The 63,986-nt window shown below is 41.8% G+C and overlaps 2 protein-coding genes and 1 pseudogene across 2 annotated transcripts; all 3 read left to right on the top strand.

Annotated features, from left to right (window-relative positions):
* The first annotated feature begins 25,816 nt into the window (after positions 1-25,816).
* On the top strand, positions 25,817-27,037 carry LOC127186425 (tripartite motif-containing protein 60-like). The gene has a single exon (XM_051142802.1). It carries the CDS (start codon positions 25,817-25,819, stop codon positions 27,035-27,037), a length of 1,221 nt encoding a protein of 406 aa, XP_050998759.1.
* A 15,838-nt stretch (positions 27,038-42,875) lies between these two features.
* Positions 42,876-43,832, top strand: LOC127186424 (leucine-rich repeat-containing protein 59-like; annotated as a pseudogene).
* Positions 43,833-53,090: 9,258 nt separating this feature from the next.
* Positions 53,091-56,686, top strand: LOC127186423 (ankyrin repeat domain-containing protein 7-like; the record flags this gene model as incomplete). The annotated part of the gene is made up of 4 exons (XM_051142801.1): positions 53,091-53,436; positions 54,685-54,799; positions 55,545-55,718; positions 56,580-56,686. Coding segments are annotated over exons 1-4 (650 nt in total), but the record flags the coding sequence as incomplete, so codon positions are not given.
* Between the last annotated feature and the right edge of the window lie 7,300 nt (positions 56,687-63,986).

Raw genomic sequence — 63,986 nt, 5'->3', positions numbered from 1 at the left:
AAACATTTCAATATTAGGATTTTCTTCTTCTTCTCTTCTTCTTCTTCTTCTCTCTTTCTTCTTTTTCTCTCTCCTCCTTCTTCTTTCTTCTTCTTCTTCTTCTTTTCTTCTTCTTCTTTCCTTCTTCTTCCTCTTCTTCTTCTTCCCTTCTTCCCCTTCTTCCTCTTCTTCTTCTTTCTCTTCCTCTTCCTCTTCTTCTGCTCCTGCTTGTCCTCCTGCTCATTCTCCTCCTGCTCCTCCTCTTTCTCCTGCTACTCTCTCTTCTTTTACTTCTTCTCTCTTGGTTTTATCTATCTCCTATCTATGTATCTATGTATCTATGTATGTATCTATCTATGTATCTATCTATCTATCTATCTATCTATCTATCTATCTATCTATCCATCTATCTATCTATCTTGGTTTTCCTTTTATAATAACTTCACAGACTGACATCAAGCCCCTCATTCCACTCCTCCCAGTTCTGCCCTCATACTCCTGTCCCATCTCTTTCTCCCTCTCATAGAAGGGGAGGCCTCAAAGGGGTAACAAACCACACTGCACCTCATTTCTCAGCAGGACTAAATGTATCCTCCCCTGCTGAGGACAGACAAGGCAGACCGGCTAGGGGAAAGTGATCCAAAAGCAGGCAACAGTCAGAGACAGACCCTACTTGTATTGTTATGAGGTCCACATGTTGACAAAGCTGCACATCTGCTACATATGTGTAAGGGGTCTAGGTCCAGGATTTGCATCCTCTTTGTTTGATGGTTCAATCTCTCTGATATCCCATGCCACAGGTTAATTTAGTCTATAGGTGTTCTTGTGGTGTCTCTGAACCATCAGGCTCCCTCTCTCCTTCCTCCTGCTCTTCCACAAAGCTCTCCAATTTAGCCTATTGGCTGAGGATCTCTGTATCTGTTTCCATAAGCTGCTGGATGGAGCCTCTTAGAAGGCAGTTATGCTAGGCTCCTGTCTGCTAACATAGCTGAGTATCATTGACTATCAATACTAGTGTGATGGGTTGGCTCTCTCCCATGGGGTGGGTCTTAAATTGGGCTGGTCATTGGTTTGCCATTTTCTCCATCTCTGCTCCATCTTTATCCCTATACTTCTTGAAGATAAGACAAATTTTGGGTCAAAAGATTTTATGGGTGTATCTGTGTTTCCCTCCCTCCACTGGAAGTCTCACTTGGCTATAGGAGATGATGATTTCAGACTCCTTAAACTCAGCCAGTCTTAGGTAAGGCCACCCAATAGACTCCAAGAATTCTCCTCTGGCCCAGATATGTGCCCCCCAATGACTTCCATTCTCTCTCCCCTTCTGCTCCCCCACACTCCCTGCTTCCACTTTTTCTGCACCATACCCCATCCCCATTACCCTCAGTAACCAGTTCTCTTTTTCCATCTACTTCAAATATCTATTTCATTTCCTTTTCTAAGTGAGATCCAAGCATCCTTCTTTGGGTCCTCTTTGACATCTTTGGATGGAAGCATAGTCATCCTGTACTTTATTGCTAACATCTGCTTATTAGTTTTTTTTGTTTGTTAGTTTGGTTGTTTGGTTGATTAATTGGTTAATTTTTGGTTTTTGGAGATGGGGTTTCTTTGTGGAGCTTTGGATGTCCTGGACTCACTTTATAGAACAGGCTGTCCTCCAACTCACAGAGATCTGCCTCCCTCCAATTTCCCCTTGTGCTGGGATTACAAGCATGTACTATTTTGCCTGGCTAATACCCACCTCTAAGTTAGTATATGCCATGTGTGTCTTTCTGGGTCTGTGGTACCTCACTCCATATGATTCTTTCTAGTTGCATCTATTTACTTGCAAATGAAGTGATGTCCTTTTTTTATAGCTGAGCAGTATTCCATTGTGTAATTATACCACAATTTCTTTACCCATTCTTCAGTTGACAGACATCTAGGTTGCTTCTGTTTCAGGCTATTACAAAGGCTGCTATGAACATAGTTGAGCAAATGGCCTTGTTGTATTATAGAACATCTTTTGGTTATATGGCCAGGAATGGCATAGCTGGGTCCTGAAGTAGATCTATTCCCAATTTTCTTAGAAACCTCCAGACTGATTTTCACAGTGGTTTTTGATGTTTGCATTCTCACCAGCAAAGTAGGCGTGTTCCTCTTTCTCCACAGCCTCACCGGCAGGTGCTGTCACTTGAGTTTTTTATCTTAGACATTCTGCATGTATAATATTGAATATCAGAGTCAATTTAACTTGCATTTCCAGCATGACTAAGCACGTTGGACATTTCTCTAAGTACTTCTCAGCTGTTAGAGTCTCCTCTGTTGAGTATTCTCTGTTTAACCCGGCACCCGATTTTATTTTGGGTTATTTGGTTTGTTGGCATTATATGGAAGTGGGATTTGTCCCTTCATTGATCTCCAGGTTTGATAAGGCTGATCTGGCTGGCTAGGCAGGTGTCCCCATTTTTCTAATCACTTGATGTGAGTCCCCTCTGAAGCTGTATGTTTGGCCTCAAAGGATAACCCTCCCTGAATAAAGGGGGACTGGTCTTTAGTCTAGGGTATATGAGTATTTTCACTCCCCTGCTAGAACCTCCAAAATAGCTTTTTCAATTTTTCAAGACAGGGATACTCTAGGAAGCATCTATGATTGTCCTGGAATTTGTTCTGTAGACCAGGCTGGCCTTGAACTCACAGGCATCAGCCTGCCTCTGCCTCCCAAGTACTGGGCTTAAAGGCACCTCCACCACTACTGCTACCATGGCCACAGCTGCCACTACCACAACCTGTCTCAGTATTAGTTTTGCAGGTTGTACAGTAATGTGAGTACACAAAAGAGTAATGAGCCAAGTATATCAGTATTATCAATGCCAGCTAATATTTTTCTCTATCTATCTATCTATCTATCTATCTATCTATCTATCTATCTATCTATCATCTATCTGTGTGTCCATCTATGTACCCATTTTAAAGAAGGTGTCATATACATCAAACTGGCTTCAAATTCCCTATGTAGTATAGAATGACCATAAAATTTATAGTGTTGTTGACTGCTTGGAGTTTTCTTTGCTTCGAGACAGGTGCACAGTTTATCCCAGGCTTACTACTACCTGGCCAGACCCTTGTCTCGGCCTCCTTAGTGCTGGGATTACAGGTGTTTAACTCCGTGCAGGCTACACTGGGGACCAAATCCAGAGCTTGGTGCATGCTAATAAAGCACTAACTAACTGAGTTTCAATCCCAGCTTTGAATCTAAATTTTTTGTATTATTATTCTAATTTATTCACATTACATCCTGATGGTAATCCCCTCCTTCTTGTCTTCCTGTTCCCACCCTCCCTCCCTTTTCCATTCTCTTCCACTCCTGTAGACCTCTGAGAGAAGGGGCTCCTCCTCCCTCTACCATCTGATTGCAGCCTATCAGGTCTCCTCTGAATAGCCTGCATCCCCTTCCTCTGTGCTCCCACAGGACCTCTCCCCTCAAGGGCAGTGTTTAAATGAAGGGCACCGGAGTTCTTGTGAAAGGCAATTCCCCTGTGGAGAGTGAGCTGTCCATTGGCTACATCTGAATAGGGGGTCTAGATCTTCTGTTTCCAACGTCCTTGGTTGGTGCATCAGTTTATACAGGTCTCTCTGTGGGTCAGATCTGTCAGCCTTGTCGCCTTGATTTTTTTTTTAAATTTAGATATTATTTTTCTATGTGAAGAAAAGATGTGTTGAAGAAGAAAGTAATGTCACCAAGAACATGAATGTAGTTTTCTTTAAGATAGTCCCTTAGTTTTCTTTATGCCCTTCATTTTTATTTATTTTTATTTTTAAAATTTTTTTATTAATTTATTCTTGTTATATCTCAATGGTTATCCCATCCCTTGTATCCTCCCATTCTTCCCTCCCTCCCATTTTCCCATTATTCCCCTCACCTATGACTGTTCCTGAGGGGGATTACGTCCCCCTGTATATTCTCATAGGGTATCAAGTCTCTTCTTGGCTACTTGCTGTCCTTCCTCTGAGTGCCACCAGGTCTCCCCCTCCAGGGGACATGGTCAAATGTGAGGCACCAGAGTATGTGAGAAAGTCATATCCCACTCTCCACTCAACTGTGGAGAATGTTCTGACCATTGGCTAGATCTGGGTAGGGGTTTGAAGTTTACCACCTGTTTTGTCCTTGGCTGGTGCCGTAGTTTGAGTGGGACCCCTGTGCCCAAATCTGCCTATCATAATGTTCTACTTGTAGGTTTCTAGGACTCTCTGGATCCTTCTAATTTGCTATTCTCCCATGCTTTTTTTTTTAATCTAGAGTCCCAATAGTATGTTTTCCCCTCTGTCCCAGTTTCCTGGTAAGTGAAGGCTTTCGTGGGACATGCCCCTTGGGCTAGTATGCAGATATAAGTGAGTATATACCATTTGAGTTTTTCTGCTTCTGGGTTAACTCACTCATTATGATCATTTCTACCTCACTCCATTCATACACAAATTTCGGGAATTCCTTGTTTTTAATAGCTCAGTAGTAGTTCATAGTGTATATGTACCACAGTTTCTTTATCCATTCTTCTACTGATGGACACTTAGGCTGTTTCCATATTCTGGCTATTATGAATAAGGCTGCTATGAACATGGTTGAACAAATTTTCTTGTTGTGTGCTGGAGCATCTTCTGGGTATATTCCGAGGAGTAGAATAGCTGGGTCTTGAGAAAGCCCTATTCCCATTTTACTGAGATAGCACCAGATAGATTTCCAAAGTCGCTGTACTAGTTGGCATTCCCACCAACAATGAAGGAGTGTTCCTCTCTCCCCACATCCTTGCCAGCATGTGGTGTTGCTTGAATTTTTGATCTTAGCCATTCTGATGGGTATAAGATGGAATCCCAGAGTTGTTTTGATTTGCATTTCCCTGATGACTAAGGAGGTTGAGCATTTCTTTAAGTGTTTCTCAGCCATTTGATATTCCTCTGTTGAGAATTCTCTGTTTAGTTCCAAGCCCCATTTCTCAATTGGGTTGTTTGGTTTGGTGGTGTTTAATTTCTTGAGTTCTTTATATATTTTGGATATTAGACCTTTGTGAGATGTAGTGTTGGTGAAGATCTTTTCCCAGTCTGTAGGCTGTTGCTTTGTTCTCTTGACAGTGTCTCCTGCCTTACAGAAGCTTCTCAGCCTCATGAGGTCCGATTTATTAATGGTTGACATTAAGGCCTGGGCTGTTGGTGTTCTGTTCAGGAAGTTGTCTCCTGTGCCAATATGTTCCAACCTGTTCCCCACTTTTTCTTCTAAGTGACTTAGTGTCTTTGGTTTTATGTTGAGGTCTTTAATCCACTTGGATTTGAGTTTTGTGCAAGGTGACAAATATGGGTCCAGTTGCATTTTTTTTACACATAGACCTCCAGTTAGACCAGCACCATTTGTTGAAGATGCTATCCTCTTTCCATTGAATGGATTTGGCTTCTTTGTCAAAAATCAAGTGACCATATGTGTGTGGATTCATATCTGGGTCTTTGATTTGATTCCATTTATCAACCAGCCTGTTGCTGTGCCAGTACCATGCTGTTTTAATTACTATTGCTTTATAGTACAGTTTGAGATCAGATATTGAGATTTCTCTGGAGCACCTTTTATTGTGCAAGATTGTTTTAGCTATTCTGGGTTTTTTGTTTTTCCATATGAAGTTCAGAATTGAACTTTCAATGTCTTTAAAAAATTGTGTAGGTATTTTGATAGGGATTGCATTGAATCTGTAGATTGCTTTTGGCAGGATGGCCATTTTTACTATGTTAATTCTCCTGATCCATGAGCAAGGAAGATCATGCCATCTTCTCAGGTCATCTTCAATCTCTTTCTTCAGAGTTTTGAAATTTTTTTCAAACAAGTCCTTCACTTGCTTTGTTAGAGTAACTCCTAGATATTTTATATTGCTTGTGGCTAATGTGAAGGGTGTGGTTTTCCTAATTTCTTCCTCTGCAAGCTTGTCATTTGTGTATAGGAAGGCTACAGACTTTTTTGAGTTAATTTTGTATCCAGCTAATTTGCTGAAGGTATTTATCAGCTTTAGGAGTTCTCTGGTGGAATTTTGAGGGTCACTTATGTACACTATCATATCATCTGCAAATAGGGATAATTTTACTTGCTCCTTTCCCATTTGGATACACTTGATCTCCTTTTGTTGTCTTATTGCTCTGGCTAGAACTTCGAGTACTATATTGAAGAGATATGGTGAGAGTGGGCAGCCTTGCCTTGTTCCCGATTTGAGAGGAATTTCCTTGAGTATCTCACCATTTACTTTGATTTTGGCTATTGGCTTGCTATATATAGCCTTTTTTATGTTGAGGAAAGTGCCTTGTATCCCCGATCTCTCTAAAACTTTAAACATGAATGGGTGTTGGATTTTATCAAATGCTTTCTCTGCATCTAAAGAGATGATCATGCGGTTTTTTATTTTCAGTTTGTTTATATGGTGGATTACATTGATGGATTTCCGTATATTAAACCATCCTGCATGCCTAGAATGAAGCCTACTTGGTCATCATGAATGATATCTTTGATGTGTTCTCGTATCCGTTTTGCAAGTATTTTATTTAGTATTTTTTCATCGATGTTCATAAGAGAAATTGGTCTGAAATTCTCTTTCTTTGTTGAGTCTTTGTGAGGTTTAGGTATCAATGAGACTATGGCCCCATAGAATGAATTTGGTAATTTTCCATCCATTTTTATCTTTTGGAGTAGAAGATAGCCCCTGTCTCCCTCCCTCCCTCTCTCTCTCTGCTCCCATTTCCAGGGCTTGGGGATTGGGTTCCAGGAGCTAACATCATCAGACCTGTTAGATTTTGATGCAGGCTGACCTTGAACCTGTCATTCTTACCCTTAAGCCTCCCAAGTAGCTGTCATTGGAGGCAAATGCCTTTATGCCTTGATACAGTTTTATCAATTGTTGTTTAAAAATTAATATTTCTGTATGTGAGGGGCAGACAGACAGACAGACAGACAGACAAACAGACTAGAGTTGAGGATGTGGATGTCAGGAAAACTTCCCCTCTTTCATCATATATCCCCATGATTGCATTTGGGTACTCAGGTTTGTATGGCAAGCACTTTCCCCTGCTGAGCCATCGCAGGCCCTAAAATTGGTTTTGATAGAGAAGGGAAACACGGAAAAGGAGGGGACTAATGAGTGGCTGCTGAGTTAGACCCAGATGAAACAAGACGCACCCTGTATCTGTGCAAAGCGGGGTGACTGTAGACAGTGATAATGTCTTTTATAGTTGAAAAGCTGCAGGAGAACATTTGGGATGATGTCACCAGAAAGAGACAAATGTTGGAGTAGATGGTTGTAACCTGATGTAAACAATACAGATGTTCAAATGGAGAAATGTGACCAGGTTCCCATTAATGTACTGTTTTTATCCATGAAATTTAATTTTAATAAAGGAAAAATGACTCTTTGTATATAAGATTTTTCCTCAGAGTCTTTGGTTATCATTTTTACCTTCTCAAATTTTTTCACTTAGTTCTTAAAATGTCCAGGTTGGTGGCTCAGGCTGCATCTCTGCACTTAGGAGTCAGAAGCAGGATAATGTTATTGCTTTTTGTGGGAAGGGGCAAGAGCAACTTCTGGCACTTACCTTCCTGCTGCCACTGACGAAGTGCTGGGATCACAGGCAGGTGCTACCCTGCACAGCTCTATGCACTGTGCAGGACCCAGGGCACCATGCATACCAGGCAAGCAGTCTACCAACTGATGTATGAAGCTACTTCCAGGACAGCCAGAGATACACAAAGAAACCCTGTCTCAAAAACCAAGCCAAACAAATCCAAAATACATCTATAGTGTATGTTTATGTATGGGTACCTGTGCCATGATAGCCAAGTGGAGGACACAGGACAACTTCCTGGAATCTACCTCTAGTTCTAGGGAATGGGATGCCCTCTACTGGCCTGTGAAGGCATTACACATGCATACAGCACACATACATTCACACATGCAGGCAAAGCACTCATACACACAAAATAATTTTGAAATGTATGCACTTCATCAGTCAGCAAAGGACCCAAGAGCACCACCAATGCTTCCACTAGTAGCAGCACTCATTGACACTGGCGCTGTAGTCTGGACCTGGTCTTTGCCTCTGACCTGCTGCTGTCAGGAGGTGGTGAACCTTATGGGCAGGTTTGAACAGATCACACTTTCAGTTAGCAGGCAGTAGTGTCTTTTTTTGTTCCAGGCTCATTTTGGACTCACTATATGATGCATTCAGTAAGTCATACTGCTTTCCCTCAGCTTTTATACACCAGGTGCATTCCAAAACCAGTCTTTCATGAATGAACGTAGTGACTTTCGCTCTTTGAATTAATCTGTTTTGTATGTAGTGCCTTTACTTATATTTTTTTGTTTTTAACCACCTGAAAAATTGTTAAAGTTTTCAGAATTTAAAGTCAATACATGAACCAGGACATGTTGCTGTACACATTTAATTCCAGCACTCAGAAGGCAGAGGCAGCCAGATCTCTGTGAGTTCAATGCCAGGCTGGTTTACCTAGAAAATTCCAGGACAGCCTGGGCTAAATACTGAGACCCTGCTTCAGCCCCTACCACAACCCCCCAAAAAGCAGCCTCCCAATCTTGGTTGTCAAATTTAATAAAATTAAAGCTGCTTGGCACACCTAAGAGGGATTTCCCCAGCTGGATTACTTGAGGTGGAGACCTACTCTAAATCTGGGCCATACTTCCTGCTGGCAACCCACATAGAGAACATGGACAGAGGAACTTTTGCTTTCTGCCTGCTGCTACCCTGTTCTTGAGGCATCCTGGCCATGGAACTGAGTTATTCGGGATTCCAATGCGCACTGACAACGGGCAGCTCTCTAGGACTTCACTGGAGTCCAGGACCAGACTGGGACTGCTCAGACATCCAGTCTCACGGACTGAACAACCAGATCCTGGGCCTGTGTGCTCTAAGACAGCCACTGTTGGACTCCTCAGACCACAGCCTGTAAGCCAGTCTACTAAAACTGCACACACACACACACACACACACACACACACACACACACACACACACGGGGGGGGGGAGAGGGAGAGAGAGAGAGAGAGAGAGAGAGAGAGAGAGAGAGAGAGAGAGAGAGAGAGAGAGAGAGAGAGAGAGAGAGAGAGAGAGTTAATAAGTAGCTCTGGCTCTCCTGGAGTTCACACCCTGGCCTGCACAGCTACGCAGCAAGTGGTAGGTGGAGCTCTATGAGTTGGAAGCCAGCCTGATCTCTATAGCGATTTCCAGTGCTCAGGAGGGTAAGGAAGAGAATCGAGAGTCTCAGTTTACCCTCAGCTACATAGCAACACAGCAAACAAACAGCTAGAACCAAGTCTCAACTGCACAGTGAGATGCGATCCTAAAACCAAAACAAAGAAGAACAGCACGGTTTAGCTCCTTCTCTCCCCAGCTCCATATTCACATCACACGTGACAATCCTCTCAATCCAGTGAATGATATTACAATTTCATGTTAAATCCATATTTCAAATCTACATTATAACCCAGAAAGCCATTTTTTCAGAGTTAAGCTAATATAATGTCTACTATTATATTTCATCTACAAACATTTGTGTCTCTAGGAGTAATGCTTGCTCATTTTAAAATTGACTTGGGTTTTGTTCTGGAACCAATGATCACTTTTTTATTTCTAAACTTCTTATTCTTTGTGATTTTCACATCGTGCACCCAAATCCCACTCATCTCTCCATCCCATCGTATCTGTCCTCCACACTCACAAACTCCCCCCAAAAGAAAGCAACAACAACATCAACAACAACAACAAATCATCCTGTATAAGCTGTAGTGTGTCATGGTGTTCCCCAGTTTCACCTTGGTACATACATCTTTAAATGCAATTGTTCAATGCAATGACTCACTGGACTGGTTCAAGGCCTCTGCCTTCTGCTATACTATCAATACTGGGTCCTCACTTGAAAATCCTGGTGTTGCCCTGCGTCATGGAGAGCCCGCAGCTTTGGATCAACAGGACTGGTCCCTTCATTTTCCCCAGGAGTTTGGAGATGGGGTATATACTGGGGTGGGCCAATTCTAGTCCCTCTTTTTGGGTATGGGTAGACCTGAGCTGGTCAATCCACCAGCTCTATTACAAAGATCTGATGGTTTCATCAGCAAAGCCTCATTAAAAACTTATAAGCCGGGAGTGGTGGCGCATGCCTTTAATCCCAGCACTTGGGAGGCAGAGGCAGGCAGATTGCTGTGAGTTTGGGGCCAGCCTGGTCTACAAAGTGAATCCAGGACAGCCAGGCCTACACAAAGAAACCTTGTTGTGAAAAACAAAAACAAAACAAAACAAAAACAACTACTTATAAAGCTGGAAGTTATGGTGCATGCCTCGGATCCGAAAGGGTGGAGAGCCAGGTGGATCTTCGAGTTCAGGGCCAGCCAGAACTCCATACTCTATACATAAAACAGACTACCCTGTTTCAAAACAACCCCAAAATAATATTGTTGGATATATTACAGTACAGAAGAATGCTATATGGGAAGAAAATGCTTATTTTTCTGAAATAACATTCTGACTCCTGGAATCAAACTTGGGGTCAGCTCAGCCTTCAAAGTTTGTGTCTGTGTGAGCTCTTGATACTAGGGATGAACCCTAAGACTCAAACATAGAACCTCTGACCACATTCTCAGCCTTTGTAAAAACACAAAAATACTTTGGGCCAGGCTTTGCTATATTAGTCTGGCCAGGAATCTACCTTGCTGGTGCCTCTCAAGTAGGTAGAGTCACAGGCACATGCCACCAAGTAAACAAAGGGGGAAGTTAATTCAGATTTTCACTGCCAATTCAAGCCTTACTTGAAGCTGATCTCTGAGGCAATATGGCTAGGGTAAGCATACATTTTCTTCTTCTTCTTCAAGGACATCAGGTTGGGACTTGGGTATATTAAATCTCCTAATTTTCACCATAATAATAAGATTATTTTTACTCAGTTCACCTTTATCTGAAGAAATTTCTATATTCAGTTATTCAAGTTATACTAATCAATTATTTTTGCATGGATAATATGTTACTCTTTTGCATGCATAATATACATGAGCTCACATACCGAGTAAAGAGTTTGCTGCTTGTTTATCAACATACACATTTCAAAGCCTACTAAGCCAGGACTAGTCACAGGGAGTATCCAGATAATCAGTAGTAACAAAATCACAACAGCAATAGGTGACATTTACAACACATGAGGCACAACTAACTATCCTAGATGGATGACCTCAACCTGTTCCCATGACTACCTCATAAAGTGGCAGCCATCTTTCTTTTCTTTTTCTTGAGACAGGGTCTCACTATGTAGACTGGGCTGGCCTGAAACTCAACAGAGACTAATGTATGTCTGTCTTCCAAATATTGAGATTAAATATGTGTGCCATTAGGCCTGGCCTTTGTTTTTCATTTACATGCACGGCCTAGCTGACTTGCTAGACTCAGCTATAATCCCAGCACTTGGGAGGCAGAAGCAGGGAGTTGGCTATGAATTCAAGGCCATTCTGCTTGCCTTATAGCAGCTGTTCTCAGCCTGTTGCTTATGACCCTTTTGGAGGTCAAATGACATTTTCACAAGGGTCTCCAGATATCCTGCACATCAAATATTTACATTACACTTCTTAACAGTAGAAAATGACAGTTATGAAGTAGCAATGGAATAATCTTGTGGTTGGAGATCACCACAACGTGAGGAACTGCATTAAAGGGTTGCAGCATTAGGCAGTTGAAAACCAATGCCTTATAGGAAGAAAGTTTGCTGTTTTGTTTTCTATGAAAGCTTTACTTCATTATGCTGAAAATTCTTTATTATTTAAAGATGCTGGCAAGGATGTGGGGAGAGAGGAACACTCCTTCATTGCTGGTGGGAATGCAAACTAGTACAGCCACTTTGGAAATCTATCTGGTGCTATCTCAGAAAAATGGGAATAGGGCTTCCTCAAGACCCAGCTATTCCACTCCTTGGAATATACCCAGAAGATGCTCCAGCACACAACAAGAAAATCTGCTCAACCATGTTCATAGCAGCCTTATTCATAATAGCCAGAACATGGAAACAGCCTAAGTGTTCCTCAGTAGAAGAGTGGATAAAGAAACTGTGGTACATATACACTATGGAATACTACTCAGCTATTAAAAACAAGGAATTCCCGAAATTTGTGGATAAATGGATTGAGCTAGAAATGATCATAATGAGTGAGTTAACCCAGAAGCAGAAAGAATCAAATGGTATATACTCACTTATATCTGCATACTAGCCCAAGGGGCATGTCCCACAAAAGCCTTCACTTACCAGGAAACTGGGACAGAGGGGAAGGCATCCTATTGGGACTCTAAATGAGAGACGCATGGGAGAACAGCAAAATAAAAGGATCCAGAGGGTCCTAGAAATCTACAAGTAGAACAATATGATAGGCAGATTTGGGCCCAGGGGTCCCGCTCAAACTAAGGCACCAGCCAAGGACAATACAGGAGGTAAACTTTAAACCCCTTCCCAGATCTAGCCAATGGTCAGAATATTCTCCACAGTTGAGTGGAGAGTGTGATACGACTTTCTCACATACTCTGGTGCCTCACATTTGACCATGTCCCCTGGAGGGGGAGACCTGGTGGCACTCAGAGGAAGGACAGCAAGTAGCCAAGAAGAGACTTGATACCCTATGAGAATATACAGGGGGACGTAATCCCCCTCAGGAACAGTCATAGGGGAGGGGAATAATGGAAAAATGGGGGGGGGGAATGGGAGGATACAAGGGATGGGATAAACATTGAGATGTAACAAGAATAAATTAATAAAAACAAAACAAAACAAAAAAAAGATTTGAATATGATATGCATGTGTGCAAGGGGATGGGCCTGTGCTTTCAGGAGGCCAGAGGCTCTGGATCTAATAGGGTGTACTCACTGGCAGGTTTGAATCTCCTGACAGGATTAAAAGCAGTAAGTACTCTTAACTTCTGAGCCATCTCTCCAGCTCAAAGGTCCCAAAAGTCTATGAATGACACAAATGTAGAAAATTGACTGGAAGTGGTTGTCTGTCTCTTTCTGTTGCTCAGATAGGAGAGAATACATGTAGTGATCAGAAGTGAATGACAGGGGTACGAATGGAGTCCTCAGCTCCAGGAGCTTCACTAACATACCAGGCTATGCTTCCAACTGTGCAAGGGAGGCAGGTAGAGGTCACAGGACAGTGCCTTCCTTTCCTGCTTCCCTTGTGTTCTCACCTGTAGAGAAGAGGAGACAGTTCAGGGAACAGATCATCTCCAGGGCCAGGATGGGGAGAATCGGCTCAAGGTTCAGCCAGCTGGGCTCAGGGAAGGAATGCTGCATCAGAGGAAGAGGAGGAGGAGGAGGAGGAGGAGTGCTGTGTTGCCTGAGAGAGGGAGGGACACAGACAGGGATGGTATGCTGCTCTTCAAACAAAACAAAGCTCTTTTTGGGTTGCTCTGCATAACTTCACCCCCTCTCTCTTTCTCATCTGTCTCCCTACCTACCTACCTACCTACATACACACATACATACCTATCACCTATCATCTGTCTGTCTGTCTGTCTGTCTGTCTATCTATTATCTATCTATCTATCTATCTATATTTAATTTCTGTAAGCCCTTATGATTTCCTAAGTGATAGAATTATGTTGTTATAAATAGAAAACACTTAGGATCAAGTAGAGTGTATGCTAGTCAGGGTGGGCTCTACATAGCATGGGTCCTCTCACCAGAAAGACCAGCAATCAGAAGCCTGCTTCTTTTGGGCTCCATAACTATATCTATTTTACTTCAAGCCAACAAAGCCACATCATTTTAGCTCATGCTGGCATAAAAGAGTCACTGCACAAGTTCAAGTTGGCCATAAACTATGTTTATGTTCAGTGAGAAACCTGTGGCCTTATTGTTCCTAGAAATTCCCCAGCTATAAATGTAGCTGTCCCTAGCTGCCAGGCACATTTTTGAGGTTCGCTAGAACTGTATAGCTAGTTAGCAAAATAACTTGAGTCATAGCCCACCACCCTATAGGAGATAATTATCTTTAAAAACTGACTCTGGGAAACATGTTGATGTCACAGTTTGGCTCCCCAATCCACTGTGTCCCTGACCATGGTAAGTCTTGGGGTGTTACTTTTAATAAACCATGCATATCTAACTGAGGTTGGTGTTTGAGTGCTTGGTTTGGTGTCTTCTGGACCCTAACAGGGATTGCAAGTGTCTACGTCTACACACACCATCCCCATGTGGTTTGAGGAAACAGTTGCTGTGGAATGCATTAGCCAGCTCAATGCTGGAGATGTTGAGGATGGACAGTGTGTGTGTGCTTGGCATGAAGGTCAGAAGCTAAAATAAGACAGCAACTCCTAATATGGCAGAATCAGGGGATTACTGCATGCTAAATTAGCACTTGTAGGGCCTGGGGAGTTTGCTCAGGACCTGGTTGTCTTTGGGAATACCTCATTGCCACCTGTAACTTTACTCCAGCTGGCTTCGTGTCCTCTTCCGGCTTCTGCTGGCACTGCTCACATGTGTACAGACTTACGTGCCAGCAAAGCACACACACACACAAAATACAAATTAAAAATAGCTTAAGATAATAAATAAAAATTAAGTACAGGTAAGATAGAAGTTTTTACTATATTGTGTTTATTCCTTCATTGGCTCCCAAAGAGAAAAATATCTCTGGTTTTGATGGTTCTATGAGAAAAAAAAAAAAGTGAAAGATACCCAATCACCCTAAAATGACCTCAGTTTGGCAAATGTCTGGCAGCTCAGGAATGACTATGCAACAGAAGTTGTTTCATAGTATCTTGGATGATGTTTTAGCTCCAGAGAGAACTCTTCCTGGATTTATTTTCTTTGTCAAGAAAGTAACATGAATGGAAAATGGACGAGGCTGAAGTACATTCAGCTGTCTGTATAACAATCTCTTATCTTTTCCTGCACATTATTTCATTGTCATATATTCATATATATTGTCATATATACAGTGATGGGGTTCATAAAGGTATTTATATACAAGTACATCATGTGTTATGATAACATTTACATAAAAGTACAACATATACACTGACTATAACACATGTATGCCATGTGTATTGGCTACATTTACATGACTATACATTATGTACATTGAGTATTTACACACATGTATTTTCCCCTTTCAACTCAACTTCTTCCTTGTCCGTTTCACTCACCGGGACAGCTTTGTTTCTAGGTAATGGCATACACAAATGAATGATTTTATTGGGTACTATTATTCTTTTATTTATTTTTTATTTTTTTAAATATTTTATTAATTTATTCATATTACATCTCAATTGTTAGCCCATCCCTTGTATCCTCTCATTCCTCCCTCCCTCCCACTTTCCCCTACTCCCCTCCCCTATGACTGTGACTGAAGGGGACCTCCTCCCCATGTATATGTTCATAGGATATCAAGTCTCTTCTTGGTAACCTGCTGTCCTTCCTCTGAGTGTCACCAGGCCTCCCCATCAAGGGGACGTGGTCAAAAATGGGGCACCAGAGTTCACATGAAAGTCAGACCCCACTCTCCACTCAATGGTGGAGAATGTCCTGTCCATTGGCTAGATCTGGGTAGGGTTAGAAGTTTACGGCATGTATTGTCCTTGGCTGGTACCATAGTTTGAGCAGGACCCCTGGATCCCCAGATCCATGCATCATAATATTCTTCTTGTAGGTTTCTAGGACCCTCTGGATCCTTCTATTTCCACATTCTCCCGTGCTTCTCTCACCTAAAGTCCCAATAGGATGTCCTCCCCTCTGACTCACTTTCCTGGTAAGTAAAGTCTTTCATGGGACATGCCCTTTGGTCTAGTGTCTTGATATAAGTGACTATATACCATTTAACTCTTTTTCCTTCTGGGTGAATTCACTCATTATGATAATTTTAGTTCAATCCATTTGTCCACAAATTTCCGGAATTCCTTGTTTTTAAGAGCTGAGTAGTATTCCATAGTGTAACTGGACGACAGTTTCTTTATCCGTTCTTCTACTGAGGGACACTCAGGCTGTTTGCATGTTCTGGCTATTATGAATAAGGCAGCTATGAACATGGTTGAGCATATGTCCCTGTTGTGTGGTAGGGCATTTTCTGGGTATATTCCAAGGAGTGGAATAGCTGGGTCTTGAGGAAGCCCTATTCCCATTTTTTCTGAGAAAGCGCCAGATAGATTCCCAGAGCGGTTGTACTAGCTTGCATTCCCACCAGCAATGAAGGAGTGTTCCTCTCTCCCCACATCCTCGCCAGCATAGAAAACTACTTCTTTAGTATTATGTTTACTGTTTGTGGATGGGTGCTCCTGTGTTATGGCACTGTGTGGAGCTCAGAGGACAACTTTCAAAAGCCAGTTTCCTTCTACCAGGTGGGGCACACAGAACAAAGTCAGGTTGTCAGGCTTGCAAACAACTCTTTACCTGCTGAGCAATCTCATTGGCTCAAGAAGGACTGCGGATGGAGCTCATTTAGCATAGGGATTGCCTATGTGCACAAAGCCCTAGTTTAATTTCAAACACTGAAAAAAAGAGAAATGATAGCAAAACACCTACCATGCCAACGTTTATGTTTGTGTGGTCCACACATGCCACCAGACTCATGTGGAACAGTTGAGTCAGGAGGATGGAAATGCTCAATGTTACCTCCTGCTATGTAGTGTGAGGGATTCTATGATATAGGAGACCCTGTCTCAAGTACCTAGAAGTTAGGCTGAGTGTGATGTACATACTTCAGATGTGGAGGCTGAGGCTGCTGGACCTGAGTTCAAGTCCAGCTTAGTCTACTTAGGGAATTCTGGAGCAACCTGGGGTGCATAGTAAGAGTTCTCTCAGAAATTAAAAATAATATTAAAACTTAATTTAGCTCGTACTCCTGTAATTATTCAATTTTGCACATATAAATTTTTTGTTTTGTTTCTAAAATGTGAAATCTAAAATCAGTTGCAGCCTAGATATCGTGATGCAGACTTATAATGTATGTACTTAGGAAGAAAAGAAGGAAGGAAGGAAGGAAGGGAGAGAGAGAGAGAGAGAGAAGGAAGGAGATTAATTTTGTTGACTAGCTTTATAAAGAGAAATAGTTGATTCAGTTATTTTATTGAAATAAGAATTGCTACCATTTTATGTTGTTTTTATTTAGGGCTTATGAATGTATGTTTTTATGAGCAATATCCACTTAAGGTTATAAAAGTAAATTAAAATATTAGTTATATGTCATGTTATTTCAAAATGGAAATGTTGATTAATTTCTTGCTCTTTTATGTAATTTTAAAAAGTCAATGGTATAGTGAGCAAATATAACTGAAATGCATTGTATGCATGCGAAACTCAAAAAATAAATAGCTATTTTTCAAAAAAGAAGTCAATGGCTTCTAAAACATTTTAATATTTAATATGTATTTTTTCATGCACTCATGTCTATGTGTATGTCCTACACATACCATCAGATTCATGTAGATGTCAAAGGACCTTCTATTTTCTATTTCTTCTTTGAACTTGGAGGCAAGCACCTTTTTCTCTGCTATCCTGCCAGCCTGCGTATTTGAGACATGGTCTGTCACTTTAGCATATGCCAACCTGCGTACTTGAGACGTGGTCTGTCTCTTTAGCCTATGCCAGCCTCAAACTCATTTATCCTCCTGCCTCAGTTTACAAAATCCTGAGATTATAGGCGTGTGCCGCTTCACCCGGCAAGAAGCCAATAGCTGATACTTTTGAAGTTCTAGGCATGTCACCAGACTCATGTAGAAGTCAATGAACTCCTATTTTCTCCTCTCATATGGCCTTGAAGTCAAGAACCTTTTTCTCAGCTCTTGTAACTTGCTATGTTGACAAAGTGTCCTCAATTCAGACATCCAGATATTTGAAGTTCTGTTCTATATCTGATTATTTTATGAATAGCCTAGGGTCTGGGGAGATTGCAGAAGACAAAAGTTCAGTTCATAGCAGCCACAATACTTAGTTCACATTTACCCTCTGATGCCCATATCTACACACAGGCACGTACATTTACATATATTTGAAAGACATTAGGACAGCAAGTAGCCAAGAAGAGACTTGATACCCTATGAGAATATATAGGGGGACGTAATCCCCCTCAGGAACAGTCATAGGGGAGGGGAATAATGGGAAAATGGGGGAGGGAGGAATGGGAGGATACAAGGGATGGGATAAACATTGAGATGTAACAAGAATAAATTAATAATAAAAATAATAATAATAATAATATGGAAAAAAACTACAAAAAAAGAAAGAAAGAAATGGTATTTGGTGTATCCAAATGTTCTTTTAAAAATTTTCTATTACTAAGTGCAATGTGTGAAATTTTTGCATTAAAAGACAGACTGATAACCGTTAAAAAAAAAAAAACACTTTAAAAAGAAATGTGCCAGAGGCTAGGAAATGTGGTACCCACCTTTGATGCCAACATGTAAGAGACAGAGGCACATGGATATCTGAGTTTGAGGCCACTTAGTCAACAGAGCAAGTTACAAGCAGTCAGGGATACATAATGAGACCCAATTTCCTCTCGCTGTCTCTTTGTCTCTGCTTTACCCTCTCTCTTTCTGTCACTGTCTCTGTTTATCTATCTATCTATCTATCTATCTATCTATCTATCTATCTATCTATCTATCTATCTCTGTCTCTGTCTTCCCCGAAAAAAAATGTGTAGCGGCCAGCAAGACGGTTCTGTAGATGAGGGTCCTTACAACCATGCCTGAGGACATGAGTTCTAACTTTTGGCCCACATGCTGGAAGAAGAAAACAGATTTCTACCTTGATGGTATACAGACACTCACTGATAAACAGCAAAGAAGTGTAAACAGCAATACTATACAGAGACCTCCCTAAAGTCGATGAGTAAATACAGTTCTTTGTAAGATCTGCATCTCATAGCTGCCTGCCCATCATTCCCATAAGCTCTGTTTGGTGCTTACTAGTGGTGAGAAGACAAGCAAATAAAGCATCACTCAGAATGTAGGTGTCTGGTTCCCATGGAGGACACTATCCTCTCTCATACTAACTGGGTTCTAGGGATTCCCATGTATCAAGCATGTTGTTAATGTGAACTCACTAAATCACTGGCAGCTGAGCAACATATATTCTTAATTTAGATTGAGATAAGATATTTACAAATTCAAGCCAGGTTCAGTGGCACAGCACGCAAATTCATTTCTTAGGTGACTGAGTCAGGAGGATTCCTGGTAGTTGGGGACCAGAGCAGCAACACAACGATACCCTTTCCTAGAAGCCAAATACAGTTACAAATTCACAAATTTACTGGAATTTTTGCTTTTTACGGTTACAGAATGAGAGCATCCACTAAACCATCCACCCTTAATTATTAACAAAGAGGTTATTACATAAAGATTGCGGCAGGTTGTAGTGGCACATGTCAGTGGGAAGCTGTGAAGAAGCACATTCAGGAAGTTCAAGTATAAAACAAGGCCAACCTGGGCAACACCCACATTTAATGTGAATTGATTGTATATATGAATCATCATTAAAGAATATATAAAAGATACTCTGGTGTTTTAAAAAGAATTTGACCATCCTTAACACTGCCCCCCCCAAAAGACCTGAAAATGAGTAACCTGGCAATATCATTACACTCTTTTTATATAAGAGTTTGATAAAAAGTCTTTGGGGCCTGAGCATACTGGATCAGTCCTATAATCCAAGAACTTGGGAAGCTGAGGCAGGACCATGGTTTTGAGTTTCAAGTTAGCATGGGCAACATTTTAAGTTCTAGGCTAGTCAGGGCTACTTGTAAAACCTTGCCTCAAAAATAAACAAAAAGTAAAGAAATAGAACCAAGCACTGGTCCACCACACCCCAAAACAGCATTCAACCTACAAAACATAAATTATCTTTTAAGGTGTAAAGTTATTCTTAAAATGTTTAGAAAATCATCTCTCTTATTATTTATGGTATTTTCAGATCTGAGATGAAGTTACAGGCAGATGTGTAGACAAGCTCCTGAGCAGACTGGGCTAGAACTCAGAGATCTGCCTGCCTCTGCCTCCCAAGTTCAGGGGTTAAGGGCAGGGTGCCATCACTGCCTGGATTGAAGTTATTTTTATACTTAGTAAACAATTTTACCCATTTACTTTTGTGTGTGTGTGCAGATCTGTGGGCATGCACAAGTCACAGAACACACATGGAGGTCTTAAGCCTTGGGTTTTGCCATCTGGGATGGAGAAATTGCTTTAGTCCAGTTGACAGTTTGAGTGTTAGCCAGGTGCAGTGCTGTAGGCCTGTGATCATAGCACTTGGAAAGCTAAGGCAAGAGGATAAAGTTGGGAGTGCAAAGATGGTTCAGTGGTTAAGAGCACCTGCTGCTCTTCCATAGAGCCAGGATTCCATTCTTCAGCATCTACACAATGGCTCACATCTCTAACTCCAGTTTATAGGAATCTGATGCCCTCTTCTGGTCTCAGTCAGTACTGCATAGACACGTTCTGCACAGACATACAGATAAGCAGAACACCTACATGTATAAAACGAAAATAAATAAAACTTTAAAATAAAATAAATTTAAGAGAGCAAGTTTGAGTCTAGCCTGGGCTACATGCTGAGACTTGGTCTCAAAATAAGCACACACCCAAACCCAAATATCATTTTAAATTAATTTATTCAGATTGCAGCTCAATTGTTATCCCTTTACTTGTATCTTCCCATTCCTCCCTCCCTCCCTCTTTCACCCTATTCCCCTCCCCTAGGTCTGTGACAGAAGAGGACTTTCTCCCCCACCACATGGTCACAGCCTATCAAGTGTCATCTTGGTAGCCTGCTTATCCTTTCTCTGAGTGCCACCATGGTGCTAACCTCCTTGAGAGACTAGCATCCAGCACATGCTGCTGCTTTCCCCTGATGGGCTTGCGCATTGGTTGGAGTTGAACATTCCACAGCCAGCCTCTTACCCACTGAAAGCAGAGTGGTAGTTAGCTGCCCTTTTTCCATTTGCCAAATATCATTTACAGCATATATGTGTAATACATATATGTGTGTGTGAGTGTATAAACATACATACATACATATATGTATATGCCCTAATTCCACACACGCCTTTCATTCCAGTTCTCTGGAGGCAGAATCAAGAAAATCTCTATGAGTTTGAGGCTAGCTCTTCTATAGAGCAAGTTGCAGTCCATCTAGGGTTATAGAGTACGACCCTGTCTCAAAAATAAAAGCATATACAGGACTGGTAAAGCACTTGCTGCCAAGTCCCCAGGACACACATGGTGGAATGGTGGATGGAGAGAACGGATTACTACAAGCTGTGCTCTGACTTCCACATGTGCATCACGCATACCCACACACTTAGACACATACATGAAGAACTAGGACTTTATCAATCCCATACCATTGTTTCTTTGCTTCACACTTCTGTCTAACTGCTCACAGCCAGCTCCTTCTTGGAATTTTTATTTATTTTATTTTGTTTTTTGAGATAGGGGTGCACTATGTGGTTTTGGCTCACCAGGACCTCCCTATGTAGACCAGGCTGGCCTTGAGCTCACTGAGATCTGTCTGCCTCTGCCTGCCTTCTTGGAGGTTTTTAATGGTATCAAATGGTCTCTTTTAGTTCTTTATACATGTCCTTTCAAGATTCAAATATTTCTGAGTATGATGTAAATGTCTTTAATCCTAGCACTCAGGAGGTGGAGGCAGACAGTCCTCTGGGTTCAAGCCAGCCTGATGTATAGATCAACTTCCAGGACAGGCAAAGCTACACAACAAAATTTTTTCCTGCTTTAATTTTGTATTGATGATTTATTACTGTTTGTGCATATGAGTGTTTTGGCTTTATGAATGCCTATACTATTTGTCTTTTGGTACTCGTTAAGCAAGAAGAGGGCACCAGATCCCCTGAGCTGGAGTTATGGGTAGTGTAATCCAGCATGTGGGTGATGGGAAGCCAATGTGGATGCTCCACAGGAGCAACCAGTGCTCCAGCCATCTCTCCAACCACAGACACTACATTACATTTATACTATTTCATTGTCCTGATCTTAATAAAAGTCCTGAAGAGCCTCAGGCATTGACTTGCCCATTCCTGCATCTTCACATTTCTGTGTCGGGCTTGTCTGTACTTCCAGATAGGGAAGGCCTCTTTCAGCACTTTGGGAATGAAATTATTTGAATCCAGGAAGCATTTTGCCAGCTCTGCTCAATTTACCATCAAATTTCTCCATTTCATATCCACCCATCAACCCTGGTGAATCTGCAGTTTGGAATGGATCAGATTCCACAGAGGGGTAGAATGCCCCACCCACTGGTCCACATAGATGGAAACTCACCCCGGGTTCCTGTTCCATCACCTTACTTGCAGGCTTGGCTGTGTGGAGTAGCTTTGCTGCAGGGATATCCTTTCCTAAGGGAATGGGGTTTAGCTTTTTTTTTTTTTAATGGTCTGACTCTATGTCCTGTTTTTCTTACATGTAGGTACGCCATCAGGCAATAGGCCCAGGCCATGCAGCTGAGCCCAAGAGCCTTTCTCTTTGGCTTCCTTCTTAGCACTTTCCCTCACCTGTTTTAGGAAGCTGTCTCGGCTAGATAGTCAGCTCTAAGGTCATGGCAAGAATCCTGCTTGTGACTTTAGCGTGTTTGCACCCTTCCAGTTTGACCTGGTGACAGTCAAGGCATTTCTTTTGAACTATCTCATCTATGTGGACAAAGGAACAACTCCATGTTCTCTGCAAGGCCGAGAGAACACAGATCACTTGAATTTTCTCAACTTTATGCTTGCTTTTTTAATGAATTAATGAAAATGTCTATTCTAGACGAAAGGATTTTTGTAAATCAGCCTGCAGCTTTACTAAGGTCCTATGGCTGCCCTGAAAAACAAAGACTGTAGCAAGATCAGAGAAGGTCACTAGGAGGAATTGCAGGTTTCCTTCATTGGCTTAACTAATCAGGGCAGCCACCTGCTGCTCTTTAGGCACACAGCATGCTGAGGGGTACCAGGCATGTGCAGTCACAATCCCTGCCCACTTTCTATGCCAATCATGTTGTACGCAGGACCAGCCACAAATCAGAATGCCTTAATGTGTTGTTGGTTGGCCCTAGTTCTGTTCCTACCAGCACTCTCTGCTCCCTGCAGTATCCGGTGTAAGCTTCATAACCTGCCATCTCTATAAGGTAGACTGGGAACACTATGTGTGTCTGACAGGACTTACGATTGTGTTAAGATGAGCTGCTTTTCACAATAATACTAAATTTATAGCTGAGGTATTAATGTGTCTCATATAGGCTCCTGTGTTTAGACACTCAATCTGCAGCCAGAGATGCTGTTGAGGAAGGTGTGGTCACACAGGAGGGTCGGATCACTGGGGTGCAGGTCTTGAGGATTTGTAGTCCAAACCATTTCATGTTCATGGCCACTCTAGTTTCATTTGTTTGTGGGGCAAAGAAGAGTGTGTGAAGGTCAGGGGACAACTTGTGGAAGTCGGTTCTTACATTCTGCCTTTTGTTATTCATTTTTGTTTCAGACACGGTCCCTCTGTCTCCATGGCTGGTCTGAAACACATTATGTAGACCAGGCTGATCTCAGAGCCACAGAGAGCTTCCTCTAACCCCCAAAGTGGGTGCTGGAATTATAGGCATGCAACGCACCTGGCTGCCTTCTACATTTTTCTTTTCTTCCATTTTGCTTTTGTTTTTTCAAGACAGAGTTTCTTTGTGTAGCCCTGTCTGTCTTGGAACTACCTCTGTAGACCAAGGAAGCCTCAAAGTCAAAGATATGCCTACCTCTGCCTCCAAAGGGCTGCAATAAAAGATGGCTGCCACAGTCGGCTCTGCTTTCCACCTTTAAAATTTGTCTTTATTAATTTATGTATTAAATGTGTGTGGATCCATAAACACCATGGCCCAGGTGTGGAGGTCAAAGGACAACTTCCAGGTGTGGGTCATCTTCTTCCACAACATGGGTCCCAGGGATTAAAAACAGGCTGATTTGACAGCAAGTGCCTTAACCTGCCCAGCCATCTTGGGAGATTACCACCTGTGCTGTTTGGGTTTCTGCTGTTTAGTTTATGTTTCTAAGTATTTTGCCTGTATTTATGTATCTGTCTGTACCGTGTGAATGCGTGGTGCCTGAAAGGGCCAGAAGCAGGGCCTCTGTTTATAGATTTTTGCAGCTTTGTTTATTTGAGATAGTGTCTCACTTACTTCAGGTGGTCTTGGAATTCACTACGTAGCCAAAGCTGTCTTGAATTCTTCCTCCTCCTCCTTGTCCTCCTCCTCCTCCTCCTCCTCCTTCTCCTCTTCCTCCTACCTCCCTAGTGATGTAAATATAGGTTTTCTAGATCACAGACATCTTTTCTTATTGTAGTTTTAATTTCTACTTATTTTAAATTTTGATGCAATGAAAGATTGTGTAGACTGACCTGATGGTCTAGAAAGCCTAATCCCCAATCCTCTTGTCTCTACCTCCCTATGCAATCATGTTGGATGATGTATTTGATATGTTCTTGTATTCAGTTTGCCAGTATATTTTGATCTAGAGCTTTCAGGGGTGCTATTAAGTCACTAGTGTGAGAATTTTTAATTCTTTATGAAGGCACTTAGTGCTATGAACATTCCTCTTAGCACTGCTTTTATTTCGTCCCGTAGGTTTGATATGCTGTGTCCTCACTTTCATTGAATTTTAAAAAGTCTTTTATTTCAATCTTCTTTTCTTCTCTGACCCAGTGATCACTGAGTAGAGAGTTGTTCAGTGTCCATGTATATGTAGGCGGTCTGTTGTTTCTGTTGTTGTTGAAGTTCAGACTTAATCCATGACGGTATGATAGGATACAAGGAGTTATTTGATTTTTTTTGTATCTATTGAGGTTTGCTTTGTGGATGACTATATGGTCAATTTTGGAAAAGATGCTGTGGGGTGCTGAGAAGAACATATATTCATTTGTGTTTAGGTGAAAGGTTCTGTAAATGTTCACTAAGTCCATTTGATTCATAATGTCAGCTATTTTCCTTATTTCTCTGTTTAGTTATGTCACCAAGTCCTGTCCATTTGTGAGAGAAAGTTGAAGTCTCCCACTATTAATGCATGTGGTTCAGTGTGTGATTTAAACTTTAATAATGTTTCTTTTATGAATGTGGATACCCTTAAGTTTGTGACATAGATGTTCAGAATTGAGAGATTATCTTGGTGGATTTTTTTCTTTGATGAGTGTGAAGTGTCCTTTCCCATCTTTTTAAAATATTAAATTTGGTTGAAAGTTGATTTTTTTGAAACATGAACATTTTGCTAATCAAAGCACTTGTACAGTCTTTGCACAGCTGTCAGATTCTTTCACAAGAGGTAGAAATCACGTTTATAGTCTCTAAGGAATAATAATGATAAAAATACTAGCTGTAATTTATTGCTTTTCTATTACTAGTTAGTCACTGTGCACTAACAGCATGACTATGCGGGTCAAAGAGTGGGTTCCTCCCACAATGTGGGTCTCAGGATTTGAACTAGGGTCCCATGTACAGAGGGTGTTTTAATACACTGATAATTACAGTCTAATTTTTAAACAATCTCTTGTTTCGCCCATAGGAAGGATTTCTTTCCTGGAAGGTGAGGCACGTTTCCTGAATAAGAAAAACATTGCTTGTCTTCAGCTCTCAGCTGGGAAAACAACAACCTAGCTAGCCTTTTCTGATCTACAGGAGGCTGTGGACGCCAGACTCTGTCAGCTGCCTCTGGTGTCAGGGTATAGAGGCATCCCCTGGTTTGTCGAAGCCAACATCAACAAGGTAGTGGTGAGTGTCCCAGATCTAAGGGAGGACAAGTGATTGCTGGTTTTAGCTACAGAGCATCAGGCCTTTGAGAAGCAACATGTCCTCCCCTTCATCTTTTTCTCAAGGCTCAGTGGAGCTTGCAGCAAGGCTGGCTGTCCTCCAAGCAGAGTCTCGCTGTCCTGTCTGTAAGGAATACTTCAGGAACTCAGTGACCATGGAGTGTGGGCATAAATTCTGTCTCTCCTGCCTCAGTGCATTGCAGAAGGATCCGAAGGGTAGTTTCCCCTGCCCTTCTTGCCACTTTAACAGTCCACAGAGCAGCTGTTGCCCCCGTCACACAAACCACTTTGATTGGTTCCTGGAGAATGCCAACCTCTGTCATTGGAAACAAATTGATTGTTACATTAATCTGTGGAAGGAGAAAGGGGAGTCAATTGAGAAAGCAATTGCCACACAAAGGCGAACATTGTTAGAACTGAAAAAAAGATCGGCATACAAAAGAGAAGTAATACAGTCTAAATACATAGAATATAGGTTCTCTCTCCAGTACCAACAAGAGAACATTCTTAGGCAGTTACAAAGTGATAAGATGGATGGTATAGCCAAACAAAATGAAAATCTAGTGAATCTCTCAGATCACATTTCTTTGTTAAGGCGTATGTTGGCAGAGGTAAAGAGCGAGTGTGAAAAGTCAGACCTGGCACTGCTGGCAAGTGTTAATGATTCACATGAGAGATACAAAGACTTAAAACGCCCTAGGACATTTTCATTTACCTTGAAAGAGTATGGCTTCCAGTTTCCCCAAAAGTATCCTGCCTTGGACAGAATTATCCAGCGATTTCAAGTTGATGTAATTCTGGATCCTGAAACAGCAAACTGTAATATGCAAATCTCAGAAGATAGAAAATCTGTGCACTATTGGAATAAGCAAATGCTACCCAATAGCCCAAGAAGATTTCAGCAACCAGTTGTTCTGGGGTCTGAGGGATACAGTTCTGACAGACAATACTGGGAGGTAAATGTGGAAAGAAAGTCCAAATGGATCCTGGGAGTCTGTAAAGAGCCTTTTCCCAGGAGCAGGATTACAGCCAGTAAAAATGAATGGTTCTCAGTGCAGGATGGAGTTTGGGGAGTTGCTCTTGAATATCCTAAAAATTATGTTGCATTGGGCCATAAGAAAGTCAACTTTATGCCAAATGGAGCACCTATGAGGATTGGAATTTTTTTAGATGCTGTAATGCATGAGGTTTCATTTTATAGTTTGAGTGACAGGTCTCCTCTGTACAGTTTTAGTGACTTGCCTAATGGCACATTTTAGCCTTATTTTCACACTGGATATGAAGCCCATTCTCTGAAGATCTGCACAGTCACAGATCTTAAATGATGATAAGACAGAACCACCAATGAATAGAGTCATCAGGGCTGGGTGATATTATTTTGTTATTTTTTGTTTTCATTATGTCAGCCACAATACTTATTCTGTTTTTAATCTGCTTCAAGAAGTTTTAAGAAGTTAGAGTACCTAATTTATAAAGCATGGGCCCAATTAAAAAGTGCTTTCCTGATGCTTAAAGTAATTGAAAAGCATGTGCCACTCCAGGGTAATTTAGATAAAACCTCATTGTTGTCAGTCCACACTAATCGCCTACATATTTTCCCTTTAATACAAATTAAGCCTTTCACTCGCTGCTTGAAAAGCCATCTTTCCATTGTTCCTGTGTTTCCACTCTACACTCTCTGCAGTCAGAGTCACTACCCAAAGACCTTGAACTTTCATCACTGTTTATCAGACTAGGCTTGGACACCATTTATAAGTTTCCCCCTTATAAGGAAAGAGGAGATGCACCTGCCAGTTGGAGGGCTAATGAGAAAAATGGGGAGCATCAGGCTGACAGTGAGATTGAGGAAAAAGAAGAACAAAGTGATGGTGAGGACGAGGATGATGTGGAGGAAGATGTGGAGAGTGGAGCAACTGTGTGCAAGCAGGCAGCTGGTGGTGGGCAGAATGGTCGACGCCAAGAAGCAGAAGTCTAATGAAGTATCTGGAAAGCAACAAAGGAAAAGGTCATTTGACAGGCCACTGTGATCTAGCTGTTTTCCACTTCCTGTCCTTGAATCTCAGCATGGTCACCTTTAAGAAGAGAAGCAGGCCCACCTCCCTTGTTAGATAGTGCCACCCACAGATGGAGTGTACCACCCATCACTCCAGCAAGACCACAAAGGGAATTTGCAACAAGATCAGGGGAGGAAATGAGCCCAAACTTGCAAGTCCCTGCCTCCCCCTTTTTTAAAGGGATTATTTGAATTTTTAAAATTTGAAATTAATGTTTTTGTACTTGTGTTACAGTCAGCCATTTTAAATGGTGACTAGTCACCACACCATCACTGAGAGTGTTCCCTGTCCTACTTCTCATTTAAAATCTCAAATATGGAAAAAACAACTCATTTAAAACAACAACAACACAATAATAACAACAACAACAACGTATTCCAAGCATTGCAGTCACTTGTCGCATATGCCTGGCTGTACCATAAATTGTTGATTTATATGAGATAGCTAAAAAAGCCAAAGATGGAAATATCTTTTCCCCCTTTTCCTATGAATTTGCTATATGTGTAACGTGTTTGATGAAATAATTTCTAACAATGGGAGTTAGACACACACACACACACACACATAATTAAAAATAAAACCTTAAGGTTTTTTTTTTTTTTAATGTAAAGAAAGCCCCTTTACTTATGGCCAACACATGTGCTCCTTTAAGTGGTCACTTTTCATTTTGTATAGGTCTTGCTATGTAGTCCAGGCTGGTCAGAACCTTGTTCTCCTCCTGTGTTTCTTCCAAGGACTGTACTGAAAGGTATATACTGACATTTGAAGTTAGGACCTGTCACCATTCATTGATTTCTCTCAGTGTTTCTCACCAAAATATGTGCCGCTCCCAGTTCTTTTCTTTTGCTTGCTTCCTTTCTCTCTTCCTCTCTCTCCTTCCTTCCCTCCCTCCCTCCCTCCCTCCATCTCTCTCATCCTTCCTTCTTTTATTCCTTCCTTCCATCCTTCCTTTCTTTCTTTTTTCTTCCTCCCTCCCTCCATTCCTCCTTTTCTTCCCTCCTTCGATATCACTGTGTGGAGTAGGCTGGCTTTGAACACAGGGAGCTACTGCTGCTGTCCTGATGACTGAGTTGGTCTGTTTTATTGGCTCGGCTATGGAAAATCAGCTCACTCACCATTTTCATCGCCACTTACATCTGTTCACGTAGATATACAATAAACCCTACATTACAGGTGGGAAGTTTGCCGGCCCGGGTACTGCAGGTACTAAAGGACTATCTCAGGTTAGAAGCCATTGTGAGCAACAGCCAGGCAAGGAAAGAAACTGTTGAAGCTGAGTATTGGTGGCACACCCTTGCAATCCCAGTAATTGAGAGGCTGAGTCTACATAGTCTCAAAACTTGTATATCCCTAAAAACACAAAGCTGTTGTGATAACCAGTGATACTATCTACACATGGTTCTTAGCCAGGAGTGTTATTGAGCAGTAGTGCTCTTGCCTGATATCTGTAAGGTCCCAGGTTCAATTTCCAGCACGCCAAAATATCTCTTCAAGAATGGATTTCAAATTTTGAGAGCCCAGTTTCAGTTGGATCTGCTCAATGGCACATGTGCAGAACCTAAGAATGCCTTGAGCTAGAGGCCAATTTGGGCAACATAACAGGGACTTGGTTTTATTTTATTTTTTCAAGATTATTTTTATGCATGTGGGTGTGTTGCCTGATTGTGTGGACATACACCATGAGTGTGTAGTGCCCACAGAAGCAGGGGAGAGCATTAGATCACCTGGGATGGAGTTAAAAGGCTTTTGTGAGCTACCTGTGTGGCTGGCAGTTTACCCAAATCTTTCAGAAGACCAGAACCAGTGTTCTCCTCAGACTCTGTTTTGTACTGTTTTGTTTCTATTATCGGATTGTGTAACTAGTCTGAAGTGGAACCTAGAGACTGTGTGTTACCACACAAAGCCCTGTTGCTGGAGGAGGGCCTTGTGCACTGTGTTTCCAGATGCTGGTTTCAGTGACTTGAGAACTGCTTAGTGTCCTGCCATGGACATTGTTATGTATGTTGAATCATCTCCTGTATCCATGTGATGTGAAGAATGCTCCCCAGTTACCCCCCAATTGCCTGATAAAGTTCCTGACAGCCTGGGCTGGGCAGAAGTTTAGGTTCCAGGGATTGGGGTCCAGAGACCATGAGGGAGGAGGAGGAGAAGGAACAGAAGATGTAGCCAGAGGAGGCCAGAGATGGAGAGGAGACAGGATGTTGTCATGGGATAACCAGGAGCAGCATATGGCCAAGATCAGCTTGCTCTGAGGACTGGGACAATGGAGCCAAAGAAGCCCAAATGGAGTATGTGCAAGTGTTTGGGAATTTGGATGGGAAGTAGACAAGATCATTTAGAGGGCTGATATCTGCCCAGCCCTAGTATTTTAAGGCTTCTTATAAATCTAACACGCTTCTGTATCTTTTGTTTGGAAAATAGATGGTTTATTCATAGCTGCTGCTATAATAATTTCCTGCACTTAACTAATATATACAGAATAATTAATTCATTTTATACCCTGCTTTTAAAATAAATGAGTGAATAAATAAATAAATGCTTGGAAATTGGTGCCTGGAGAGATGGTTCTGGGGTTAAGATAATGGTTATGCTTAAAGAAAACCAGTCCTTTACAGCAGTACACGGTAGCTCACAACCCTCTGAGACTTATGTCCCAGCGAGGCATGTCCTAATTTTACTCAACATCAATTACAGAGTAAGGCCCCAGAGCCAGCAGTGCCTGTGCTCACTGAGCCCCTGTCTTGTGCACAATGGACCATTAAGGAATGTTTCCCAGAGCACAAACTTAGGGCATCTCAAAGCTACAGGCTGAAACCAAGACACACACCTGCAAGGAACTGGAAGTCTACTGGACCTGCCCTAGCTCCATCCAGTTCTATTATCTCAGAATAAGACAACACTTCTCTGGGCTAGTTGGACAGAGAGCAACACCATCTCAGGCCAGGGGTGTTGAGCACCTTGGACTGGAGCCCCTGACTTTCCAACCTGAAACCTAGAAACTAGGTCTCTTGCAATCCTGAGCTCCTGGCTAAGAAAATCGAAGCTCAGCAGGCTGTGGTCCTAGGTCACACAAGGGCTCAGGGGCAGGGTTCCAAGTCTTAAAAATCCATACTCAAGAGTCACCAAACTAGGGAGAAGGCTCCCCTGAATAATGCTGAATAGTACCATGTGTTCATGACAAGGTACATGAAAGAGGTTGTGGATAGAGTTTAGACTCTGAACTCTTGCCTGACATCTGTGAAACCTTGGTGTGGTTCCCAGCACAAGCTGTGTGGATTCATAAGTTATATTTTATATTCAGTAACCACCATTTTAGAGGAGACACCATGTTTAAATTTGTGGATGCTTATTGAAATCATATTAGTTGTAGAGTTATACAGTCAAGCAGTGTTCTTTAAAGAACACTGTATGGATATATTATGGGAGTGGCAGGTGTACCAATACATGGGCAGAGACCAGAGGAGGATAGTAGGCATCCTCTTTCATTCTTTCTCTCTTCCTCAGAGGCGTGTCCTCTCCCTGAACCTGGGACTTGGATTTTGCATTCTTCTGTCTCCACTCCATGTGTTTCTCCAGGTGTTTGTATGGGGAGCCCATGTTTTTAGTGGGCTATAGATGGTCAACGTTGATCTTCATTACTGCACAGTGAGTACTTTAACCACTGAGCCATTTCTTTAGCCTGGGCTTTGCTTTAAAGAGAGGGCTTCACTATGCAGACCTGGCTGACCTGGAAGGTGTTTGCCTCCAACTCAGACACCCAGCTCCCTCTGCCTCTGCTGGTTTTAAATGGCTTTTTCCACTAAATCAACCCTTTTGTTGTTTTTAATGGGGGGGACCATCTTTTTACCCCAGATAGAGCAAAGAAAATTTCACCCTAATCTTGGACAACTAATGAAACAATTAAAGTTACATACAGGCATGTAGGTAAGAGTGTCCCTATTGGAGCACCCACAGCTTAAAAGATCATCAATAAAATCTCAACCTGCTGCCATTTCTTTAACCTCATAGAGTCTCCCACAGAGGGCAGGCCATATGATCCCTTTACTTTTCCATGACCAAAGGTTAAAACCCAATCTTGTGCAGATCTTCTGAGAGTAATTACAGATGCTGAGGATTTATGTAATCTTTAGCCAAAACTGAGATGGAATTTCTGGCCCTCCTGGCTCTGCCTCCAAAGTGCTGGGACTACAGGCAGGTAAAGCACAGGGCTTTTGAAACTTGAATTGTACACAGTTCAGTAACCTTAGTTTTTCAGTCAGATGAAAATGTGGCCCTCTGTTTCTACTTTTTAAAGTGAATTCCCTCTCTTTGATTTTGGGGTAACCTGATCTGTGTCACAGGTTGCCCCTCGTCATCTTGCTCTAAAACCACTCTAGACAGTAATGAGAAAATTACCGTTCTCTCCTATAGCCTTGTCAGAGCTCAAGATGCCAAGACTGGCCAGGAACTAACCACGTCACTCCGCACAGAGAACCTTGAGTGGATCTCTCTATGGCACTGAGTATCAGGACTATTGCAATCAGTGTCCTTAAGGCAACAGCAGCAGTTGCTGCTTTTACGAATAGACTGGGTGAGGTGTGGTGGAACACGCCTTTCATCTCAGGACAAGGGAATCCAGGTGTGGTTGAGACCAGCCAAAACCACCAAGTGAGACATTGTGTTGAGGTGGGTTGGAGGAGGCTGAGAAGGATCAAAAATAAAAGCAAGTACCTACTACAGAGTGAGCATGAATTCCAGTCCAGCCAGAGTGACATGGTGTGAACCTCTCTAAAAGGAGACTGGGAATGTTGATCATGGTAAAGAACTGGGTTAGCAGCCGGGCGTGGTGGCGCACACCTTTAATCCCAGCACTCAGGAGACAGAGGCTGGCGGATCGCTGTGAGTTCGAGGCCATCCTGGTCTACAAAATGAGTCCAGGACAGCCAAGACTACACAGAGAAACCTTGTCTCAAAAAAAAAAATTGGATTAGCAGGAGTGAGTTCCTAAGAGGTTCCTAAGGGTTCCTAAAAGGCAGCAAGGAGGGAGGAGGGAGAGAGGGGAAACAAACAAACATAAAAAACTCCAGAGGACCTGCAAGAAAAAAGAGAACCACCTCCTGAGGAATGAGTATTGTAATGGAAGCAAGCCTGGTCACACAAGGACAGGTATCAAAAGCTGGACATGATGGTGCCTCCTGTGACCACAGCACTGGAGGCAGAGGAGGCAGAGGAGGCAGAGGAAGCAGAGGAGGCAGAGGCAGAGAACACAGTGGCAGAAGCAGGCAGAGGCAGAATCACTGTAAGTTCAAGATCTGGGCTACACAGTGATTTTCCGGCCGGTTTAGTCTACAGTATCTGTATCAAAACTAACAAATGAACAAACTCCTGGAGACCAGAGAGTGCTTCGGTACCAGAGAACACCTGGGAAGCGGGTCTCCTGCTCCCACATCTACAGAGATCCCCAAGAACAGTGAAGCTGCAAGAGATCAATGGCTCCACCCCCCAGAGCAGAGGGCTGTGGGAAATTACCTTTTCAACTCTGCTAGGGTGAGCCAGCAATTCACTCCATAGTTATTCTTTTGACTTTCATTTCCTTTGTTTTACCTTAAACTCTTTCATGTACATCTCAAGATGTATATGCAAACTTTTGTATATTGTTCAGTTATGTTTAAGGTCTGTCCCTTCATCCACTTCAGCAACCAAGTAAACACCATCTGGGTCAGTCACCCGTCTCTTAATCTGCCTAGGCTTGTGTCTGGTGACATGGCGAATCCCTCTCACAAGAAATGGTTTAGAGAATTTTGACCATCATCAGCAACACTTCCAATCTTTTTCTATCACCATGGGAATCAGTTCATCACATAGACAAGATCCCAGGGTTAAAATTCATAACCTCTTAAAAGGGTGGGACACCAAAAAGGAGATGTCTCCGTTTTGGGAGGAAGTACTCCGATTAGCACCCTTCATGTTCACAAATATCATCTACAGCTCTTGAGCATGGGCGCAGATTACTGCTCTTAGCAGCCAGGGGATGATAACCTCTCCTAAGTTCCCGTTCACTTTAGAACTAATTCCTATGCTTACCAGCAGTTACAGACCCCACAGAAAATGCCGCTCCTCTCCAGTCGTCCTGCCTTATCTCAGATCTAACAACCCTCCTCACTTCCTGCCACGGCGAGGATGAGAACAATACCTACTCCTCACTCTCCTAAACACAACCACCACCCTCAGAAGCCCCCCAAAAAGATAAGACAAAAGCCAAACAGCTTTAGAGCTTCTCATGCTCCCCCCCCTACTATGGAGCAGGTTTGTAATTGCCATTATTCTATTAAAACAACAAAATTATCCCAAGTTAAAGGTACCTCTCCCCCTGTGTGGGACTCGGATTCAGAACCAGAGAATCAAGATTGGTGAGGTATTTGTCCTTCCTCCCCACCTGGCCCACTATTTCTACAATGGGAGGCCTATTTCAGAGACAAATGTATCCAACGGGGTTTCGAGAAATCAGGACCAAAGTGCTGCCCTAATAGGGCTTTAATGAGCTTTTGGCCAGGGGCCCTGCTCTTCCAGGCCACAACAGGCAGCCAGCAGGTTGTTTTGACCAGATAAGCTTCTGTGTGCTCCAAGCTTGGAATAAAATAATCCCACCCTCAGGGTCACAGGATCCCACCTTCTAACTGCGCTCTCTCTCTCTCTCTCTCTCTCTCTCTCTCTCTCTCTCTCTCTCTCTCTCTCTCTCTCCCTCCCTCCCTCCCTCCCTCTCTCTCTCTCTCTCTCTCTCTCTCTCTCTCTCTCTCTCTCCCACCCCACCCCCCAAAAAAAAACCAGGGAGATGCTTTATCTGATTTTTATTCTGACAGCCAAAACAAGTGTAGAGAGAAAGATTCTGCAGCCAGAGACCACCTCCTTAAAAATGTTCGATGGGAAGATGTGACGTCAGTCCATGTCTCAGCCATTCCTGCCCATACTCCTTTGTTAGTAATTGATATAAAAGACTGCTTCGTTTATATCTTTTTGCACCCTCAAGACTGTGGAAGGTATGGAGATTCCTCATGCTGGTGAGGATGTGGGGAGAGAGGAACACTCCTTCATTGCTGGTGGGAATGCAAACTAGTACAGCCACTTTGGAAATCTATCTGGTGCTATCTCAGAAAAATGGGAATAGGGCTTCCTCAAGACCCAGCTATTCCACTCCTTGGAATATACCCAGAAGATGCTCCAGCACACAACAAGAAAATTTGCTCAACCATGTTCATAGCAGCCTTATTCATAATAGCCAGAACATGGAAACAGCCTAAGTGTCCCTCAGTAGAAGAGTGGATAAAGAAACTGTGGTACATATACACTATGGAATACTACTCAGCTATTAAAAACAAGGAATTCCCGAAATTTGTGGATAAATGGATTGAGCTAGAAATGATCATAATGAGTGAGTTAACCCAGAAGCAGAAAGAATCAAATGGTATATACTCACTTATATCTGCATACTAGCCCAAGGGGCATGTCCCACAAAAGCCTTCACTTACTAGGAAACTGGGACAGAGGGGAAGGCATCCTATTGGGACTCTAAATGAGAGACGCATGGGAGAACAGCAAAATAAAAGGATCCAGAGGGTCCTAGAAATCTACAAGTAGAACAATATGATAGGCAGATTTGGGCCCAGGGTCCCGCTCAAACTAAGGCACCAGCCAAGGACAATACAGGAGGTAAACTTTAAACCCCTTCCCAGATCTAGCCAATGGTCAGAATATTCTCCACAGTTGAGTGGAGAGTGTGATACGACTTTCTCACGTGTTCTGGTGCCTCACATTTGACCATGTCCCCTGGAGGGGGAGACCTGGTGGCACTCAGAGGAAGGACAGCAAGTAGCCAAGAAGAGACTTGATACCCTATGAGAATATATAGGGGGACGTAATCCCCCTCAGGAACAGTCATAGGGGAGGGGAATAATGGGAAAATGAGGGGGGGGGGAGGAATGGGAGGATACAAGGGATGGGATAAACATTGAGATGTAACAAGAATAAATTAATAAAAAAAAAAGTAAAAAAAAAAAAAAAAGACTGTGGAAGGTTTACGTTTTCACTAGTACTCATGAACAAAGTGGGGACAGCCCTAGTTGAATTACCAACACTGAATAAAATGAGAAACGATGGTAAAATTGTACTATGCCGACACTGATGTGTGTGTGGTCCACACATGCCACCAGACTTGTGAGGAACAACATAGGCAGGAGAATCAAAATGCTCAAGGTTACCTCTGGCTAGTTAGTGTGAGGGCATCCTAGGATACAGGAGATGCTGTCAAAACTGAGCACAAGTTAAGCTGAGTGTGATGTACATACCTCAGCTGTGGAGGCTGAAGCTGCTGGACCTGAGTTCAAGGGCAGCTTAACCTACACAGGGAATTCTAGAAAATCTTAGGCCACATATTAAGACTTGTTCAGACTCCTATAATTATTGAATTTTGTATGTTTGAATTTTTTGTTTTTTGTTCAAAATATGAAATCTAAAATCAACTGTGGCCTAGATATGGTAGTGTAGACCTGTGCTTAGGAGAGAGAGGCAGGGGGGTCAGAAACATAGACAAACAAGCCTATGTTGTAGGAGACCTCAATGTGTGTGTGGGGGAGTGGCATGATGGCACATGCCTTTCTCACAGCACATAGGAGGCAGATCTCTGTGAATTTGGGGCCAGCCTAGTCTATAGAGTGAGTTCCATGACAGCCAGGGCTAAAGACCTCGTCTTGGAAAAAAAGAAAAGACAGAAAGATAGGAAGGAGGAGATTGTTTGTTTAGATTAGCTTTGTAAAGAGAAAATACTTGATTCACTAATCTGTTAGGGTTCCAGTGAGCTGCTGAGGAAATCCTCAGATTCAGGCAGTGTCCAAAACCAAACAGCACTTATTCTGCAGAGAGTTCTAGCATGCATAGGTCACCATCTTTACAATATGGTGACCCCCAACGTGAACACACAGGTTCAGTTTACAGACAGTCAAAGGATCTTGTGATGACTCTTAAACTGATTGGTTAGGGCCAGCTGTGCTCATGCCTGGGAACAGCAATGCCATAAAGTAATGTAAACATAGATTCTGGTCAACCTGATCTGTAAGCTGATTGGCTGCCCGAGTTTCCAGGATTTGTTTTCCTGAATTCTGAGAAACAGAAACTCGGGCCTAGTGGAGAACTGAAGTCTGACATGGCTTATAAAAAAACATGTCCTCCTCACTTCCCCCATCGAAAATGGTTCATCTCAAATCTTTGAGCTGTAGTCAGAGGCTGGTACTGAGCTTAAGAAACAGCAGCTATACAGTAGCAATGCGTTCTTTAACAAATTTAACTAAATCATTAATACTTCAAGGGCCACATGTGAGGGCAAACAATAAAAGAATGATGGGTCCAACGAGGGCAGATACTAAAGTGTTAGCCAGTGGGACCAATTAAAAATGGACTCATACCACTCCTGAGGGTGTTCTCATGCTGGTTGTGTTTCATGAAGCCTTTTCTGAACAGGGCCATAGATTCTTTAAATACCCCTGATTGGTTGACATAGAAGCAACATTCTTCTCTCAAAGCCACAGATAATTCTACTTGTAGAAATAATACATCTAAGCCTCTTCTATTTGGTAGTACTGCCTCAGCTGTGGAGGAAAGAGACTCTTGTAAATGAGTAATAGACGGTCCCAGTTGTTCTATATCTGTGTCTATGGTTGACCTCGGGTCTTTATATTTCTTTTGTCTTGTAATATTAGTGCTGAAGTTTCAGTACCAATGGCTCCTATTCCTACTAATCCTCAGAGGGATGACAAAAGTATGGCTGTAACAACCTCTCTTTTCATCCTCCTTGTAGATGGTTCAAGTACAGAACAAATTTCTTCCTCAGGATAGTAGATTACTTTAGGGACTAGTAGTACCAAAAACACAGAAATCGTCAGTATCATATAGAATTATGGAATCAACAGACAGAATTACCCCAGAAGCACAAGCCCACGAGGTATTCTCAGGGTAATTTTTCCCTTTCCTGATTGCTGCCATCTACAGGTTGAAACCTCAGATGTTATTGAATAGTTTCCATATACAGCAATACCTTCACAATAGGGGGGCTTAGTGTTTAGACATAACCAGCAGGTGTTCATGAGGTCTGGGCTAGCTGAGTCTAGGACATGGTAGGTTGCTTCTAGAAGTTCCAATGGGCCTGAGTTGGGATAAGAAGTGGGTTGTAAATAATCTGAAGCCTCTCCACATCTGCCCCTCTGTGCCTTACTTAGGCTGTGTCCAGGGCAGATGTAGAACCTGCCATGGGGAGCATTTGCCCATGCCCAGTAAGGCAAAGGAGGAGTGTGCACGTTTATTGAGAGATTGGGGGAGGGGAGGGGTGGTCAGGAGCATCAAGGAGTCAGTGAGCAAAGCTAGGAAAACTGAAGTTGCTACTTCAGTGGGTCCATAGGGTGGGCAGTGGCTTTCCAGTGTTGTCGGGCTTCTGTTGAGTTGTCTGGAAGTCTCGCTCGAGGTGGTGTCTCAGCTATTGGGAGATTTCAAGTCCTGCAGGCTTGACATGAGAGTGATGTATCCAGGTCAGGATCCTTTCTACTTCTATAGCCAGAGTGATGGTCAAGGTCACTGGGTTCCAAGGTCCTATGGTTATGTCTCTTGATCCAGACCTCATCATCTAGTTCAAAGAAATGGGCATTGGTGGCTGGAATAGACTCCTAAGTCCCTCTCAGGAAGGGCCAGAGATTCTTCTGAGTCCTGTGTAGGGCTTGTAAGGACTCTAGAAATTTTTGGTTATCAAATTCAGCAAGAATTTCAGACTCAAGAAAAACCAAAAAGATAAAAAAAAAGAAGAAAACGACTAGCAACAAAATTCAGAGCCACATAAGAACACCAGAAACACAGCAAGCCCTGGAGATATGAATACCCATGAAGTTCAAAGAGAAGACTTTAAATTTGACATGATGAAAATGATAGAAGTTTTGAAAGAAGAAAATAAATCACTCAAAGAAACACAAGAAAATACACTCGAACAGATTGAGTAAATCCTATAAAGAATTACAGGAAAATTCAGTCAAATGGGAGAAAGAAATGAATAAGACTTTCAAGACCTAAAGACGGAATTAGAAGCAACAAAGAAAAAACAAGCTGAGGAAATCTTAGAGTTGGAAAACATAGGGAAGAGGACAGGAATAATGGGCACAAGCCACGCCAACTGAATACAAGAGAGGGAAGGATTCGAAAGTGTGGAAGATATGATCAAAGTTATTGATACATCAATTAAAGAAAGTGATCAAACCAAAAAGTTCCTGACACAAAACACCTAAGAAATCTGGGACACTATAAAAAGACCAAATTTAAGAGTAATAGAAATAGAAGAAGGAGAAGACTCCAAGCTCCAAGGCCCAGTAAACACTTTTAACAAAATCATAAAAGAAAACTTCCCCAGCCTAAAGAAAGAAGTGTCCATAAACATACAAGAATCCTACAGAACACCAAACAGATTTGACCAGAAAAGAAAAACCTCCCATATAATAATCAAAACATTAAATGTACAGCACAAAGACAAAATATTAAAAAGGGCAAGTCGCAGAGGGGAGGACATCCTATTGGGACTCTAAATGAGAGAAGCATGGGAGAATAGCAAAGTAGAAGGATCCAGAGGGTCCTAGAAACCTACAAGTAGAACATTATGATAGGCAGATTTGGGCCCAGGGGTCCCGCTCAAACTAAGGCACCAGCCAAGGACAATACAGGCAGTAAACTTTAAACCCCTACCCAGATCTAGCCAATGCTCAGAACATTCTCCACAGTTGAGTGGAGAGTGGGATATGACTTTCTCACGTACTCTGGTGCCTCACATTTGACCATGTCCCCTGGAGGGGGAGACCTGGTGGCACTCAGAGGAAGGACAGCAGGTTACCAAGAAGAGACTTGATACCCTATGAGCATATACAGGGGGAGGTGATCCCCCTCAGGAACGGTCATAGGAAAGGGGAATAATGGGAAAATGGGAGGGACAGAAGAATGGGGGAGGATACAAGGGATGGGATAAACATTGAGATGTAACAAGAATTAATAAAAAAAAATCACTAAGGACACTGTTATATAGCTATTAACATAACTTCTCAAACTAGATGCAAGGTTTCTATTGGCATCTTCAGTCACTTTAGTTAGAGAATTAATCAAGTGCAACTATGATTTTATTATAATTAGTTCAACCCTTAGCATCAAAGTAAAATTTTGTGAGGTCATTTTGTTAAGCTTAAAAAAATCGAGCATGACTAAATGTAATGAATGTGCTCTTCCTTGAAGAAAACATTATGTTCACATTTAGATGGAGCACAGTGCTATGAGAGGGAAGATGTTCTACTTTATTAAGAAGCCAGCACATTAAAGATGTGATTGAGATGGGCAGGACACAGAGCCATTACTCTAGTCTATGAAGGTGAGCATTCCCATGAATTAAAGCAGAGAATTTTCAGAATTGCATGTATATTGAGTTAGAATGACTTGATGATAACACATATATGACAAAGCTGAGGTGAAATGATCACAATCAATATGGAAGAATATACATTGTTTGGGTTTAGAAATTATTACAAATATTTCTAGAGAATTATTTTGTAAACTAATATACCTACAATTTAGTGATATCCATTAGCAAACAAATGTTCCTGGACATATTTTGTTAGCTCTTTTCAAACAAGTGGAATTCACATTTAGAATCTGTGTCAAATCACAATTATAAAAAAATTAAATGTGAAATTGTAAGCATTAAATTACTCATAAAAATCGAGATATCAAATGAACAAGTTTGATGCCATATACTGTATTTAACTTGTTTTAAAATTCAATAGTGTGCTTTGGAATATTTCAAAATTCAGTTGTGGAAAGAAAAAACAAGAGGCAAGTCACATATAAAGACAAACCCATCAGAGTTACACCCTACCTCTCAACAGAGACTATGAAAGCTAGAAGGGCCTAGACTGAAGTCATGTAAAGATTAAGCGACCACAGATGCCAACCCAGACTACTGTACCCAACAAAACTTTCAATCATGATAGATAGAGAAAATAAGATATTGTATGACAAAACCAAGTTTATTCTGTACCTAACCACAAATCCAGCCCTATAGAAGATACTAGAAGGAAAACTCCAATTCAACATCAATGGCCTCAACTCCCCAGTAAAAAGACACAGGCTGACAGAATGGATGTGAAAACAGGATCCATCATTCTGCTGCATACAAAAAACCCACCTCATCCCCCTCAGTCACAGTCATAGGAGAGGGGAGTAAGGAGAAAATGGGAGGGAGGGAGGGAGGGAGGGAGGGAGGGACGAATGGGAGGATACAAGGGACGGGATAACAATAGAGATGTAATATGAATAAATTCATAAAATATTAATTTTAAATACATTTTTAAAATGTAATGCAAGGAAAAAAAGAAACCCACCTCAGCAATAGAGATAAACATGACCTTGGAGTAAAGAAAACAGTATTCCAAGCAAATGGACTCAAGTAGCAAGTTGAAAGCCATTCTAGTATCTAATAAAATAGGCTTTCAAAAAGATATGAGGAAAGTCACTACATCCTCATCAAAGGAAAAATACACCATGATAATGTCTCAATTCTGAACATATATGCACCAAGTGCAGGAACGTCCACATTTGTAAAAGAAACACTACTAAAGCTTAAGCCTCACATTGAACCCCACACATTAATAGTGGAAGACTTCAACACCTCTCTCTTCCCAATAGACAGATCATCAAGACTGAAACTAAATGGAGAAACAAGGAAACTAATAGGCATCATGAAACAAATGGACCTAACTGATATCTACAGAACATTTCACCCAGACACAAAAGAATACACCTTCTTCTCAGCACCTCATGGAACCTTCTTCAAAACTGACCACACACTTTGTCACAAAGCAAACCTCAACAGATACAAGAAAACTGGAATCACTTGCATCTTATCAAACCAACATGGATTAAAGTTGGAACTCGACCACAAAAGAAACAACTGAAAGCCTACAAACTCATGAAAACGTAACAACTCCCTACTCAATGACATCTGGGTAAGGGATGAAATAAAAAGAGAAATTAAAAACTTCCTAGAATTCAATGGAACTAAAGACACAACATACCCAAATTTGTGGGACTCAATGAAAGCAATGCTAAGAGGAAAGATCATAGCACTAAAGTGCCTTTATAAAGAAACTGGAGAGATCCTATACTAGCAATTTAACAGCACATCTGAAAGTTCTAGAACAAAAGAAGCAGACACTCCCAAGAGAAGTAGATATATAGCTATCAATAATCAAACTCAGGGCTGAAATCAATGAATTGGAAATAAAGAAAACAATTCAAAAATTAATAAAACCAAAAAAATTAATAAAACCAAGAGTTGGTTCTTTGAGAAAAATCAATGAGATTGACAAACCTTTAGCCAAAGTAACTAAAGGGCAGAGGGAGAGTATTCAAGTCAAGAAATTCAGAAATGAAAAGAGGGGACAAAATGACAGATGCTGAGGAAATCCAAAGAATCATCAGGTCTTACTTCAAAAGCCTATCTATCACAATTTTTTTTATTTTATTAATTTATTCAAATTACATCTAAATTGTTATCCCCTCACTTTTATCTTCCCTTTGCTTCCTCCTTCCTCCTTTCACCTTTTTCCCCTCCCCTAGGTTTGTGACAGAAGGGGACCTCTTTACTCAAAATATGGTCGTAGCCTATCAAGTGTCATCCTAGTAGCCTGCTTGTCCTCTCTGAGTGCCACAACAAAAACAGCCCAGAACCAGATAGATTTAGTGTATAATTCTACCAGACCTTCAGAGAAAACCTAATACCAATTCTATTCAAACTATTCCATAAACCGGTGGGAGCGGGCCCTGGACTGGGAGTGCAGCAGACAAGCGGACGGGTGGCGGAGGCCTCGCAGTAGCGGCAGCTTAAGGCATAGGTGTGGTCCGTTGGGTGGGAATCTGCTGAGCCCACGAGCCGCCTTTCAGCCCTTTCACCCCTGCCCGTTGGAGCCCGGGATCAGGGACCCGCTTAGCCGGCATCATCATGACCAAGGCCGGTAGCAAGGGCAGGAACCTCCGCGACAAGCTGGACGGCAATGACTTGAGCCTCAGCGACCTGGCTGCACTCCCAAAGGCCACCGTATTGGATCTGTCCTGCAATAAACTGAGTACTCTACCATCGGATTTCTGTGGCCTCACACACCTGCCGAAGCTGGACCTCAGTAAGAACAAGATGCAGCAGCTGCCCGCAGACTTTGGCCACCTGGTCAACCTTCAGCATTTGATCTCCTCAACAACAGGCTGGTCACCTTGCCTGTCAGCTTTGCCCAGCTCAAGAATCGGAAGTGGCTGGATCTGAAGGACAATCCCCTGGACCCTGTGCTGGCCAAGGTGGCCGGTGACTGCTTGGATGAGAAGCAATGCAAGCAGTGTGCAAACAAGGTGTTACAGCACATGAAGGCCGTGCAGGCGGATCAGGAACGGGAGCGGCAGCGCCGACTGGAAGTGGGAGCGAGAGGCCAAGCAGCAAGCTAAGGAAGCGAAGGAGAGCGAGCTGCGGAAGCGGGAGAAGGCGGAGGAGAAGGAGCATCGGCAAAAGGAGTATGATGCCCAGAAAGCTTCCAAGAAGGAGCAGGAGAAGAAGCCCAAGAAGGAAACAAATCAGGCCCCAAAATCTAAGTCTGGCTCTCGCCCTCGCAAGCCACCACCCCGAAAACACACTCGCTCCTGGGCTGTGCTGAAGGTGCTGCTGCTGGTTGCATGCCGGCTGACAGGGCTGCAGCAGCAGCCCCTCTGCACCAGCGTGAACACCATCTACGACAATGCCGTCCAGGGCCTGCGTCACCATGAAATCCTCCAGTGGGTCCTCCAGACCGACTCCCAGCAGTGAACCCGTCCTCAGCACCGCTGCCTCCCAGCCTTGGAGCTTGGATTCCTATGGAATTGGGTTCTGCTGGACACAACCTCTTTTTAGCGTCAGACCTACCTGCCACCATCTAATGGCAGCTGACTGGTACCTGAGATCTCCCTTTGTAGGACTTCTCTGTTCCTTGGGCTCCCTGGTGGAATGAGAAGAAATGGAGAGGGGGGAAGAGTTACCTGCATGCCTAAAGGAATAGGCTTAGGGGCGGGGGAGAGAGAAGACATGGGCTTTTCTAGTTACACAAAGCTGGGCAAGACAAGGTTCCTTTCTACTAAATAATCAGCTGTCACTACATTTATACTTTTGTATGTCATGAACCCTTTCTTTCATTCCTCCCCGGGTAACCAGGACAGACTGGAGGGCAGTGTGACACTGGGGAGTAAGGGAGGATTTACTTGGGTAAATCCAGCCTAAGGTGGGGAGGGTAGAGTAATACGCATCCTTAAAGATCTCGGACATTCGAGCGCTTTAGCAGTGTACAGAATGTCTGGCTATGAGCATAACTTCTCTGCCATTGGTCCAGTGTGATGCTTTGAGGCCGGAAGCTGTCCTTGACTTGTCTACAGAATTCTGGCTAGTCTAAGGCAGAACCCAGCTCTCACTCCAGTTTTCTTCCTTTTCTTGATGTCATTTGGCCTTCTTTGTAATACCCAAAAGGACAAACTCACACCAGACCTGTCTCAGCCAAACTGAGTCCTGTTGTAATAGACAGTCTTGCCACACACATCAATAGATCTCAGACCGTCGGGTGCCTGGGAAGCGCCTGTGGTCCTTTGCCTCAACCAAAATGGCTTCTACACAATGGCAGCAGGCTGGGTTTCCTGCCTCAGTTTAGAGCATAACGCCCCCATGGCCCGGAAGCCCAGAGGCAGGTTTCTGCAGAGCTGCATCTGGACAGCTCCGCTAGCACTGGGTGTGATGAAACCCCTCAAAGGCAGCCTGGAAATGAGGTGTCAAAGAAGCAGCTTAGCGTTGATTCTGGACCTGTAACAGAAGGGAAGGAAGGAAAGGAATACTGGCAGCCAAAAGCAAACAGTCACATGATGGCGCTGCAGAGTGGTACCTAACTAAACATTAGCACAAACAGGGCAGCACTGCCTGCCTTTCTGATGCTCCAGAAAACATTCTTGCCCCCTTTCTTTGTTCACAACAGCTGGATGAAGGGATCAGAAACAACTGTGCCTCGGTGCTTATTCGCTCAAAACTCCCAACTGCAAGCTCCTTCCCTAAGGGAGCAAGGACTTGTCATAGTTTAGACAGTGTGGCCCTAGTGGCCCATCTGGATAGCTCTGCCACTCAAAACTGTCCTGATACTGAAAGAAAGACCTTTGTTTTCTCCCTCCCCCCCCCCTATAGTTCTGCCATGTAGGTCCACACCTTACTCAGAATCACTACACATTCCTATAGTCTTCCTCCAAGCTCCAGAGCCATTGGTACAAATGCTTTATTGAGACAAAATACATACTACATATGGTGACATCATGAAAACAGAAGTCAGCCTAGTCATAGTCCCCTGGCTGGTTGAAGCAGCTCAGTGGCTGAGCCTAGTCCGCAGGCAAGAGTTCACTCTGACTTCGAGATTTGATGCTTATTCTTTTGATTTCTACAATTATTAAATCCATGTCTGAGTGGTCAAAAAAACAATTCCCTAAAATAGAAATAGAAAGAACATTACTGAACTCATTCTATGAGGCCACAGTCACCTTGATACCTAAACCACAGAAAGATTCAACAAAGAAAGAGAATTTCAGGCCAATTTCTCTTATGAACATTGATGCAAAAATACTCAATAAAATGCAAACCAAATTCAAGAATATATCAAAACTATCATTCACCCCAGGCATGCAAGGATGGTTCAATATACAGAAATCCATCACTGTAATTCATCATATACACAAACTGAAAGAAAAAAAACCCACATGGTCATCTCCTTAGATGCTGAAAAAGCATTCGATAAAATCTGACACCCATTCATGTTAAAACTCCTGGAGAGAGCAAAGAAACATGGCACATACATAATAAAGATAATATACACCAAGCCTATAGCCAACATCAAACTAAATGGACAGAAACTTAAATCAGTTCCAGTGAAATCAGGGACAAGACAAGGCTGTGCACTCTCGCCATATCTCTTCAATATAGTTCTCGAAGTCCTAGCTAGAGCAATAAGACAACTAAAGAAGATCACGGGGATACAAATCAGAAAAGAGGGAGTCAAACTACCACTATTCACAGATGATATGATAGTATACATAAGTGACCCCAAAAAGTCTATCAAGAAACTATAGCTGATAAATACCTTCAGCAAAGTGGCTGGATATAAAATCAACTTAAAGAATCAGTAGCCATTCTGTTTACAAGTGACAAACAGGCTGAGAAAGAAGTTAGAGAGACTACACCCTTCACAATAACCACAAATAATATAAAGTATCTTGGTGTAACTCTCACCAAGAAAGTGAAAGATTTTTATGAAAAAAGACCAATCTCTGAAGAAAAAATTTGAAGATTTCAGAAGATAGAAAGATCTCCCATGCTCGTAGATTGGGAGACTCTCCATAGTAAAAATGGCCATCTTACCAAATGCTATCTACAGATTCAGTGCAATTCCCATCAAAATACCCACACAATTCTTGACCAACCTTGAGGATACAATTCTCATCTTCATATGGAAAAACAAAATACCCAGAATAGCTAAAAAGATTCTCTACAATAAAAGATCTTCTGGAGGTATCTTCATCCCAGATCTCAAGCTGTACTATAGAGCAATAGCAATAAAAACAGCATGGCATTGGCATAGAAATAGGCTGGTTGACCAATGGAACCAAATCGAAGACCCAGATATAAACCCACATACCTATAGACACTTGATTTTTGACAGAGAAGGCAAATCCATACAATGGAAAAAAAGACAGCATCTTCAACAAATGGTGCTGGTCTAACTGGATGGCTACATGTAGAAAAATGAATATAGTTCCATATCTATTGCCCTGCACAAAACTGAAGTCCAAATGCTTTAAAGACCTCAACATAAAACCTGATACACTAAATATGTTAGAAAAAAGTGGGGAAGAGCCTTGAGCTCATTGGCACAGGAGACAACTTCCTAAACAGAACACCAACAGCTCAGGCCCCAAGATCAACCATTAATAAATAGGACCTTATGAAACTGGAAAGCTTCTGTGAGATGAAGGACATTGTCAACAGAACAAAACAACAGCCTACAGACTGGGAAAAGATCTTTACCAACCCTACATCTGACAAAGGTCTAATATCCAAAATATATAAAGAACTCAAGAAATTAAACATCACCAAACCAAAAAATTCAATTAAAAAGTGTTGTGCAGAACTAAACAGAGAACTCTCAATGGAGGACTATCAAATATCTGAGAAACACTTAATGAAATGCTCAACATCCCTACTTATCAGGGAAATGCAACTCAAAATGACTCTGAGATTCCATCTTACACCTATCAGAATGGCTAAGACCAAAAACTCAGGTGACAGCACATGCTGGTGAGGATGTAGAGAAAGGGGAACACTCCTCCATTCCTGGTGGGAGTGCAAACATGTACAACCACTTTGGAAATAAATATGGTGCTTTCTCAGCAAATCGAGGACAACTGTACCTCAGAACACAGCCATATCACACCTGGGAATATACCCAAAATATGCTCCAGCATACAACAAGGACATTTGCTCAACAATGTTCATAGCAGCTTGATTTGTAATAGCCAGAATCTGGAAACAACATAGATGTCCCTCAACTAAAGAATAGATAAAGAAACTGTGGTACATTTACATAATGGAATACTATTCAGCTATTAATAACAAGGAAATCTTGAAATTTGCAGACAAATGGATGGAACTGGAAAAGATCATCCTGAGTGAGGTAACCCAGACCCAGAAAGACACACATGATATATATTCTCTGATAATCAGACATTAGCCACATAATACAGGATAGCTGCACTACAACACAGAGAATGAAACATCAACCAAGGACCATATATGATGTGGACCCAGACCTTCTGCCCAGATGTGGTAGCACAGCCTCCTTGTGGATCCCACAAGTAGAGAGTAGGGACTACTTCGGACATGCACTCTGGGTGCCAAATTTAGATCGCTTCCTTCTGTCAAGACAGACTTGCCAGGCTACAGAGGAAGAAGTTACAGGTAGTACAGATGAGACATGGTACGCTAAGGTCAGATGTTACGGGAAGACGGCTCCCATTTCTGAATAGTATGGGAGGAAGGGAGGGAGAGGGGATGAGGGAGGGAGGGAGGGAAGGGTATCAGGAGGGAATGAGGGAGGGGGATACAATCAGGATGTGAAGAATTTAAACTACAGAACAAGCAAGTAACTTATGTTGCTAACCCCACCATATGGGAATAGTTCTGAGACTGGCTGATACATGAATGTCTAGGCATAGACAATGCTTCTTGTTGGCTACAGAACCTCTATGAATTACTATTAGATGCCATTCTTTTTTTTTTAAAGATTTATTTATTATGTATACAGTATGCATCAGATCACATTATAGATGGTTGTGAGCCACCATGTGGTTGCTGGGAATTAAACACAGGACCTCTGGAAGAGCAGTCAGTGCTCTTAACCACTGAGCCACCTCTCCAGCCCTAGATGCCATTCTTTATATGGCATGAATGAAGATTTACAGATGTCTTTTTCCTGCTCATACAAAGAGCAGAAAACCACCTTAATTGTTCTGTGCATCACATACACTTACAATTTTAGAACTGTATAATGCTTGTGAGAAATTACATGCTTTCAGAACAATAGAACTGGACACTGACATTGGATCAGACATAACAGGATGCATTCCTCACAGTACACTGGACATTGACATCTTGTGTCCTTTATGTTCCAGCACCAAGCGCTTCAATTGCAGTTCATCAGACAAGAAAGCTCCCAGGACACCATCCAAGAAAGCTTCCAATCCCAATTGGTCCAGCATCTCAGACTGTCCCACACAGGACTTTAATTAAGCCTGGAATATCTCCACATTTAGAGACTGGACCACAAATGTGATTCCTAACTTATTTGACCATTTCCCCAATTTTATTTGGGGCCCTACTAGGTAGTATTTGTCCCTAATCAGCCAGAAGTAGCCTCAAGAGAATGATGCCACATTTCATTTAAAGAGGGTCAGGTAGGTTTTTGGTTGCTTTCTTGGGATACACACACACACACACACACACACACACACACACACACATATATATCCTCATCATCAAAGAGGATGATGAGCATCAAAGAACCTCCTTATGGATATGGCTTCAAATGTGGCAAACAAGCTTTGGGGCAAAATGTCCTTCTTTCTACCACAGACAGAATTCTGCTTTAAAAAGGGCAAGCTTTGATGCAGGCAGTTTCGATGGCCAAACTCTGCCAAGACAGGGTAAGCAATTCCTCAATAGTTCCTGCCTCACAAATATGTCTGTCAGACATATTGGCCAGAAGGCTGAAGAAGATGCTCCAACATAATAGAGAGTTTTGGGTGACTATTCGGGTAGCAAACTGTCTCTGAAATCTTCTCATTTGGAAAGCTACTAACCTGCACTCCTGGCATACTCAGGTAATCAAGTTTATTCCTTCTCAAGTCTCTCATGGAGTTGAAGATTCAGTAGCTTATTTTTAAAATGAAGTTTAGTTCTTCAGGGGTTAAGATATTTTTAGGTCTAGAAAGATATTTTAAGTTGACAAGATGTGATAGAGATTGATTTACATTCAGAATTTTAGACACACCAAGATGGGAAAGATGTTTTCTTCAAGGCTGTCAAATACAAATAGTCAGAAACTAAGAATGTAACAATTATATAATTCCTGGTTCTTCTTGCTATAGGAAGTTTATTGTATATATGTGCAATAATATAAATGTATATATTAACATGTTTATAAAATAAAACAAACAAAAATGCAGGGCAAGCTTGACGCCATGTAGTAGTGAAACACACCTCCCAAAAACAACACTTACCAGTTCTCCTCAAATTATTATGCAAAAAAGAAACAGATGAACAGTCCCATATTCCTCCCATAAAGTTAGCATTGCCCAGAAATCAAAAGCAGACTAAGAATCATCATAATAAGATAATTATAAGAAATATCTTTGATTTCTGTAGATGTAAAATCTATCAATAAAATATTTCAAAACTGTATTTAAGAACACATCAAAATAATTATTCACCATGATAAAGTTGGCTTACTCCCAGAGATGCAGGCATGGTCCGGCATACCCAAAGTATTACATGTAATCTACTGTATTAATAAAGGACAGAGACTACATCACCACCTCATGCAATGCAAAAATGCTTTTGAAATTATTGGAAAACACAGTTGGAAGCATAGGGACACATAGGATCCAGTTCAGCACAATAAAGATAACATATGAAAAACCCACAGTAAACACCACCCCAAACAAACTCCCGAAGTTTTCCACTGTATCAGGACCAACGTAAGTTTGTCTCTTCTACCATATTGTTCAATAAAATAGTCCAAGTCGTACCTCGAATAAAAGCAGAAATGAGTGAATTAGATGGGGCACACACAATAAAGGAAGAAGTCAAGTTCTCTTTATTTGCACATGATAGGTTTATATACATAAAAGACTAAAGACTACACCAAAAATCTCTGGCAGCTACGAAATATATTCAACATTGTATTAGAATAAAAAATAATGCACAAAACATAGTAACCTTCTTAAATACAAATACCAAACACACCAAGGAAATAAACAAGCAATCAATACTTTTTACAGATTCTCACAAATATCATAAGATAACTATGACCAAGGAATTGAATGACTTCTACATTGAAGACTCTAAGCTTCATGAAAATAAAGAAAAGGTAAAATAAGCTGGAAAGGCCTCTAATGCTCAGATCTGCAAGATTAATATGGTAGAGGTGGCCATCCTACAATACTTCAAAGAAATTGAAAAATAAATCTTAAAATTCATAGGTTCAATAAAAAGAGCCAAATTAATCAAAGCAATCACAATGAAAAATAATACCAGGTGAGGTATTACCTTCACAGATGTCCAGTTAGACTACAGAGCTTTAGGAATAAAGAAAAATAACATGTAGTACTGATATTTTTAGAAGATTCATTGGCTAGTGAAATATAGTTAAGCACCTATACATAAATTTATACCCACACACCCATGTGTCATCTAACAAAGAAGTCCACAGTACACAGGGAATTGACAGCTCCGTGGAGAGGAATGAAACTCAATCCTTTACTTTACTGCTGCAAGCTGTCAATATAAAATAGTACAGAAGTTATAAAAGACAAAAGGGAGAATCCCCAGATAACACTGCTTGAGGAAAGGGTAAACAAAATTTGGTGTGTTGATACAATGGACTTGAATCCAGCCATAAAAAGAGGTGGAACACTGATACATCCTAAAGCATGACTAAACATTAAACTATGAAAGAAGCCAAATGCCAGAAGAATGAGATATTTCTATGTTAGGTGATTTCATTTCTATAAAATACCCAGAATGATCTGGGTGGTGGTGGCACGCACCTTTAATCCCAGCATGCAGGAGGCAGAGGTATGTGGACCTCTGTGAGTTTGATGCCAGGCTGTCTACAGAGCTAGGTCCAGGACAGCCAGAACTACACAGAGAAACTCTTTCTTGAGCCTGAAAAGAAACAAAGAAATAAAACAAGACAAAACAGAAATGAGAAAGTTAGATTGGTTTACAACCTGTTTAGTCACTAACCAAAGAGACCTATGGAAAACCATGAATATAAAAGGCTATACCAAGGCTATTAGTTTCTCTACACAACCTGAAGAATAGGTCTGACTTCTGAAGGTAACACTTCCGTCATTGAACATGAACAGGCTGGGCTGGTGCCTAACTAATTAGTGGGGTGAGGGGTAGGGCCTGGAGAAATAAAGGGTACCACTAATGGGGAAAGGGTTTCTTCTCAAATGACAAAAATGTTTTCAAAACAAATAGGGTGGTGGGTTCATAACATTAACAACATGCTAAGTAAGCCCTACTAGATGGTATACTTTAAAAGAATGAACTTACTACATAAGTGTATTGCATATCACTAAACCTATTATTGCTATTATTTAATGGTTACATTTGTTTGCTGTGTTTGTATGTTTTGCCTTTATGCATGTATGAGCACTGTGTGCATGTCTGGTGTCAGTGAAGAGGGTTCTGGTTTCCCTAGATCTGCATTTACAGATGGTTGTGAGCTGCCATGTGGGTTATGTTGGGGTCACAGGGTTTGTAGCTGAGAGATATTGAGGATTGTTTTTCTCCTCCAGTAGCATGCAGAGTTCCAGTACTATGAACTCTGGTTAGAAGGGTCAATAGTCTAGCTCAACACCAGATCAACCTACGTGAGTTCAATAACTGAAGTGTTAACCTTCAGAAATCAGAACTTAGCGTCAGGTTGCACAGAGCCACCAATAGCTGTGACAATAGTCTATTTGCGGCTTTCCAAGTGTCTTTTTGGTTAATGATTCAACAGGCTGAAGCCCTTTCCTGGCACTGGAGGTTCACCCTGTGGCACAAGATGTGTAGCTAGAGACTCGCCTCCCTTGTTAGATTTTGGCTCCATTTGGATTCCTTTCATGTATGTATGGGAAGCTTCTAGAGTAGTCAGTTTCCAAATAATTTTTCAAAGGACCCTTAGTGTTGGGTGTCCCTGCCAAGATCCCCTCCTTTACCCTTCTCTCCCGCCTCCTCTCATTAAATCCTCCTATTCTAGTTTTTATTTCTTCATAACAGTATATGTTAATCCCCCTTCCTTGGGAGATATTCTCCTCCCTCCTGATCCCTTACTAGGTCACAATCCTCTGTGGCTATTCAGGTTGTAGTTCCCATATCACAACCTTTAAAACTAACATCCTGAAAAGAGGAAACATAAAATATTTATGTGTTTGAGTTGAGGTTTGCTACCTCAGGATGACTATTTTTCCTAGGGCAATCAGGCCAGTCTCAGGGGCACATATTGTCAGGGCTGTAGAGCTACAAAGGATCTGAACCATCAGCCAGTTGCCCTCAGTGTTTTGTCATTGGACGTCATGCCAGTAGGTCCACAGCGGAGTGGCAATTAACCTTCCTTTGCATATGCACCGAGCAGGGTAGGCTCCTGTCACTGGAGTCTGACCCAGGCAAGCACAGAACACAGGCATGGTGCTCAGTTGCTAAGCATCGTTGTGACCTCAGAGCCTGTCATGGTGACTGAGCCGTGCAGCCATTCTTCTAGGCGATAACGCACAGATCTTTTCACACTGAACCAAGTGCCTGCCCTAGCTGGACGCGCGTGTGGCTCGGTGGAAATATTTCTGTTTTTTCAAAAAAATTAGTGTAGAATTTGGGGGTCAGAGGGAGGTTAAAGGGGAGGGAAGAGAGGGTAAGACGGGCGTGGGCGGCCCTGAGGCTCAGTCATGCTTGAGGACATAGAATACATTGCTGAGACCTCTAAAACCCAAAAGCCAGCACGCTGGTACACCCGCCTGTGGCGGGCATGCCTGTGCTGTGGGTGCTTATGTAACCAAAAGAAGAAACTTCAACCCTGTCTCACTGGCTATGAGCCTGTGGGGATACTCCAAAGAGCGGCCAGCACGGGTGACTTGTATACACTTGAGCAACTCATCAACTCCAATCACTTTCACATTGATGAATGTGATAGGAAGAACAGGTAATCAACCTGAAAAGGCTGGGGAGTCGGGAAAGGGCGAAAATGCGTGGGGACACTCGGGGCCACGATCTTCCAGGGCTGCTGAGTCGCTTCCTTCACTGAGCCCCTGGGTTTTCTGCCTGCTTTACGCTCCTACGCATAGGGGACCCACACACCTTCGAAGGGCAGCTCCTAGGCCGCCTACAAGGAAAGGAAAAAAAAAAACTTCAGCTACTTCACAAATCCTTTTCTGTTGTCTCTTCTACAGCACTTTATTTTTGTTTGTTTGTTTAATCACTTTACAGCCTGATACCAACCCTTCCCTCCCCTCCTCCCAGGCCAGCTCTCTGGTCCCCTACCCCATTTCCCTCTCTCCTTCTCAGACAAGGGGAGGCCACCAAGAGGTACCAACCCATCCTGGCACCTCAAATCACAGCAGGTCTAAGCTCCACCTCTCCCACTGAGTCCTGGCAAGGCAGCCCAGCTAGGGGAAAGGGACTCAAAGGCAGGCAAGAGTCAGGCAGGCAAGAGCGCCTACCCCCACTGTTAGGGGACCCATTGTTGGCCAAGCTGCACATCTGCTACATATGTGTAGGGGCTCTAGGTCCAGCCCGTACATGCTTTTTTTTTGTGGTTCAGTCTTTCTGTGCCAGATTATTTTACTCTGTAGGGCTTCCTGCAGTGTCCTTGACCCCTTCAGCTCCCTCTATCCTTCCTCCCACTCTTCCACAAAACTCACCAGGCTCTGACTATTAGTTGACTGTGCGTCTCTGCATCTGTTTCCTTCAGCTTCTGGATGAAGCCTCTCAGAAGACACTTATGCTAGCTTCCTGTGGGCAACCATAGTAGAATATAATTAACAGTGACAGGGGTTGGCTCTCTCCTACGGGGTAGATCTCAAGTTAGGCCATTCCAATGATTTGCCATCCCTTCAATCTCTGCTCCATCTTAATCCCTACACTTCTCGTAGGCAAGTCAGCAACAGAGAATAAAGTTCAAATCAAGCAAGTGTTCTCCTGTTATTCAGACAGGCTGGTGTGAGCAGGGAGGATGGTTGTGATAGAGCACTTACCTAGAATGGGGCAGCCATGCACTGTATCCCTAGCATATCTAATGAACACAAGAGTAGAGGCAGAATTACATAAGGGAATTCCAGCTAAGTAGCTACTTATATGAGAAGGAAATGAACATCATACTGCGTATTCTTTACAGCTGAATGTGCTTTTACATAGTAGTCATAACTTCTTGAAATGTCCTCCCAATCTGTAGGACTTCACTGCACTACGCGTGTGCCCACAACCATGTGGATGTCGTGACACTGCTACTAGACTACGACTGCAGCATTGATATCCAGGATGACGAAGGCTGCACACCCTTGATTAAGGTAGATGAGATTTGGTCCTTGTTTGGTTTCTGTTGTTGTTGTGATAAAGCACTGACCAAAACCAAATCAGGAAAGAGCAGGGTTATTTGGCTTAAATTTCCACATCTCAGTCCATCATTGAGGGAAACCAGGGCAGGAGCTCAAATCAGGAACCTGAGGGAAGAGCTGAAGCAGAGACCACAGGGGACAGGGGAATGCTGCATTTCCATGGCTTTTTCCAAGGCTTGATAAGTTTTTATACAACACAGGAGCATGTGTGCGGATGTGCCACCATACTTAAGAGCATGGGCCCTCCCACATGAATCCATATCAAGAAAATGTTCCAGGGACTTGCCTAGAGTCCAGTCTGATAGTGGCAATTCCTCAAGTGAGGATCCCTCTTTCCAGGTGTTTCCAGCCTGTGTCAATTTGGAAAAAAAAAAAGGACAAACAACCTCTGACCTACAACAACAACCCCCCACCCAGCACAGATCTAAATGCTTAGATGATCTAGGTGTATTGGCACACTCCTTAAATTCCACCCCCTTGGAAAGCTGGGGTGGGGAGATTATAAATTCAGGCAAGGCTGGGATATACTTAAGGAGAATGAATTTAGGCAAGCCTGTGATACTTAAGAAGACCCTGTCTCAAAAAGAGGGGATGATAGGCATACCTGAAACAATTTGTCTCATCTAAGTGTAACTATCTAGTGCAGTACCTTGACTTCCTTGAACTGAAGGTATATCCCTTTCTACCATACTCACAGGCTGCCCAGGAAGACAATCTGGGATGCATATGTGTGCTGCTGTGGGTGGGGGCTGATCCCCACCTGAAAGATTTTAGTGGGCATACAGCCCTCCACCATGCTGTTTTGAGAGGTAACATTGCCACTGTTGAGAAGTTGCTTGAATTCAATGCAGACATTGAAGCTAAAACAGAGGTAAAGATCAATCAACTTCATTTTATTCCCAGTCACTCTTATCATGACACTCAGATCCATGTTCCACACGCCAAAGCTCAAGCTGTCTCACTGAATCTATTCACGGGAAAACATTTGTCTCCAAATGTGTTTTTCATATTTTTTGGTTGTTAGTGTAAGATAGCAAAACACAGCATAGCTTGTCTCAGAATTGGGCTTTATTTTAAAATTCAAATTATAAAGAATTTGGGCCCAGACAAACACCACAGCTACAAATAATAAATATAAATAAATGTTTTCATGTAACTGTTTGTAGAAGTTACTGGTATGGTTTTTGGCTCAGGGATGAGGGTGGAGAAAGGACAATGGAACAGGCACACAAGTAAATTTGGACATGTGACCATTGAAGAAAACATATAAAAAAGATGTTATTTGTGTAACTTTTAAAGATTTTTGGTGAACATAGGAAATGCTTTTGAGTTTGGTAAGCAATTCTTAGTTGAGCAGAGAAATATTTTGAGTTATAGAGACAGAAACTCTGTTCCAGGCACTTGCTGAGCACACCCACTCAGCAGAGGCATGCCCAGCCTTTACTCCATGTTTTAGGGTTGGGGGAATGGAAGCTCACCTCCATGGAGCTAAGAAGCTTGACCAGTGAGTGTTTACAGAGAGTTCTGCAGAAGAGTGGTGTTCACAGGCGATGTTGGACAGGGGAAAGCTGTGTGAGAGGAAAGAAGGCTGCTGTGTGTGGGAAAGTACGCCAGGGGCTCTAGGAACATTGATGCTTTGTGACTCTTTATAGCATGTATGTATGTTTACAAAATAGGTGGTGAATTTTCAGTTGAGAAATGAATCATTTTGTAAAATTTTTTCCCTTTACAGTATGGCTTAACACCCCTTCAGCTTGCCATATGTGAAAATGACTACCAGATGGCAGAATTTTTAACATCAAAAGGTGCAAATGCACATAGTGTAGATGATCTGAACAGGTACAGATTTTTCTTTTTCTTTCTTTCTTTTTTTTTTTTTCTTCTTTCCCCCATTCTTCAGTACTCTTCTTGAGGGTGGCAATTGATTAAGTCAGAAATCCTAAAATGAAAGGAGGAAAGTTGGCAGAAATCCACAGACACACAGTGAGGATGCCTAACACACATGGAGTGTGAGCTGGAAAAGGAACTGTTCTGACCACAGCAGAGCAGTGTGCATCGGGGATCAGCCAGTTCACACTACGAGCATTCAGCCAAGCACAAGAATGAGCTAGATCAATGTAGCTTGGTGCTACACTGCAGAATCTCTGCCTTTTCAGCAGGTCTTGTCACTAAGGAAAAAGCCCCACATGTTCTACCATGGATATACATCCACAGTGCCTAAGCCAGAAATTGTATAACCTCTGTCTGACTCAAAGGATTGCAGCATTAGCCATTTCTTTAGACTTATACAGTCCATAATCACAGGTAACAAATGGGCTTTCCTAAAATCCGTTTGAATCTTGTAATGTTCAACTCAACAGAAAACTACCTTTCTCTAGGTGATGTCCTCTACAGCGTCATCCTCTAATTACCCAAAACCTTTCGTTATTCTGCAGTTCAAGGCGCACGTTTTCCTCCCCATTTCAGATGACGTTTTCACAGGGGATTTATGAGTAGTTAGCGTCTTTCTGCAGATTCTGGCACTTCAGCATTCTAAGCCTTGCCCCGATTTCTGTTAATGTTTAGCTCTGAAGCAGCTTGTTCCTACAAAGGCATATGCCTCAGTCCATGTGAAATCACCTTTTTATGCTGAAAATTTCATTTTAGTTCAATTGTACTTATTTTATGTTTAGCCATTATTTCCAAAGTAACAGCTCCGTATTTTAAGATGAGCCTTTCTAGAGTTAACCACTCTCATTGATAGCAATCTACCACATCCTGCTTATTCAAAACTTCAATGTTTTAAAAACTGCATGTGCATGCAAGGGTGTGTGTGTGTGTGTGTGTGTCTGTGTGTGTGTCTGTGTGTTTGTGTCTGTGTGTCTGTGCATGTAACAGTCCCCCAAATGTAGTATCTGAGGAGGACAGTAGAGGGTATCATATCTTGTGCAGTTGGATTTAGGGATGTTAATGAGCTGTCTGGCATGGGCGCTGGGGACCAAACTTGGGACCAAACTTTGGTCCTCTTCTGCATGAGCAGCTAGTTGACTTCACTAGTGAGCCAGCTATCCATCATCACATTCGCAACCTTTTGTGGAGTGCACGTGTGAGCCTGTTCTTCAGGGGGAGTGAACAACTTTAGGCTTTTCCTTGTCTTTTCTGGCCATAGACATGAATTAACACCATTCTCAATGATGAGATCAAGCTATGGAAAGACACTAGAATTGTTTTCGTTCTTTCACCCCACATTTTCCTGAGCAGCTGCTTTCTATCCTGTGTAGCACCTTTTTTCGTGTGGTGGCAGAACTCATACTGCTCTTGCCCCTCATGGGCAATAATTTCCCACTGCTCACTCAAGCGGTGTGTTATGAACTATTTAAAATGGCTTGAAGGTATCAAAACTGCAGCTTCTGAGAATGAAGGCAGAGGGATGCTTAGGAGCAAGAACAATGTTCATTATCTACAGAAGCCCCTTCTTAGTAGAGAGCATTGCCTTCAATGAAATGCCTCCCAAGTGTCCTGACAGAGATAGGGTTGAGGTGCCCTAGAGACATAGGCAGATGACTGTAACAGGAGCACTAACTCCATGAGCACACAAATACAAAGTTACTGCAGCCATAAAACAAAGCCTACAGAAGGACCACTGTCCACATTCTGTGTGTGTGTGTGTATGTGTGTGTGTGTGTGTGTGCACACGTGCACACACTCACACATGTGTATTCACAGGTGAGCATGCATGCATGTGTGTGTGTGTGTGTGTGTGTGTGTGTGTGTGTGTGTGTTGGTCTTTTTTTTTTTAATAAAAAACCAAACTGTCTTCATTTATTCTTGAGGCACACAGATCTCTGAGTTCAAGGGCATCATGGTCCATGGAGTGGGCTTCAGGATAGCTTGGCTACCTAATGTAAAAGTAACACTTATTTGCCTGATGCAGTTGTCATCTTGGAGGCTTATTGTCTCAGTCGGCTACCCTAGGCCTAGTCCTGGAAGCTTCTAGTCTCCATACAATCTAGTCTAGGCCTAGAATGTTTTCTGACTCTGAGACTTACTGCTAAAGAAGATCACCCTTTCTAGCTCTTTCTGAACTCTGGCTGGCTGGTTCATCCCAGCTGTTCTGGCTCAAAATCCTCTCCAAGCTGACTGATTCAACATGGCTTCTCTCAGTCTGTCACTGAATTGCTCAGCTTGGCCTCACTAACTTTAACAATCTCTTCTAATCTTCTGGCTCCTTCTCATTCTGTGCCTCTGTCTGCCTTCACCTGTGTCTAATTTGTTCTCTCTTCAACCTGTCTCTGTAAAACTCTCCCAGCAAAAATGCCTCTGAATTCCACGAACTGAGTTTCCACAGACTCAACCTCACTGCACTGCCTGAATGAACCACGCTGCCTGAACAGAACTGGCTAGAATTCAAAGAGATCTGCATGCCTCTGTCTCCTGAGTGATGATATTAAAAGCCTGTACCACCACACCTGGACCTAAGCTTTTCTATACCCAAAACTTGCTCTGTACCCAGCTGTCCTTGAACTCAGAGATCTGCTTGCTTCTGTCTCTTGGGATTAAAGATGTGTCTGTATTAGAGCTGGATCACACAGTCCTAGAAGGACTTTGGATGTGATCTCGTGCCAGAGCAGCCATGTTCTGAAATAAAATTCATCTACAGTTTCAAAAATTGTTGTAAATATCTAAACTAAGATATAGTAAACACTCAAATATAAAGTGCTTAAAACACCTGTTAGATGCTCCCTTATAATAATAAAATGATAACTTTTAATCATATGTCACAGTAAAGGAACACAAGCTGAAGACCTAGAAGAGAAGCACGTTAGATTCAGTAAAGGTAAGACTTTTCCTAACCCTCAGAAAGGGAGCCCTCTTCCACTAACATCTGATGTCAGCACATCAAGTCTCATGTGGACTGTTTGTATCCTCTTCCTCTGTGGCCTGGCAAGGCTTTGGCGGCATCCCTGGCACTTGCCCTTGAACTCTCAACTCTTCTCTTTAGTTTTGCTAAGTAGAACAGGGTGAGGTGAAGCACTATTTGCAGGGAAAAAATGGACAAGAAGGGAATTGAGAAAATGACGTCATTCTGTATTTCAAAGTGTTAACTGTTTTCCTATTGAGTCTGAAGAGACTTTGTGACAGTGGGACACTCTGCAGAATTCGTACTTTCAGCAACTGCCCTCATAGTGTCTTTTATACCTAAATTGCCATGCGAAATCACACTAGGTATTGAATTCAAATGACCTTCTTTCCTCAAAAGGTAAGATGAAGAGAGTCAATATTATTGTAATGTAGGTAACGTTTTATGCCACTTTACTCTGGATTTTGTTGTTCTTGGCATTCCTGGAGGTGAGGATGACTGAGTGCTCCCATAAGGTAAGCATTGCTTTACTCCTGAGCCCCAGTCCTAGCCCATTCATTGGTAGGACATGTGCCCTTCTTCATTCATGAAGAATGCTAAGGAGGTACATTGAGATTCTTACTTTAAACAAGATGAAAATGAAATATTTTTATTTTCTCTGAAAGCATACTGTTGGTGCACAGTGGAAGCCTAAGTGAGTTCATAGTTTATGCATGTAAACATGCAAAAATAATTCCGTGTCTGAAGGTGACCCATGGAATTTGCTGGCCCAGGCCATAGCTGTTTCTCTGCTGCTCTCTAACTGTGAGGTAAAGCTCAGGGTGCACTGCTACCAAGGAATGAGTCTTTCCAATAATTCTTTTCATGAGAGATCACGGTGCTTTCATGAGCATCCATTCAGCTTCTCCTAATGTTGGGAACACAGCTGGAAGTAAGGAGCTTCTCACAAAAGGGAAAAGGAGAGGAGGCATGCTGTCCACCCTTGAGCTGTATTGTTATGGCCTTTGTTCTTGGTCCGTTTCTTTCTGCTGTGTTCGGTCTTGATACAAAGGACAGTAGCTATACATCTAGTCCCTGTGGTAGAAACTTTCATCATAAACTGAACAATTTCTACTGAATACTGGGCAAGGTCCTTTGTCTTCATGATGGAAACATATGCATATACTCTCACTTCTTTTCCAAATCTGGTTTTTTGGGGGCTGGGGGTTGAGACATAGTCTCATTATTATGTAGATGTCTGTATTAAAAATCACAAGACCCACCTGGCTTTGCCTCCTGAGTGCTGAGATTCACCTTCTATACTCTTTTTTTCTACTATCATTAGCCCAGAGTTATTTTGTGGCACAGTCAGTTGATGATACTTATTCTTGTAAGGATTCTACTCTCTAGCAGTCTGAAACAGTTCATTCCAGATCACCACAATTGCGTATGGGCGTTTACTTTTAGGTAGTACTGTTTGATAAATTACTGTCTTTTTGATTTGAAATAGACAGAAAATGGAAGAGTTCCACATGAAGTAGTTGCCTACAAGTGAACATTTACTCTAGAATGGAATCCAGATCTGTATCAAAGACACTGATAACAACAATGAGTCTCATCATTTTCAGAGCTTACCTTTTTCTAGATTTGTAATAAAACACATTTTGTTTTAAGTTGTAGAAACGCGTTATTGTACAGCTGCAATTCCTTCCTGCAGGTAAGGATTAACAATACATTAATACTAAGGAAATTCATAGATAAGAAGCTAATTCTTGTTGGGGTTTCTGTTTTATATACATAATTTTTCCTGTGCCTTACAGTCCCCACTGCATTATGTATATATGTTTAGCTTGAAACGTTGCTCAGTGTTGTTCATATGCACATGAGGATTATACTCTCTGTTTTTGGAAAATGAGCCTCTTGGTGTTAACCATGAACACTGATGTCCAAATAACACTCCTGGCCTTTTCAAAACCTTTCTGAAATCATCTTATGAGACCAGACCCACATGTCGAGTTCTCTTCAGACATTTGTCTTCCTGAGAGCTTACATAATTTGGAGTCATTCTGGGTTGTCAGACCATACTACAAGAAGACAGCAGATTTCTTTCCTCTGTTACACACACACCTTAACATGCCAAGGCCCATTTTGTGAGGTGTGGCACTCTATCCTAGATGGGGGAGACCTCCATGTCTTCCTTCTATCAGAGTGCTCATCCATCAATTGTCCATTCACATGATCCTGTTTTCCACAGTAATGGATTCTCTGACGCCTAACTAGATTATCTGAACATAGAGAGCCAACTACAACATAATTAGTATTTATCTCTCTGTAAAAGGGAACCTTATCTTCCATATCAATTAGTTCTGTTTCAAGCCAGTTCTGTGTTCACTATGACTGGTTACTTCCATTATAGAGGACAATTATGTTTTATTTTTAATGGGTGGGGCTATGTACCAATGAAATATTTGTTACACATTATTAAATACATTATTTACTCCAAGTTGAAAGATATAAAAAATCATCACAGCTGATGTTCCAAATTAAGATTCATAATTGCCAGTAGCTACAACTGTTTAAGACATACACTACATAAAACACATGTTAAGTTCTACTTGGAATTCTAACCAGTTCCACGGTTTAAAAAAAAAAGAAAAGAAAAGAAAAGAAAGAAACCTAAAATTATCCAGTAAGTTTTATGATTGTTTGCTCATATTATTATCCTGTTAAGTTTATAGAAATGCTAGTTTGCTATACAAACAAGCAGATAATGGTTTTAGGATTCACTCATGAATGGGCCCAAGGAATAGACTGAACCTAACCAAAGGTGCAGTGGCTGTAAGAGTGCTAGCAGACATAGAAATCAATTGATTTGTTTGTTGGTTTTTGGTTTTTCAAGACAGAGTTTCTTTCTATAGCCTTGGCTGTTAGACTCTCTTTGTATATCAGGCAGACCTTGGGCTCATATGGCTCCTCCTGCCTCTGCCTCCCTGAGTGCTGGGATTACAGGTTTGATCCTCCATGCCTGGCTGCAGGAATTTATTTCAAGGTCCACAAACCAACCTCTTGGGAGGTAATATCACAGTCAGTGAACTAGAAGGTACTGTCTGCTCTAGGGGCCCAGAGTGACATGAGAAATAGAATCAGGGTACTAGTTTCATTGAGTAAAAGAATATAAAACCATCAGTTACTACAGCCATCAAAACAAAGGGTGGCAAGAAGCTAGTGTCTTTCTTCATGCATGTGTGTGTGTGTGTGTGTGCACATGTGCACACACACATACATACATGTCTGTGTCTGTGTGTGCTGATTGTGGGGCTAATTTTGTGGACTAAATTCCTCCCTTTTTTTCTACATGAGAAAAACTTATAAGGAAAGTATCACCAAATATAATCAACCAGTTTAAGAACAAAGTAAAAATTGTTAGTAAATTCTAATGTAATGTATATTAGCAAATAAAACAACAAGAATTTAAAGCATTTGGTAAATGTTTTCATATCAATGTTAAAATATCACTCTTTAAAATATGCCACAGAGGAGTAAGACCAAGAAGACCACTAAAATCCATACTGAAAACATCATCCCAGATCAATACAGGTAAGACTGACTATGAACACTCTACTGGTTCTACCCTAATTACAAAAAAAAATTTTGTTTCTGCAAAAAAAAACAAAACAAAAAACAAAAAGGAAAAAAAAAATTTAAAAAAAGAACTAAAGTAAAATATGAATGTAATTTATCCTTTATTAGTTAGGTTCCCAAATATTAGGGATTCAGAATTTTTTAAGAACTTTGTTTCTGAAAATTTTTAAATCTCAAATTATAATCTGGGACGTTTTTATTTAACAAGCACTACTGGTGCATGTAGTATCTTTTTATAAGTAAAAGTATTTTTAACCTAGTCCACATTATGTGTCCTTTATAATCATGTAACAGCAATTTGGGTTTGTTCTAAAATGAATTTTTACTTCAGTTTTTACAATGAACACACTGTATTCTTTTACATTTTATTATATATGTCAGTGTCAATAAATGTTATCATGTAAAAAAGTGAAAATGCAATATTCATTACTTTCATTAAGATTTAAGGACTAAATGTGATTAGGGTTATCTGGGTTTTTCCTTTTTATAATTTCTCTTTAGACATATAAAAGTAATTCACATATTTTTTTATTGTTATTTTTGATTATCTGCCATTTAAGTGAACACTTCTTGGCATAATAAATGGCAAACTCAACAACTTTCTAAAAAGTGAATGGAGTTTGAGTTTTGTAGACAGTGTCGGGACTGAAACTGCCATCCTAAGTGTCAAACAAGTGG

The sequence above is a fragment of the Acomys russatus genome, unplaced genomic scaffold (genome assembly GCF_903995435.1).
Source record: "Acomys russatus unplaced genomic scaffold, mAcoRus1.1, whole genome shotgun sequence".
NCBI lineage: Eukaryota > Metazoa > Chordata > Mammalia > Rodentia > Muridae > Acomys > Acomys russatus.
Note: the sequence above shows the minus strand (reverse complement) of the source record. Positions and strands in the feature narration are given on the sequence as shown.

Bases quoted from the DNA above. Each gene is read 5' to 3' on its own strand.
- LOC127186425 (XM_051142802.1), top strand. From the start codon at position 25,817: ATGTCCTCCCCTTCATCTTTTTCTCAAGGCTCAGTGGAGCTTGCAGCA.